Source organism: Stigmatopora nigra, chromosome 14 (genome assembly GCF_051989575.1).
Source record: "Stigmatopora nigra isolate UIUO_SnigA chromosome 14, RoL_Snig_1.1, whole genome shotgun sequence".
Classification (NCBI taxonomy): domain Eukaryota; kingdom Metazoa; phylum Chordata; class Actinopteri; order Syngnathiformes; family Syngnathidae; genus Stigmatopora; species Stigmatopora nigra.
This window is the reverse complement of record NC_135521.1, coordinates 3986914-4059002: the sequence shown is the minus strand read 5'-3', so window position 1 is coordinate 4059002 and position 72089 is coordinate 3986914. Positions and strand designations below refer to the sequence as shown.

Sequence of the window (72089 nt, the reverse complement as noted above, 5' to 3'; positions counted from 1 at the left end):
CTGTAGATTTGTGAGTCCCAAAAACATCTCAGGGTGTAATTGTTCAATCTGGTTTCCGTTCAGATAGAGTCTTCTCAGATTGGTAAGGTTAGCAAGCACACCTTTTTGGACGGTGACAATTTGGTTGCTACCCAGATGAAGCAAATCTAAACCTTCAAATCCTTGGAACTCATTTGGTCTTATGTCACGAATATGATTCCCGCTCAAGTGGAGTTTTTTAGCATTGGCTGGTTTAGGAATAAGATCTGCAATATTTTGTATATTTCTTTCCTGACAACTGACACTTATGCCAAAGTCGGATGGGTGGGTTTTACAGCTGCACAGCTGCGGGCAAGACATTGGTGGGCTCCTTGTCTGAAATGACACAATCTGGCTATTTCTTCCGAAAGGGGGTAATCCGGCTACAATGCCATTTCCGTACATTTTTGATGAATCTGTGGCTTTTGGCGATTTTGTGGTTACTGTGGACGTTGGGGAAGTTTTGGAGGATGACTGAACCGTCTCAGGTGGTCCAGGGGGCATTTTAACATCAAAGTCACTTCCTGTACCCATTGGGCAAAGCTCTTGCTTATTGGTTTCTTTCAGTAGCCTTCCATACAAGTCACTTGGTGTTTCACATATGGCCTCACCTATAAAAATATTATAGGGCATGTTTTCAAGCCATGCCTTAAGCGGTGCTAAGTCACAGGTACAATTCCAGGGGTTATCATCCAACTGCAGCTCAACAATCCGTCCAATGTGTTCAAGAACTCCCAAGTAGGGAAGCTTCTGGATCCTGTTCCCTCTTATATCCAAATGTGTGAGAGAGGCAAAGCGAAATATGTTGTCAGGAAGTGCTTGTACAAGATTGTCATTTAGAATCAGCACTTTTAATTTATGCAGTTTGTTGAATGCTCCCTTCTCAATGTACTTTATTAAGTTGTAATCAGCTTGTAGGTACTCCAAGTTTTCTATTCCTTGAAAAGTGTCTGCTTGCAGCACTTTCAACTCATTATTGTTCAGGTGCAGTTGTTTCAATGCACTCATCCCCATGAATGCACCACCTTCTATGTTCTGCAGCTGATTGTTCCCCAGCTGCAGAGATACAGCATGCGTGAAGTTAAGGAATGAGTTTGGGTAGAGAACAATTAGAAAGTTATTTTGGAAATTGAGGTGGTATAATGATGACACAGGTGGAATGAGTTGTGTCGGCCGGTAAACGGTGATCTTTTCACAGTTGACGTACAGGACATTTTCCACTGACAAACAAGAGCAGGCACTGCAAGTCTCAGACATCAAGTCTGGAGCAGAAGGGTCTGCCATTGGGAGTCCATCTGACATGGAGGGGGAGGAGGGGGAGGAGCTTGAGATTGAAGAGGAAAAGGCAGCCAGCAGAAGAATGAGCATCATCTCAACGATTAAAAATCCTCCCCCAGAAAATCTTTTAGTACCCTTTGAAGAGAAAGCAAAATGTCAGGTAAATGTACAAGCAATAGAACATTATTTTTCAAATCAGTTTTAACTGGGAGGCCTGGCAGTGAATGATCATTTGTCAGTGTTTGACAGCAAAAGACGAATAATCGCTGTGTGGCAGTGATTTAATTATTTTGTAGTTGATGTTTCTTCTTCTTTTTAATGTTATAAATAGTATACCAATGTGTTGAGAATGTAAAAACATCAATGTGAAATAAACTCTGGCTCGTCTATGACCGTCATTGGCAGCCAGTGAGTTCATTTTAGCGCAGTATTCCTCATTAAACTAGTATATAAAAATGTTGAGGTGGTTCTTCATCTCTTAATTGTTCTTTTTTTCTCAGATTATTATAACATTGCAACATATTAATCTGCGTCAAGAAGCAAATCACCCTATTTACACAAACGTGTGAGACAAACACATTAACATATGCTAAGAAATTTGGCAACCCACCAGCTGTTGCATATACATCAACAGTTTATTTCTAAAACCCATATTCTACTTCATTTTTTCCCTGGCATATTCATTATAATGAAAGTCCAAAGACTGCAGTTCTCTTTACCATAAATATCTCATTTAATGTCAGCCACAGGAGCAAATTGAAACGCACGAGTTCAAACGGTGTCAAAATATTTGTAAAAAGAACCATAATTTGTGTGATTTTTTTTCCAATTAGTTCTTTCCCTCATACATAAATATTTATGCAGAAATAGATAACAATCAATAAATACACTGACCTAAAGCTGAGATGGCAGGCTCCTTTTGGAGACTCCGAGTAGAATTGGTGGGACATGAATGGTAAGGTGTCGCTGAAACACTCTCAGCCGAGGAGCAAACCAGCCTTTCAGGGGCGCAACAAGGTTTCCCCATACCATCATTCCCATGCAGACTGCTGCATGTTAACGGAAAGCCAAGCGCGTTCCCTTCAACGCGGGTGGATGAGGTGGGTGCTGAAGCGAGGGCAGAACAGGGTGGGCTCCTATTTCACCCGATGCGTCTCTTGCGGATGGGCTCTGCGTGCTTGAAAATTGTCCCTCTGTTTGTTTGAGTCCCAAGGTTGTCCAACCTCCATGGAAGAACATTTGCTTGGCTATCAGCTTAATAGAAAAGAGCCAAATGGATTGCAGGGAGGTTTGGGAAATGCAACACAAGGGGTGGGGGGTGCAGATTCTAGAGATTTTCTTGGCGCGTCCAGCGACTCCTAGCCGTGGGAAGGTGCACACAGTTGGCGATGCAATGCCACAAGTCAGCCATCCTTGTAATCTTATTAGTTTTAAACTGCTGGGTTGACAGTAAGACTGTCAAAGCTGCGTGTCCGGTTCAACCGCGGGGATGATCCAGTTAATAAACAGTGGTATGCTTGACACGATGCTGAGTACTGAAGTTGCTCAAAGGGATAATATTTCACATGAAAGGCAACTCACTCCCAGTCTTATTAGTATTTAGATCTCCCTGGTGTAATTGATATGTCACTTTTCCATTCGCTGCACATATCCTGTTTGTTCCCATCCTTGAACAATGTCAATTTTCTGGTTGCAGCAGCAAAAAAGGTTTTAGCCATCCAAAAGGATGAGTGTAAAAAAAAAAGACGGTCAACACATTGCTTCAAAAGAAGGAGCAAAACCACAAAAGGAAGGTGAACCGGAGAATGAATAATGCAGTTTTTCAGCCGCTAGTCTGATGCATTGTAGATGACCAGTAGCAAACTCAGTGCTTTACATTATGTAAAAAAACAACAACTGGAAAGTTATAATCTCTACCGCCAGTTGATCCAAAAGGAGAAAAAATAAATGTCTTTGAGAGAGAAGGCAGAAGCTTGTAGTTTGTCCTCCTGTAAGACAACGCAGTATCCTTGTCAGCCACGTAAAAATGTGCTCACTCCTTCCTCAGCCGCATTCACCGAGCCTCTGACACCACCGGAGGAGGATGCAGAGACTGTTCGAGGTGGAGAAAGGGAGGGGTGACTGGTGAGGGAGAGAAAGGGAGAGAGAGGGAGGGAAAGAGAGAGAGAGAGAAAGTGGGAGAGAGAGAGAGAAAGAGAGAGAGATTGAGAGAGAGAGAAAGAGAGATTGAGAGAGAGAGAGATAGAGAGAGAGAGAGAGAGAGAGAGAGAGAGAGAGAGAGAGAGAGAGAGAGAGAGAGAGAGAGAGAGAGAGAGAGAGAGAGAGAGATTGAGAGAGAGAGAAAGAGAGAAAGAGAGAGATTGAGTGAGATAGAGAGAGAGATTGAGTGAGATATAGAGAGAGAAAGGGAGAGATATAGAGAGAGAAAGAGAGAGATTGAGAGAGAGAAAGAGAGAGAGATTGAGAGAGAGAAAGAGAGAGAGATTGAGAGAGAGAAAGAGAGAGAGATTGAGAGAGAGAAAGAGAGAGAGATTGAGAGAGAGAAAGAGAGAGAGATACTGAGGGATGGAGGGGGAGAGACAGAGAGAGATACTGAGGGATGGAAGGGGGAGAGGCAGCAAGCGACAAAGAGAGAGAGAGAGAGAGAGAATGAGGGTGAGAGAGAGAGAGAGAGAGAGAAAACAAGAGACATAGACTAAATAAACACAAGCTCACACTAGTTAAGATCCCATACTATCTAGTTAGTTTGTTTTTTGTATGGTTTAGATTTAGAAATGTCTTATTTGTTCCTCTAAACAAGATAAGCGAGTGTCAAAAACCAGGAGGGCATGATTTTAAATGATTCATGTGCCAAATTGTCGTCTTGGTTCAAGCGTATGATTCCTGGCATCTGATCAGAAAAGAGGTGAGATATATGTGTATGAAAATAAAAGGGCAGGAACGCGACTGTGAGCCGCATTTAAATGGTGGAGTTGGGGAGGAGGAGAGAGCACTATTGTTCAAGAGTGCTGCAGTCAGACGGGCAGTGAGGAGGTGGGACATTAGTCAGTCAGGGGCCGGTCCTTATTGCACGAGGGGAGAGATCGAAGAGGAGATGGATAAAGTGGTGTGAAGGTTGCATGATGCTTCGAGACTTTTGCTTGACATTTCCCCCAAATATGCAAACCTCCCCAGTTATTGATTGCTAGCCCATCAAAAGCAATGGAGAAACATATTGGTCCAAACATAGCTTTGTTGTTTTAATGCAGCCATGTGATTGGCTGTCAATCAATTCAGGGTGTCCCCGGCCTACTACACTTAGTTGGCTTGGAAAGGCTCCAGCACCCTTATATCCCTTGGGAGGATAAGAATAAATGGATGTTTTAATGCAGTAATTGTGATACCAGAGGAAAACATTAAGGATACTTTTCTTCCCCCAAAAAAACCCAAAAAAGGAAGACCTACATCAAATGTGCTGACACAAAAAAATGTTAAAACACTGAAACATGGCAAACAATTAATATTTTGGTCATTACCTTGATCCAACCTCATTAAATTAGAATAAAAACTCACTTGGAGTGACACTTTTGGTTTACAAAAAGATCACAAAAATGGTAGACCTCTGACCCTGTGTCAGTAGTGGAAAAAGCACATGTTGTCACAACCGCAAAGAATAGATATACTGTATTTTCTTTCATATTAGCCACTTCCGCGTTTAAGCCGTACCCTTAAATGTACCTTAAAATAGTTGAATTTTATAATTTCTCTCATATAAGACGCACCCTGATACACAATTTTCTTTCCCATATTCATGAGTTTAATAGGGAGTACAAATGTATTATTTTGAAGAGAAAACCTTAAGAAAAGTCACTGCATATGGTATTTCTGAGATACTGTATCAATCTAAAGCATAGTCTGCTGGATTGCACATTCCCAAAGGGGGTGCAACCCAGACAAATTCAAAACAGAAGTTAAGTGAGCAGTTTAACCAGGAAATGTGTCTCTAGCATTCTAGTCTGTCATCCCTGAGCAAGCAATGGCAAGCACAAGTAAATTCGTTTTTTCACGTTTTACTCAAGATATGATTTATTTTTTTAATGACCGTATCTGCCGCATTGTTTTGCATTATGCCATTTCATCTTTGTCATCTTGCAGTTTATATAAGCCGCACCCTCGGTTCAGTCATCATTTATTTAGCAACAAATACAGCGTATATGTGAGAGAACACCGTAATTTGTTATCATAAATGCCGATCAAAGTTTAGCTTCCAAGAAGGATGTTTGACAGGGTTTTCCATAAAGGACCAACCAACACAAGACAACATTTTTTCACCAGTCAAGTGTTTGGAATTGTGATCACTTGATTGCAGTCAGGTGGTGCTTGTTTCATCAGGAACCTCATCGATTAAACGCTATGTGCTGGATCGGTTGGAACAAAAAACAGGACCCTTTACAGGCCTTCTAGATCGATTTGGAGGTCTAAAGTGACGCTAAAATTGGTTCCTTTACTGAAGCTTGAGTGATTTACCTATATTTGAACAGAAAAATCTAATAGGTAGGTTGGAACTATCAGCAGACTTTTTATTAACACTACAGCCTGTCTTTGAGACAAATCAGTCGTTCACAATCAATGTTCTGTCTGGCTTCAAGATTTTCGCCTAGTACTGACCACAAGGCCCACCTCGTACCCTCCCCAATTCAGGTAAACAGTGTTACAAACCAAAGTATACAAAGTATAAAAAAAATGTAACTGCGTTTGGTGATATGTTTGAAAGCCCATTGGCGATATCTACTGGCCGATACATATAATATATGAACATATGGTTAGGGGCTCTGCATCTTCCTCCTGAGACCTGCCTCACCTGAGGCAGGTGAAAAGAGTTTATCTGATTTCAGGTTAGAATGTCAGAGGAGTGGAACAGCAACACCTGCAGACAATCATGATCAACCACCTTTAAAAGACCCGTGCAAGCCCCACCTTGTCGCATGATCAACTTGGCTAGTAATTCTGTCACTTGCTTGTCGCGGTCCCAGTTTATCTTGCCTGATCTCTGCTTACGACATCTTGTTTTTGCACACTCAGGACCTGATCTGTGCGCCCCCTGTCGGGTACATTCTCTCTCAAATCCCTCAAGTACTAGGAATATCACCGCTTCGTTGGTCTCTAGCCATAGACCAATCAGCCTGCCACATGCTCTCTGTCTGAAGATAATTCCTCCCTGGCATTACATTTTAAAAGCTTTATTACTCCTCTGCATTATTTCCTGTCTGCTTTGGAATCCACTTTCATGACACTCGTATAATCCTGTCTCATCTCTTTGCAATTATTTGTACACTGAATTGCTTTAAATAAAAATGTATTTTAAGACTGCCTTTTTGTGAGACGCTATGGTTAAATAGAATTACTTAAAACACATAATTTTCATAAAATTCAAATTGAATTGGGCGTCTGCTGCCATCAATGTAGGCCAGTGAATTAATATAAATTGATTACATTTTCTAAATTATTTTCCAATCCTCATTTTAGTGGAAGCTTTTAAAGTTGGCCTTCGGATGGTTTGAATTTTCTGAAAGTTTGGACACTCCTGTTGTATACATTTCAATCTTCAATACTGAGGCAAACATTTTATTCAGGCATTAGAACAGGAGTCGGGAACATTTTTGACAGAGAGAGCCATAAACAATTCATATTTTCAAATGTTCTTTCTTGAGAGCCATACTCAAAATGTAATAGTCGTAGTACATGAAAATGTGTGCATTTCTTTTGTCATTTCACCACTTTTATAGTGCAAAAAGACTGAATTATTTTGACAACATTGTTATGCCGGTGCTAATCAAAGAGTATTAATGACGATATGCATGGAGAAGAGTCTAATTAAAAACAAAAAAATAACAGTTAAAAAGGCGCTAGAGATCGTTTCAATGCCACAGTGCCGACGTGCTACTGTAGTGTTTGGGACTCAACGCTTTCCATATTTTAGCTCATGAGTTAACCGAGAGCCTCATGCACCTATCAAAAGAGCCGCATGTGGCTCCCAAGTTATAGGTTTCCTACCCCTGCATTAGAATAATGAGGGCTATAATTTGATCTACCTAACCCTAACCCAATGAAGAATATTTCTAGTCTAATTAGACAAGTTCGAACACTAATAATTGTGTCAAATGATACATGGAAATCATGAACATGCTCTAATAATGCAATTCAAAAATGGTCGTGCATTATGCAGATTCATATATTAGAAAACTGAAAAGCCATGAAAATTTTGGTATTTGACAGTCTTGGACAGGTTCCTGTTCTCTGGCTGCGAGTGGCCTGAGGGGAGCAAGCCTACCAGAAAATGAGCAAGACATTTGGCCAAGTCTTGGCATTCATCTCTCTTGTCATCTATAGTCTAGCCATGTGGCTGCTACATCATTTCCCCTGTCTAAATGTGCAAAAAAACCCAACAACAATATAATAATACAAAAAATGAGTGCTATATTACAATCATTTAAATTGAAACAAGCCGTATAGGTGCTGTGTTGTATCTGTACTGTTAGTATTGCTTAATATGGGAAATTGCAATCATTAATAAGGGAACCAATTGGCTGAGGTTGACAGGTATGTCTACCACAATTTCTAATATTAAAATATGAAGTAACAAAAGCTAATTTCAGAATTTCCTGACATAGAACAATCATTCAAATTCTAAAATGCAAAAATCCAATTGGGTGTTGATATAAAAATCATTTTGCTTACCATTTTTTAACAGGTATAAGTTATTTTCTTTGGGACATTACACAAAGTGTAAATCAGGTCTTTATCAATGTCTCACCTACTGCAAAGCGCTGTTAGAATGTGGTCAACAATTGTAATGTCTGAACAATAAATTCAACTTTTAGTTTGCTTGTTCAAATATGCTTAGTCACAAAAACCACCGTGAGTACTCCCTAATTTTGAGGTTATCAAAGATACTCCACAGAATCTGTTTTTTTGTGTTAACATTCATAATGTTGTGGAAATATTTTCAGTGAAATTGTGACCCACTTTAGGATTGTTGTGGTCTCGGCTGAATTATTGTCGTTATCAGCTCACCATGACAGCTTTAACCCTGATAGTGACAACCTGTTTGTGGAAGAGTGGGGCCATTACTCTTTCAAATGGTGATGAAAGGAAAATAAATGCTTGCAATACTGGGTAATTTTACATAAATCGGCACTGTTTGAAAGCTCATTATTAATTTAACAGCATGCACCACAGTGTGAGGTGTTCGCCTATTTATTACAGCTGCGCGTAAAGAGTCTGAAGAAAAATGCTCACAGGGTTGGAAAGAGTGCAGTGAGAAAGCAGATAAACATCTGTGTGTATGTATGTAGGAAAGCTAAATCCTTACAACAAGTCATGTTCCCCTGCTGCTTACACTTTTGAGAATTTATCAGCAATGTGAAATGTCTCTTAGGGGTACAGATTCTACAATGTGAGCCAGAGTTCAGAACACAGTTCATCACACACATCCATAGAGACGGATAAAAAACAGACGGAGGTTAATTGGGGATGGATGCACCTCCGTGTCTCAAAATGTTGGGGCCTTCTGCTCAACAATAACTCAGGAAAGAAAAGCTTTGTTGTTATCACAAGGGGTAAAAGGAAGCTTTTCATAATATATATGTACCATATTTTCAGGACAATAACCACACCTGCGCCTGCAACTAATACTCAAGTGTGACTTTGTGTATATATTTTTTTTCATTTTGGCTCCCAAAAGCCTTTTTTTATGCCATATTTTCCTGAAAGACTGTTATGGTTCTTAACCTGGGTTCGATTGAACCCTAAGGGTTCGGTGAGTTGGTCACAGAAGTTCGATGGAGTCTCTGCCGCGGAGGTCAATACACATTTACTCATTGTGTCTTTAAACGATAACATGCCCTGCTTGACCATCAATTGTTGCAGATGATCATGGAACATTGCATGAACAATCAGGGCTGTGCTGAATTTATATATATTGCTATCTACATGGAGATTGGAACCTGTCGGGGATTGAACCCTCAATCTTTGAACTGTGAGGCAGACGTGCAAGCCACTTTTAAAAGTACCATTGCTCAAGTAAATGGGGATAATTCTTATTAAAGAAAGGATCTTTACTTACTAGGTGTAATGATCTATTTTGAATAGTCTCGGAACAATGAGTCAACTCAATTAAATTGTAGGCAGATATACATTACCCTTTGTATCAGGATGAAAGCTGTTTTAAAGATGAAAACGAGAAACCAGCTCCTTACCCCTCCCACTTTTCCTATATTTACTTACACCTTTTTATATTTGCAAGACACTTCCGAATTGTATCCTGCTTCACTATTTCCACTCTCACAGTTCAATAACCACATACTGCAATGTGTGAATTGAATTCTTTTCACAAATATGCATTTCACATGCTGTGGACATCTTAATCAACAATATAGAGTTCAGTTTTTTTTTACGAAACCTCAATGTTTTCAGCAGAATCTCTAATAATGCAATAGCAAGAAGTCCCTCAAATATCACATGAATATAATAAATGGGAAAATAAAAAAAATACCAATAATAATAATAATAATTATAATACTAATAGTAACAAAAATAATAATCTAAATAATGATGATATTAATAATAACAATAATAAAAAATGGAATAATAAGAATGATAATAGTAATAATAATGATATAGGGGAAAATAGATAAACATACTTTGCTGCTGATAAAAACATTTCTCGCAGAATATAACAGAAATCTTAATCATTCTACACATTCTTACAGTATTGCAAACAGTTACAAATGCTTGTGGCATGTTTATTCTTCAGAAATCTACAGAAACCATTGTAAAACTAAAAATATATTTCCTTACACCATTATCAAACATTTTTGAAAAAGCTCTTAGGAGCCACGTGCATCTCCAGAACCTAAGGTTGCCGACCACCGGCTTAACCGATCACAAGGAAATCATTGAAACCATTGGATGCGATTTATGACATTATATTCCAATCTGTATTGTCTGGAGAGCCTGGCAGTGAACGATTGCTGCCAACCTGCCTTGTTAAAACCCACTGAACATCTAGCACTTTCAATGGCACTGAAACATGAGCATTCTACTAGTTTAATGGATAGGACATCAATAATTTACAGAGGCAAGCAATTAATTAAACAAAGCTTTCTCTTATTTAATCAACTGTAAAAGGATATTGGAGAATGTAAACAGGATATTTTGTTCTAATTTCATTTAGCAACATATTTTACATTGAATTAGTATAATTCTCCGCTAATAACCAATGGGGAACAACTGTATCACAGGAATTTTAAAATAAAATAGAGGATGCTACATGACACAGTTTGAATTTTTTACATGTTCCGTTTCCTAAATTGGAATTTCTTTTTTATCCATAGACAACATTTCTCCATTGAGGATTTTTGTAACCGAATGTTTCATATGTAGAGACATTAGTAAGTAGAGGTACCGCTGTATTTATTACAATTCAGATCTCTTTCTCAAAAGGAATTGTTTCTCCCATTTCTTCAAGCGTATGTTCCTCTTGAAATATGGATATGATTCACCACAAAGATGCATGAGCCAAAAGAGAAATCTTGCATTGCCAAAAAACATGTTCACCTTAGACAGAGCCAAAATTACAGCAAGAACATGTGGGAAGGAGATCTGGCACACACTGTCACCCTTCATACATTCACACGTTTGAACATCAAGGATCCCAACCTGGCAGAATCCTGGAACACAGTGAGAGCAGAATGCAGTAGTTCATTCCCAAGGCTGTGACGTATCATAAATAATGTATAGCCATCACCCAAGACTCTTGTAGAGACTCATTATGTGAAGAGGGAAGGTGGCCAAGAAAATATACAGAAGATGCCTGCAGAGCAAATGTAGATGCAAGTGACATCATGTAGTTCCGTACTATTTTCAAATATCCATATGAAAGGAAAATCTTGTATGAGGTTGGCAATTAGTTCCAAATTAACGGGCGGAAGAGTCAAAGAAATATATTCATTTTCTGAAAAATATGTATACACATTATCTTACATTTACCCCACACACTTAAGCATTTAAGCACTTAAGCATATTCCATAACTGAATTTAAAAGGACATCAATAACCCTTCTACTGTTGTAACAGATTTACTGTTGTTTCAAAACTGATTAACGTTCACATCAGGATGAAAACAACATCGAACATTGTAACTATTTGAATATTTCTATAAAAGATGAAAACAAATAGTGATGCTATATTGTAAAAGGGTAATGTGATGTTGATGTTAATAATTGCTTTGGTCTGAACCCATCTTCGCATTGGCTTGATGCAACATGTGGCCAACTATCACTGAATGCACCCAACAGTTGCTTAACGCTGAAGCATGGAATACAAATTGACATTTCAGGATTAGCCTTTGAGCACTAACTCACTGAACATTCCTACTGCCTTCAATTCAAAGTGTGGATTACCACTGTCACATACAGATCATCTCTAGACAGTGAAACTTAAGAATGCTTTGTTAAAATCTCTTAATATACTTTGACTTTGAATTGAAATCACATAATGACATGGCCTCACAGCTCTGGCTTCAAATCCAGCTCCATCCACCTATCTTGAGTTTTCATGTTCTCCCCTCGCTGATTGGACACTCTAAATTGCCCCGATGTATGGGTGTTAGTGTGCATGGTTGTCTTCGTGCCCTGCAATCGGTTTGCCGTGATTCAGGTTGTCCCTCGCCTCTGGCCCAAAATCAGCTAGGATAGGCTCCAGCAAACACCGTATTTTGTATTGCTTCAGTCCATTTTTTTTAAATACACACAAGTCAAACTTTGATTTCAGTAGGAAGGTCAAGAAAAAACAGTGTTAAAATGTTGATTGCTTATTGAAGTTTGGAGGGAACCAATATCAGCGTTTACTCCAGTCTGTCAGTGGAGCATGGCAGGCAATGACAGTAGGCTGTCAGTGAAGCTTCTCTTCTGTCTGAAGAGTTTGCTCTTGGGTCTATGCTGTGAATTGATCATTTTGGAAAAAAAGATGTAAGATATATAATTTTTAATTGGAGCATTTTGTAGAGAAGTTGCTGCCTCTGGACACAACTAGCCAAAAACGTTGGATTGAAAATGTTATTAAAATTTTCAGAATGACAAGGTGAACATCAATGTATTTTTTACATTTATTTTCAAGATTCTCAAGTAAAGACAATAAGGATGTTGAAGTAGGACATAACTGATTGACATGACTGTTCCATCTTAGAATATTGCAAACTGTTGCACTCCACAGGTTAGAAGAGTTAAGAATGCAAAGTATTATAAAAGTGGTATGCCCAACCTGATACTTTAGGTATGTCATTTAAAATAAAACACTCTCCTTAAAATAGTTCTCCTTTCCATTTGATGTATTCTTTAGGGTTAAACTCTTGAGTAGGAGGATTCACAACTGTGCCATCATAGTTTTTCCTCTTCTCATTCCCTCTTGTCAAACACATGCCACTACTGTCTTTCATTCCTGTGTCTAGATCTCCAGCGTATTGACAACTGGGCTCATTCGTCAGTGGGTGTCTCCACGTTCTGTCATTTTGCTGAAATAACATTTATAACCCTGGCTGACAACTTTCTTTTCTTCTTACCCCCTCCGCAAATGCAGCGCTTTTGGAGTTGTTTTTTTTTTTTGAATGGTGGTCCTTGTAGTATGTTAACTGTAAACGTAAAAGTTAAGTTATTCAAGGTGCAGCTTTATCGTACTATGTGTCATTGAAGGATTGAAGGAGGTAGATGTCTACATATTCCAAAACCATTCAAACTCACACTCATACCTAAGAGTAATTTAGAGTATTAAACCAGCCTACACTGCATGTTTTTCAAATTCAAAAGCATTTATGTCATCATACACAGATCCGTATAGCGAAATTTGTGGTGCTACTCCAACCTTTTCAAAGTGTGTTTTCCCGGTAAAAAAAAAAAAAAAAACATAAATAGTAGTATAAAAGTATAAAAAGTCAATTATTTTCATGATATTTCTGTCTACATTTGAATTTGTCTGTGACGATACAGCAGGCAGCTGTTTTTAAACAACTTCTCAACTTACCTATAACATAATACAACTGGCACTTCACAGATATATTTTCCATCTTAGCCACTCTTTTCTCATTCTACTATTTTTACCTTCACAGTACAGTTTGTGGGTTTAAGAGTCAATTCAACTCAACCAGGAATTCGGTCTAGAAAAATGAAAATGCTGCAAAACCAAAGGCTTTTCCCATGCAAAAGCAAATGATACATGTGCAACACAAAGACTTTTTCATAAAAGAGGGGCCACAATGGATTAATGGACTACTCTTTGCTAAGGCATTTACATGAGAACATCCTTCAAAGACAGATTTGAAACAGCAATCTGAGGATAACTGTTTTAGCAAAGGCAACCTCGTGTTGGGTTAGCGTGTTGGCCACACAGTTCTGGGATCGTGGGTCAAATCCCAGATCTGTTTGCGATTTGCATGGTTCCATCTGGGTACTCTGGTTTCCTCCCATAACCCCAAAACATGCATGCATGGCACGTTGGATACTGTACATTGCCCCTGGGTATGTATATTAGCATGAAGGACTGTCACTCTCTTTATGCCCTGCGATTGGTTGGTCATCAATTCATTCATTTTGGCTGGGAAAGGTTCCAGCACCCCAAGTGACCCCTGTGCGGATAAGCGGTTCAGCAAATGAAAGAAGGAATGTTTCATCAAATGCGGGCATCTGTGTTTCCAACACTTATAGTTTTATTTATTTTACTGAATGATTTAAAAGTTAATATGTATGTGAGAAGCCAGCATCTGATTAAAAGGCACATGCACATGAATATTTGCACTTTATGTTATTGTCTTGCCACCCCAATTTATGGATTGGGTTCCCTATGCCTACCAAACCAACCGTTACAATAGTATCATTGCTTCAATAAGACCCTTATTAATGCTTGAGTAGGCTTGTGTGTTTACGTGTGTATTCGTGTCCATGTATACATGTGTGGCAAGCCTTTTATCATCTTGCTGAATGTTCTGCAGGTGTTAAAAAGAAAGAGAGAAATGTGTGTGCAACGCAGTGTGAATAATTATCTTTCAAGAGACACAGTGCACACTCCAAACAATATTTTCATTTTAACTGGCAAAGCTTTGAAGACAAGGCTATTTAATTTTCAAGTGAGTGCATACATGTACTGTATATACTCCACAGTATATCGGATTCATAATAAGAATGTCACACGCATGAGAGCAGAGATTGTAGTGATGTTCACGGCTAGGGGGTGTCCTATCATGTGAGTTAGATTTAGAAATATATGATTCAAACACAGTTGCATATTTGCTGTTCAGAAATAAGACCTGGAATGAAAAACTGTTAAACTGCTATTTCTCACTTTAAATTTAGGTAAATAAGGTATTCAATGTTTTTGTGTTGTTCCATTATATTTTCATTATAACCTGCGTTTGTACTCTCTACTTTTGAGAATATTTTAATGTAAGATATACTTTTGCTGCCACACTTTCTTTGTTTTTGGTGTATTGGACATCTATACATTGACAAAATAATTAAATTATAGCAAGCTCTAAAGCAAGAGCCTCTAGTTGCCATATCGGACGCAGTCAATGGCACTGAAAGAGCTTGTTTAATCATTTATTTATTTTTCTAATCTTCATAACCTACCGAATCTCTCTACCATGACCACAACTTTCTGCATAAGAGGCTAAATAAATAAACAGACTTATAAGATGTACCATTTGTGGTGTTCACTTTTTTTCCCTGTGCTTATGGGGGCACAATTTTAAATACAATTTAAAGACTCTCTACATGACCCTTAATTAACCACATTAAAATTAAAATATAGCTGAATAATACTTGATGTTGGCAAATTCATAAAACAACCAATTTCACAAAGTCATTTTTTCATATATTTCCATATTTTAATTTTTCCGTTCTATTTTTTTGTACACATTTGCTTTCTGCTTGGTGTATTTTTTTATCATATGTCCTTGTGTATGAAAATTGCAGTCCTTCTTGTGTGTATACTCAAATAGAAAATGATTCGTTACCTTGTCATTTTTCAGTAAAGTAATATTAATACAAGACTATAATTAACTATTAACCATCATATATCTCACTCCTGTTTTAGGTAAATTGAGTCATATTATATTACTAGACTGCTAAATAATGGGAACAAATTATAAACTATTTAATTTCAAAAAACCTTTTGAAATCTGTGTATTATCTTTCACATGTAGTTACAAACCGTGAATACAAGTTCCAGGTGTAGTCAAAAGTAAACATTTTCTTTTGTTCTAGATATAATGAAGTTCAACAAAGGTCTATGCCAGTGGGGGCCAAACCAATTCCATCAAAGGCTGCAGTGGGTCCTGCTCTTTTTCCAACCAATCCAGTGCCGACATTTCAACCAATCAGGTGTCTTCTAAAATAAGTAACTGATTAACTGATTACACTTGCAAAAGGTATCCTCTTGTTGAGTCGGAATGAAAACCTGCACCTACCCACTACGGCGCTTTCAGGACCGGTTTGACACCCCTGGTCTAAGCTGTCCAGTTCCATAAACTATGCAATTTTAAGTGACAGCCTGACCGATTCTTTTGTTCATTTAATTCATCATTGTTTGCTATTCAAGACAAATGATAAATTGACAGTGGTCAGAGAAATAAGGCAGTCATGAAGCTAGATTTGTAAGTGCGTTTGCACACACAATGCAAACCCCTCAGACAACACACACATGATCCATCTGTCTATTTGGGTCTCTTCAATCCAATGCGGATGACAAAGAATAATAATAAGATAAACACACGCCATGTTTATCCCACAGTTCTTTCCGGCAATATCTGAGTCATACAAAAATGAGTCACCAATTAGTGTGCCTATAATGTGGATATGGCCCAAGAAGGTCATAAAGTCTGTCAGCCATCACTATCCCACTTTGCAAATATGATATGGATGAGTGAGCCTCAATGTGTTGAGTTGCTATTTCAATTGGTATAAAGCCAACAGGTAAGGTACAAACAATGAAGGGTATAGGGCTAAATTAAACTCACCATTTTACTCATCTCAGCCGGCGGCCTGGGCTTAATTAGAATGCATTTTAAATATTGATGGGGCTCGTTTTTCCCGAGCGTTAGACCACATACTGAAACGAGAGGAGAGGATATTTGATGAGACCAAACATACACTTGGACAGCTCTGAATTGGCTTATTCATTAATTAAGGAATGACAGAAGGCAAAAAAGAAGACAAAATGTACCAAGCTGGAGTCTCTTTTCACAAATATTTGAACTTTAGTTGAAATTATTTTACCAAATTATATTTGTAAAATGGTACATTCCAAGGCAAACGAGTACTGTGACTTTTCTTGCTGCCAAAACCTATTTTTTAATGGAATGCATTATCATTTGCAATAAAACAACTGGATGTAAGCCAAGTCATTTTTTGCAAGCCAGAGTAGTGCAGAGTACGTAGTTTATTGGTAGGAAAGCAGTTGCCAAATATTTTAAATGTGCAGGTGCATGATTCAGAGTTGCGTAGGTGTTTTGAAATAAACAGAGGCAAATAAACACTAAACTAGGGAAGCCACAGCACTTTTAAAGATAAACAGTAAAATGACTGCTGTGTGTCTACAATTTGCAAAGCTACTATCTCATGACTCTTTCATGATCCGACTCTCGCGCACAATATTGTTCAAAAGCATGCAGGGAAGAACACTGTTTTGAGACTAATGAATCATATCATTGAAAGGAACAAGTACGGAAAGGGTTCATGGAATGAGTAAAATCTAGAGTAAAATAAAACTGCTGTAGTGAGTAGGAGTAGTAAAAGGAATATTTTTCTAAGATTATGATAAATTACAATTTACATTAAAGATAATGAATATAAAGATAACTCAAAGTGTTGTTTTAATGTAGCTCAACAGTGTATGTTGTGCAAATAACAGAGGGTCTAAGTAAAATATACTAAAGCTATATATACATGTATCATTCCATCAATAGTATTTCCGGTAAAGTTTTCATGCTAGCAAACTGAGAGAATGATTCTGAATGAATATTTGAATTCCTAATACTATTATCTCTTACATTTTGCAGGCTGAATGACTATAATTGTGCCACTCAAGTTGTTATTCTTCTGCTTCTTCTTCTTTTTGGACCCTAACTTTGAAGTCCTACTCCTCCATCCTTTATTCACAAAGAAAGCACCTCAGAATCCATGTTGTTGTGGTCTTTATATATTTCAATGCCATTTTGAAATTTGTCTCAAGTAGTTCAGTGCCTTATTTTAATCATGAGAAAATGGAAATGTTTATTGTTGGTCCTGTTAGACACAGGCACATTTAGCAAATACTACGCATAAAGAGTGGCAGCCTAGTGAATGAGTGGTTAGTGCATCAGTCTTACAGCTGTGTGGTCCTGGGTTGAAACCCAGGTCGGTCCACCTGTGAGGAGAAAGCTGTACAGAAAGTAAAATAATGATGAATAATGAATATGCATAAAGAGGCTCTGAGAGAATACATTTGTCCATGAAAAAAACTAAAATAAAATCATGGGGTTTAAGACCAATGTTGGAATTTAGGCTTCAGTGTGTTCAGGAGACCCAAAACTTTTGATAAATATGCTGTTAAAAAACATGTTCGTGATTGAACAAACACCTTGCACATTATTATGACAGTGTTAAGTGTGTGGGAAAGGCTGGTAGTGATTGATTGCTGACAGTGAGTTAAGAATATGAGTTGACCTTTAGGTTTTTTTTTCATATCAAGAAAGGCGCTGAAGCATAAATCCCTTCATACCCTTATGTTTGTGGCTTGCTTTTCTTTTGCCTGTATAAAGAAGGCAAGGGATCCAGGTGACGATGACAACATATGAGCCTATTATATCTTTTATGAACACTACGAGAAACTTGGCAAGATATGAAGTGGATTACTTCCCCTTAGGTGCTGCATTACGACTTAGTCATGAAATCGAGTCATTGTCACTTGAGCCCTAATCAAATTGCAAGTGCTGGATTCCCACTGAGAAGTTCTGAGTGTAAAAAAAAAGTAAGAAAATATGATAATTTCGTACCCCAAAGTCTGTCCAGGGTGAGACTGAAAAAAATCTAACTTTTTAAACAGGGCAATGGAAATTAATGTGATGATCAATTAGGAAGGTGAAGGTTGCGGCCTTGACTAATCGTCCATAAGGCACAGTGGCAGCTGAGCCACAGGGACTCGCATTGTGTGTGCATGAGTGTGAGAGCAAAGGACAGAGAACGTGAGACTATTCTGTAAATATGCATTTTTCTCCTGTCAAATGTCAAGCTGCGAGAATCTTACCAGCTTTTCCCCATAATGACCAGGAATAACAGCGAACAAGAATTATTCATGCATGGTCGCACACACATAATATAAAGCACATTTCTTCCTTTTTTTCATCTCCTTAGCTATGACTTGAAGCCGGCTGTTTATAATGAATCTTTTAAAAACATGTAAGTAGCATTAACAAAGGCAAATCCTTGTCAGACTACTATTGATAATACTGACCAAGTAAAGTAGTTTGCTGGTACCCACTCCACTGTGTAGACTTTACACCAGTAAACTACTTTACTTTAAAATGGAACTATTGCAAGGTTCAAATCAAAATATGACGAACGTTAAATTGTAGATTATACTATTATTTGATTCAAGTTGTGAAACAGGAATTTTGTTGCTTATTTTTCTCTAAGTCGAAACGGAAGTTGTCTGGTTTCTAGCGCATCAACTTTTGCCGACGTAAAGTCTGTGTGAGCACAATTTTTTTACGGAATATTAGGAGATTTACGTAATATTTAGAGAAAAATCATAAAATTATGCGATTAATAACATTACTCTGTTTTTTGCATCACTTAAACCGGAAGTTGTTCAGGATCCACAGACCAAATTTTGATGACATTAGGTCAGTGTGAAAATTTTGATTTTGGAACAATTTTAGTCATGCGATTTCTGCTGATAAAACTTTGATGAAAATGACTATTGTAAATATAGGCGACTTAGTTTTGAAGTAAAAGAATTTCAGATGGTGGTGTCCCTTGAGATTTTTTTCAATGCAAAAAGTGTGCCACGGCTCAAAAAAGGTAGGGATACACTGGTGTAGACTGTCTCTCACTTAATATCAGTAAATTCATTGAATTTACAACATACTCCGAGTGAGACAATAAGAGAAAAGATTAATTAAATAGAACCACAGACAAGACTTTATAATTTGAATGAATGCTGTATCATTATTGATCAATGACTAGACAGGGTTTCTCATAATTTGGAATGTGACTGAGAATGGAGTCAAAGTAAGGTAAGTCTGGGCTGCATCATGGATTCCCTAAAAGAAAGATTAGTGTTTCCAATTTAACGTGTATACTTAAATATTTTGAATAACCTTTCTGTTGTGAATTTCAAAATTCTTGTATGAAAAAATAGATTGCAATTAGGTTAAATAATCGCTAAATATAACACAATATGTTACTGAAGTAATAACGAACTGGTATTTCACAACACCAAATTTTTAAACACATCCACACTCACCACAAACCTTGTGAGTATACTTAGCGGTTCAGAGAACGAATGAATGAATCCACACCCAGTGAGCTACTTGGAATGTCACTGCATAACACGATTTGACTGCTGAAATCCATATGAAAGAAAGAAATATAAAGAGGGTAAATGGGGAATTGAGGCAGACAGTTTTTGTGTGTGGAGAATGGATAATCTATAGGCATGGATTTACACTCATCTGCTCTTCTGTGGCGCTTATTTGGCAGTAAAAACAGGAGACTTCATCGGTTATGCTGCTTTTACTCTGTACAGAGATGTGTCTTAGTAAGAAAAGAGAACCTAGTAGCATTCAGTGATTAATTAATATACTGTACATCCGAGCAGAAGAAACTAATACATCATTTGCAATTTATAAAAAATATAACTGAGGTTAACCATATATTTAATGTCATTGAGTCAAATTTGTTGTGTATTTTTATTTATTTATTTGTATTTGCAACTACTGAAACAACACTGATCACTGTTGAGGTGAGCTCCTGCACATGGATTCTATACAACAGTCTTGATGGATTTGTAAATGAGCTTTGCATACTGATGGCAGTGGAATACAGATTAGCCTTGCTTAACTTTGTGCCGTAGATTATAGAACAATTTCCATTTTCAATCCCTCGTTGCACTGTCAAAGCCTTTTAACTCTGGAATGGGGGGGTGGTCAGGTTTTTTAATACACTTATATGTCATTTGCTGATATTTCTGATGCAATATTTCTCATGTCTGATACTACTTTAAAAAGTGTCTGTCATGGAAAAAAAGAGAACTTTCTGGGGTGTCTCTACCTAACAAGCATTGGCATATAAAAAGAATTAAATGATGAAAAATTGCTTAACGCTGTATTGGCACTCATTTTACTCTTTGACTGCCATTGACAGGAATATCCAACCCATTTTGAATAGAAGAGGCTGGCAGCGAGAGATCAAAACATGACCATTCACAGCCGGTCAGGTGTAAATTAATTGGACTTTGACTCCTGCCATTGGTGGACAAAAGTCAATACAAAGTGTGTTTTGGAGGCCAGCATTTTGGATAACTCTAGCCTAAAAAACACATTATAAGAAGCTGTTGGCGGTCAGAATGAAAAAATAAAACACTTACAAGTCGCGGGCCCAGCTAATCCATTAGAAAAATATTGTCTTGTGCCACATTGGTCCATACGTCCAGAATGTTGGTAACAGTCACAAGCGCAACTGTTCAAAACTGTTCTCTAACACCATGGTCTTAAGACTTTTTATCTTTATCTGGTAGAGTAACGATGCTTCTTCTTTTCATCATCACAAAATACTTTCCTTACAATGTTTTGTTTCGATACAGGCTCCCCGAAAACTGTCAAGAAAATGCTTATATTCTCTGTTATTTAGGATGTTCCATTAACGCTCTTTGGTCAACTTTCGTCGCATGGAGTGAGGATAAAGTGGTTCAAAAAAATGTATTCGTGGATATGGATATAGAAAACAGACTGGAAGGGGGCTCCCGGGCACCATGGTTGCTTACCCCTGTCCTAAATCCACTCACATCAATGTATTTTAAATATTAAGCTGGATTCATAAACTATATGTTATAGTCATGGAGGTTGTTGTAATTGGTGTGAATATAATATTGATAAAGATACTATATATTATGTATCATATTCTAGAGGTTCATGATCCATCACCTTTGCAGAGCATCCATCATGCAATTATTCATTGTTATTTTTTTACGTTAAACTTTTCATCCATGTAACTAACACACCTGAATGGTGTATCTATTTCAATCAGCCTACTCATTACTTTTTACATTATAAATCATCACAGTTTTGTGGCATGTGTGATTCTTCATATTGAAAGATCTGAAAGATATCTGTAATAAATCCTCTTTCTAAAGTGAATAGTTGACATATGTCTTTGTAAAATGAATTGCTGTATTTATGTCTTTTAAATCTGTCTCAACCGTCTCCATGAGCCTCATCGAGAAGATGCAATATTGTAGTTGTGAGTCATGAAGAATACCATTAGGGAAAGTATTGATACATTTTTTATTTATTTATTTATTTTTTACCTGACTGATGAAACAAAAGGGTGGTAATACATTCATATCTGACATGAAGGAAAAGTGTTGTATGACCAAAATTAAACACAGTTGGAAATGTTTTTTAGGGGTGAATACTGTTTGACATTATGATTTTTTTCTCTCTTTTTAAGGAGTGTGGGAAGACAGAAAGTGGAAGAGATCATGGGCAAGAAATAAGCAGGTGTATCTGTTTCTGAAATCTAAAGTGATGCAGGTCATGCATTAGTCTGTTGTGAAAAATGACTCAAGCTGAAAGGCAAAGGCTTCAATTTATCGGTCAACATACTTTCCCACATTCATGTGTGATTGAGAGCCATTTTAAAATTACAATATACTTGTATTACTGATTACATTGTGCTGGAAGAAAAGTGAGTTACTGCTGCCTCCTTCCAAATTCCAATTACTGGAAATGTGCAAGTGCATAATAATCTCAACATTGCATCAATAAGGAGCCACAGGCATAAATTTGTCAAGGAGTGAATTCTACAACCTTTTATTCAGTGAAAAGATCTGTCTATCCCTCTTTCTCCTTATAATGTCAGCAGGGATTGGTTCCAGCTTCTAGCAATCCTGCAAAGGATCAACGGTATGGAAAATGAATGAGAGAATGAATTTTATATGTCGAAGTGTCAAGGTTCCTCATGCTTTATATATCACTACTACATCAAAATGGAGAAAAAAACAATACATTGTGTATCATTTTGCAATAAGCAATAATATTCTTCTTCAAAATGTCAATGGTCAAAACATGTTCTGACTGATTAGGAATAAATTAAATAAAAAAAATATAAAGTTATATAAAATGTTGAACCTGTCTCTGATTTGTTTGTATATAGGCTTTCCAAATGCCACAAAAGGATGTTTCATTTTCCATATCTTCAAATGTTGCAGTAATACTAACGACAAAAGGTTCATTCAATGTGCAACTACTACGTAGACAAGTACAAGGGCAATAATCAAGGAGGACAATTGGTCCTACTGTAATGTGTTCAGGAAATTGACAGCAGTATGTACAATGAGACCAGGGGGAGCAAAGAGGATTTGTGTTCAGCCATTTTGTCTGCTTGCGTCTGTGTGTGTGGGACAGGGAAATATACGGTAGTGCTTCTACTTAATAATGTCTCCATATACAAAGTAGTTTTGGTCTCAGGATATGAAGTAAATCCAGAGTTATCAAACCCTGTAGCATCTTGTATTTCATTTGAAATTTTTGTGATAGAGTTGCTCTCTCAATCTCCCATCACTTCGCTGGACTCACATCGTCTAGAAGGAAAATAAGCATCTTAATGACACGGAACTCGAGGTTAGCGCACTATAGGAGGACACTAAAGTCAGTCCGAGCAGTAAAGAACATGATATAAAAGTATAGATCATGGATGAAATTGATGTGATATGAATCTGATTACATAGTTATGTTATGTTTGAAATGTAGGTAACCTACATTTCAAACATAACGTGACTATGTAGTATAAAATATTGTTAGATTGTAAGACAAAACTGAAATTTTGGATATCTCAAAGAAAAATTACTGACCAACCAAATGCACACTTAAGTGGTAAAATACTGTAGTTCTCCGTATGTGCAAAAGCTACCTTTAATTAGGTAGGAGAAAATCGATATGAATTCATAATTAATCAGGCCCTGCAGCGTTCCATTTTCATGTGTGGGGGCTACGGTCAGAGGGGCATTAGTGCAAGCATATAAAATGGAAGATAGGCAGGCTAAAGTAAATAAATGCCTGAAGCCTGTCTCTCTACCCTCGGCGATTCAGTTTATAGTACTTTAACTACACCATGCGGTGCCAATAACACTTTATAGAGCCTTACATTCACTTCACTGTTATTTTTTAACGGATAAGGAAGGGACGTTTTATGCTGCTTTGATCAACACAAAGTTTTTTTTTTTTTTTTTTTAATCGGATTAGTTGCTTTTATATAAAATAACAAATATAAAAATTGGTATTGTGGACAATGATGCTTGAGCCAGTGGTTTATGAATTTTGAGCCAGTGATTTTTTTGTAACTTGGCTGGTAGAAGTCTCATTCTGGATAACTAATTCTAAGATAACCTAAATGGTTATATTGAATCTTCATGACCATAGTTTAGAAAATCCCATTCTTTTTTAAATATTCTTTTTCTTTTTCAATATTCATTCATTCATTTTCTGAACATCATGAATCGGTGGGCAGTCAATAACAGGGACAGACAACCATTCACGTTGACACTCAAATCTAGGGGCAATTTAGTGTTCAACCAGTCTACCGTGCATGTTTAATAATAAAAAAAAATGGCCTAATTAGTTGGATTTAGGAAAATAATATCTCCCTATTTTTTTTAAGCAATTTAGTATATTTAGTACTAATTAAATTCTAAATATTCACAGTGCAAATTGAAGGTGTGTACTGCAACATGTTTCAATTTTGTTGTTGAATTATTTGCATAAGTTAATAAATAGGAAAATTGAGTTGGGTGGTTCTTTTGACCTTCAGTTCTTTCAAATTAACTTTCAAGGATAGCAGAGTTAGCATCAAAGTGTTTTATAACATTTACATATTTGTGTACAAATAGCTTATGATAGCATTTTGGTGGCTTGGAGAGAGGGAGGGAGGGAATTAGTGGTTGGAGGGAGGTTTGGGAGAAAGGAATGAAGGAAAGAAGGAAAACATATCTTGTCTGTTATATCTTTTGAATATAACAGTAAATTATATGAAATAACAATCACATTTTTTATCCACCCATTCGTTAAACATATTTAAATGCCGGGTAACAGGAAAGAAGAATATTCCTTTACAAAAAAGGAGGAAAGTCTTGAAAAATGAATTGTAGAATTGCATACAATATAATAGTTATTCTCTCTCACTGCTGTTCAACTCCAGTATTTCTATTTGATGTTTAAGTTTTTTTGTTTGTTTTTTACTTCTGCAGGTTTTCCTTATTAAAGCTACAAAAGAAAACGCTTTTTCTTTTTAAGTTTGAGTCTGTGAATTGAGCCTTTGTGTCACCCCACTCGGGAGGGCCACCTTCAACGTTGAAAATTGTTTCTGAGAATTTGTTCAGTGCATTCATCATGTCTAAAAGAAAGTCCAGAATCCCTTTGACTAGAATAAAAAAAGAAGGCATTGCAGAATTGAAATTTTGAAGTGTATTTCAACCTTTCATTGTTGTGTTGTTGTGAACAATTTATAATAAACACGATCAATTTTCTTAATGCACTCAGTTATTTTTCTTTACATCAGTAATTGTATCTATGTGCCTATTTCAATGCACAAACTTCCATGGCAAATTTCATGTGTTCAACCCAAACTGATGTTATCCTAATACCAAGCAAGATTAACCCAACTACTGATAAAATCACTCTGTCTGTCTCTTTGTTTGTGGTTTTCAATGTTATTCTCTTGCAGAATTCTTAAATGTCTCAATTTTTTTGCTGGAGTTGCTGGAGCCTAACCCAGCTTTCTTCGAGCGAAAGGCAGACTTCACCCTTGACTGGTCGCCAGTCAATCGCAGGGCACACAGAGAGACAAACGACCATCCGCACTCCCAATCATACCGCCACCAGCAGTGTCTGGCCGCACTGAAATCAGGCGAGTGAACCTCTACTCCACGAATCGTCAAATACATATATCTAGTTATATAAAAATGTGTTCTTCAGGGACTAATATAATATAACTGCAATATATGGTGGTCGATTTATACAAACAGTATGCAAGAACCGATGCTGTGGTTAAAAAGGCAGTGTGAGATAGAGCTCTCTATTACATCAATACAAGGGCTCTATTTTCATTACCTGCACAAATCCAGAGCAAAGGGAACTTTAAGACGGTATAACAGTTTATTTAACGGTTCCTTCTGATCGACCTATACTTGTTGGTTTCTCATGAAGTAAAATATACTACTTCAATTGATTCCCCCATTGCATTGATAGTCAAAGTTCTGTTTGGGATTGAGAACTGTACATGAGATGAGAACCTTTCATGTCTAATAGAACTTGCAAATAGAAAATACTTTATCTTTTTCTGAAGCAATTCACCCAATGGCAGAGGCAGTCCAAGGGAGAAGCTTGGCAAAAAAAAAACAACTTGTCATTTGCTTGTGCCTGTGATCACATTCATTCTGTCAACGTGAACAGCTTGTGTTCACAGATTAGTGTCAAAATGTAAAACGACTTGTAAATTAATTTTCGTCAATTTTACTTTCATTTATCTGTCTACTACATTGTTGGGAAATTTCAGTCACATACTCCATCTACTAAGTTGATGTAGTTTATAGATGATTTATGTGTTGGTCCAACTAACGGCAATGACGTAGGTTACATATCAAAAGTTTTTTTTGTTCTTTTTGTTAAGTTCATGCCTATAATTACTGTATTTGCTTCTATTTTGTATTGACGTTTGGGTACCTTGACCTTCGGGAAAATGTGTTTTTTAAACATGTTCTATATGAAATGTAATGTTTAACAGTACATCTTTATAGATGAAATATTTTAATAAAATACATTTTTGAGAGTCAACATGAATCAGGGACTAAGCGACTAAGTAATGGGTAGTTGCAACTGCTAAAACCAAATTTATACAGCCTTGTGGGGGTGAACATTTTGCCAAGGTGTGAGCACCATTTTCACTACCAAAAAATAAAAATATCAGTAGAAAGCGAAACCTTTTTCAATAATAACTTTTCAAAATATTTTTGAACATTGTGACTGTTAAAAAATATCATTCAAACCATGTGACCTTCCCATCCTATTCTAGATCAGGTTCTTTCTTCAAAGTCGGCTATAACACATACTTGATGTGACCTTTGATTCAAAGCTTCATTTCTTCACGCTGACTAACATAATGGACCCCAGGAGGAAAGGCTTTGCTGTGAAGATTGAAGGAACTCTAAAAAAAAAAAGAAGTGTGCCCACAGAAAGCACAGGATCATCTCAGTTTCATCAGGCCACTAAAGCCCCCAGTGCAGATCTACAGAGGGTCAATCAAAAGCACTCATACCAGTGACAGTACCTTGTGGTTTGTTAACACCACCAAGGAGTCATCTGATTACGTTTCCATTCCCTTCTGTTTACAGTCAATGATGTAAAATCCAGGTAGTTGATGGATTCTCTACTTGTGGTTGTGTACCATATATCTGTGATCTGTATAGATTGACACCCGAAAAAAACATGATATTGTGCAATCGTTTGTGTTTTGAAAGCCAAATAGCCAATAATTATGCGAGTTGCTCTACTTTAAACATTTTTATGGCCTCAATCGAGCTATGCCTTATTGACTTGGGATGCACATTTGCACCAAGACACAGCAGGACCTGTCATTAGTGTGGTTAAGCAGTGGGAAAGGACGAAACTAAAATTGAATGAATGTTCCAATGTATGACGCAAAAGGAGACACGACAAAAAGATCCTGTCACCTAATTTAGCAACATAATCTGAACCATGAATTTCTTGATCCACCTAAACAATCTGTTACTTTTTAGTTCCCACTTATTATTCCGTTTTTACTACTTTTTGCTTTTATGTTTGTGTTCGTTGATTCCTTCCATGTTCCCTATTGCTTTTCCCGAGTTATTTTTCATTTTATTTTTTGTACTTTGTTTTTCTACATTTTAAATCTGCAACATGGACTTGTGTTCCACGGCATTTGGGTCAACCCTGCCTCACTGCGTGACAAAATCCCAGCCCCCTCACCTCATCCATAAAACCCAGTGAAGCTTCTGGTTTTAGTAAGAATAGCGCTATCCGCTTATCATACGAGATATTCTGCCTAGATTCCTAACCACCACACCCCCAACACCATTAGTTCGTTTGGACCTGCTACAGTTGCATGGATCAAGTGCCGCTAGCCCCGAGCAGGAAAGGACCTTCAATTCCTTGAAAGATTCTTTACTAGAAAATTCAATTTTCTACAGCCTTAGTTGTATAGTGGTACATGGCATATTACAGGGATTATTTATGAAGCAGTACATAACAAACTCAGTTTGAAATATAAAATGAAAGGAGGGAGCCTAAAAGCAGTTTCACAATATTTTACATTAATTTAGCTGCCTGAACAATTGGTTCTTAGATAAGAATCTTTATAAATTGCACTTTGCCGCTCTCCATTTCTGTTCCTTAGATTATGTATGTTAATTTATCAACCAATTTTATTATTTAATATTCCCAGCTGCGATCTGTATTTCTGTGGGAGAACACAATCAGAACTCTTACTGATTTACTAGGGCACGTACAGGTTAAGTTCATGGTAGGTGAAAATAACATCTCCAAACCTTTAAATATTTCACACACACACAGCACAGAATGACCCTCTCTTCTCACCCCAAAAATGTTTGAGTATTCTATCTACTATGCAGCCTCATAATATACTCCTAATATATATACAGAAGACCAAAAAATACCAACAAAATACATGAAAGTCACCTGACGTGTTTTTTTTTCATTTCTATATTCATCTCCATTTATCTTTTAAATTTTATAATTTTGCATTTATGTATATTTATTTCCCTTCATCATTCATGTAGCTCAAAGTGGAAGCTACTAAGACTAAATTTGTTTTTTTAAATGTGAAATGTAGACTAAATACATTATTAAAGTAGACAATGTGTACTTTTTTCTGATGTTATTATTCAATGTAAATACTACACTTCCACTTGTTCCATGGGGGGCTGCCACAATAGATTAACTTTTTTTTAAATTTCACCTTGCCATGTACATCATCCTCTCCCTAGACCAGCCATTTTCATGTACTCCCTCACTTTATCCATGTATCTCCTCCCTAGTTGACCTCCAGCCCTGTGCCCTGGCGGTTTTATTCTTAACATCCTTCTGCCATAATAGTACCTATCTCTCCTCTGGACATGTCAAAACCATCAAAGTCTGCTTTATCTGGACTTAACTCCAAAACGTCTAACCTTCACTGTCCCTCTTATTGCCTCGTTTCTAATCCGATCCAACCTGGTCACGCCACCTCAAGGCTACTGTCTGTAGGCCATATATCATGGCTCTCATGTCAATATAAATTCATATAAAGGAAATATAAATGTTTAATTAGTTTTCTATTTCATTAAAACACAGAGGAAGAAAAGAATACGTTAAAAAAGCAAAAACATGTAATGAGATTATTTGCTATTTAAAAGCTCCAAAAAGTATTTGGACAAATTCCCATGTCTATAAATGACCTATCGACTACCAGAAAATTTCTCAATTCATTAATTGATTAATTGTGGTGGTTTAGTTGGCAGACATAATGACCTTCTGGATAAAAACAATCCTACAAGGTGGCCCACAAAAATAATAGTTTGACACCCTGGTGTAACATATTACTACAGTCTCCATTTTTACACTTCCTCATATATTGCTGCTTAAGCTCTTTTGCCTGAGATATTCCTGAGGACATTGGCAGCACAAATTGAATTCAAGCATTTTGTCCTGATGTTTGCGAGATAACAGGTCATGTTCTGGACTATCTTTTGTTATTTAAATAAATACATTTTCCATGACGCATCATATTTTAGTGAAAGAAAATTAGTTCCTGTGTGACAAACAAGTGAAATTGACACACTATAGTTAGTAGTTGTTGTTTTTTATGGTTATTTTCTTGCATATGTAAAGTTGATGAGATTTGATTTGATGTGTTGGGTGACGTTAAAAGTTAATTTTGTATTTTTTTTTTTAAAGCGAGTCGAGGGAATAAAGCCAAAAGAAAAGAAATGACTGGAGTGAATGTAAAATACAGAAAGTCAGGAGTGTTGAAAGCAATTGATGCAAATGGATCCAATTTGATATGCTTTATTCACCTAATAACAAATTATGAATAGGTGTCAGTTTAGAGGGCATTTGAAGGTATGTTATACATATGAAATCATCAGTTTCCCTTGGGCCTAACGAAGTGCATAATCTGCAATCGCTCAATGACTAAAGCATTTATAAAATTGCATACATTGTCAATTTGAATTTGTTTAAGACACAAAACACTTTGCTCTGCTCAAAACCTGTTATTTATGGATCAAGTAATCTTGTGTGAGTGTTAATCATGAGTAGTTCTTTGTGATTCCGAGATGTGTAGCAGTGGTTTCAAATTTCAGCAGCCAGTTAAACACCTCAGAACCACACTTTATCTCGTGTTTTTTTATTTTATTTATTTATAGCTATCCTTTCTGATGTGTCATACTAATGTAGCCTTTTTATAACATTTTTGCAGACTAAGAATCTGAGGAATTAAGTCACATGATATGGGAACTACTGATACTTATGTGGTATTGCTAGTACTTCATCTATGTGGTCTTGTATCTCACAGGACAGGTCAACTGAGCGATAAAAAAAGCCTTGTCAGAACAGATGCTATTATCAATTATAGTAGTGTGGTACTTTGTACAGTACAATTGTAAATCACCAGATCGGATAGACTAGCTCCCTGGCTTCATTAGTTTAAGTGTTATATTTTCAGTTGTGACTGTTACTGGCATTATAAATCCAGGTGGAAAAAAAAGGAAAAATGAAAAAACAGCAGGCAGTGACTAAACTACAACATTTTGAAGAAGTCTATACAAATGTATCACAAATTGACGGATAGTCAACTGTTTTCCTTTTTATTTTGACAAAATGTGTATTTTAACGTATATCATGTATTGTTTAATACTAATTTATACTACTAGTATTCAGTGTGTTACTGATTAGCACGTCTTTATTACAAGTTAAGCGATGTCACATCTGTTTCATTCTTCTGAGATCAAGGGTTCAATATACATGGTGGTTTCCGACCTTCCTTTGTGAATCTTAAATGTTCTCCATATGCCTGCCATGGGTACTCTGGTTTCCTCCCACGTCACAAAAACATCCCAGGCTGATGATCGCTCAAAATTGTCCCTAGGTATGAGTGTGAGCATGAATGTTTTTTTTTGTCTCATTGTGCCCTGTGATTGGCCCACTAACCAATTTAGGGTGTCCCCTGCCTACTTCCTAGAGTTGGCACCTGCACCCCTGCAACCCTTGGAAGGATAAGCGGCACAGAAAATGAATAATTGAATGAATGAATATATTATATTTCTTCCAAATCCCAAATGAGTCAATTCCAACTCCCCATCTAAATTACTTATTGTACAATTTTTGCTCTCCTAAAACTCAGAATATCGAAGTGAGCTTTGTGTCTCAGAGGAACATATCCCGCTGTTAGACATAATCCGCATCACTCTGTTCGCTCAGCCTTTTGCTCTCATTCTTTTTCATCTTTTTTGGATGCCAGTTCTCCCCTGCTGTCCATCAACTAACTTTTCTTTCTTGGCTTTTGCATTATATGCCCCAAGGAGGCTTGAGAAGGGGTGCCTTTGAATTTTTTGTCCCAGACCACATTTTTTCCCTCTAAAGCAAGACTGAATAAGTAGCATGTCTCATCAGATGTTGTTTGGGGAAACGGGTGGAACTAATGGTGTGCAAAAGATAAAGGAGAAAGTAATGAAAAGCTAAAAGAACAATGTTATTGATGGCCACAAAGGTATCCAGAGAGAAAGATGATGGAACACATATTTATGTGTAGCAAAGTTAACCATTCCCATGGTTAGAAACCATCTGGTTGTTGTGGCAAATATACTTTGTTATTTCCCTGCAGAGATTTTATGAGTTGTTTTGCTTCCCATCACATCATTAGACCTTCTGAATTTCCGTGATATAGCAGATCATTAATATTCCCAATGAAGCCCACATTCTCATCAGGTGTACGTTTGATATGAAAGATCTTGATCAAAGGCCAGTGTAGTGGCCAGGAGTAAGGGCATAGCTGGTAGGTATTTATTCAGTTGATTGTTGCCCTAGAGATGCAAGTTGCAAAACTGTCTTGATTGATTTTTGCAGTTTATTGCTCGCAAGTGAGAGAAAAATCAACAAAACATTTTATACTTGTGGCTGGGGCGAACTATTGTCTGACAAAACCTTACAACTACAGTCACACAGAGCCCTAAAGCCCATTTTTGCACACCATTAACTATCTGTCCCCTTGAATGAGTTTATATGAATAACTTACAGTAAGAAGTTCACCAAGACAAATTTTCACACCATTTGTCCACATTAGGGTCGGGGTTGGCAAGTGCTTATTTCAACTGACAATGTTTAAGAAGGGGGTAGAAACTAGTTTCATGAGGAATACTCACTACACTATGTTTCCAATTTAAGAACATCCAATTTGCGAACATTCAGAGATAAACACCAGCTGGCTGGTCTATTTCTTCATGTACATAATGCTTTTCTGTTGTGCACATTTTCTTTAAAATGGACAGGAATCCCAAACAGTCGGTGCACCTTGTGTAGGAACTAAATTAAAATTAAAAAGAGTAGAAAGTTAGAACTGGAATTCCAACCCCTTACGCTTCAGTTACCAGATGAACTGCTCTGTTTGCTTCTCCCAACACTGCAGAATTTGCACTGCGGAAGAACACTATGAATATGACATATTCACAGGATTACATTTTACACATGGCCTCCTCAGTCTGATTGCATTTTATTGCACATTTAATAAGGAAGTCAACCACTTTCCTTTATTTGCATTAGACAAATTAACTTGTAACTACTGTAGTTGCAGATGAAGACATTAAAATGGATCATGCTTTTTTTAATACTATGAAACAAGGTTGTTCTTAAATAAAAACTATAGTAAATTACATTATTAAGCAAATTCCAAAATGGAACAGCTTTATTTTGATTAGAGAGTCAAGAATATGACCCACTTCAGATTCTCCAATTTCCTAACCTTGATGTTACCTTTCCTTAACCTATGATACAAAATGTTATGGTCAATGAGAGCTGAATTGAATTTGACTACTTCTCGTCACGATCCTTAATATTGATGCAATTAAGTGAAATCAAACATCATTCTTAATTTCATGTCAATTTACGTTTAGAGCTGTTCATTTATTTTTACTTTTTTTTAGTATCGGCCAAGCGGTAGTCTTTTTGAGGGGAATGTTTATGCTTACAGTGCTACTTCTTGTTTGTTTTATAGCTTGTTGCTTTTGTAAACTTTGTTACAGAGAAACCTACGATAAACGCCATACATCCATTCATTCACAGCCATCTTTCATGAGCATTATTAAAATTAGAACGTCCCATTCAAGTGCTCTCAGGTGATCTCACTCAAAGAAGATTATTTCAAGTAAAACGAAAAAAACTGAGGGTGCTTTAACAATGACAAGACAATCAGTAGCTGACTGCAAAAAGAAAAAAAATCAGGGGGAAATGGGTAAGGCCATGGGGGAACTTGTTTTTAAATGATAAGAACAAGGACCGGTGTAGATTCATAGAAAACTGCTGCAGTCTGTCTTTCAAGCTAATTATTTTTTCATTCATTCATTTTATTAACCGCCTTATCCTCACTAGGGTCACGGGGGTTTCGAGACCAAAACATTTCGACGATTAAATTTACTGTATCCTGGAACTAACATGGGGATAGATTGTAATCATAGAAATATGATAGTTTTGTGTTACAATTGATACCCATATGAGACACTTGTTAGCTAGAATGAATTATCGATCTTACAATTAACAGTGAGCCATTCAAGTTCCACATACTCTAGCATGCTATAAATAGCTAATCCCCTGTTAAATCACTTTGAAACTAGAGAGCATACTGTTGTGCAGTAGTGACAGGTTTGAGGGCTTTGGATTACTCTCTCTTTTTAATATCCCAAGGTGATATAAACAGCGGTATTTAACAATGTCGAAGCACGACATACGTACGTATTTCAAATCATCTTGCTGCTGACAGTGCGGCAAAACATGTGGAATCTTTTTTCCTCCAATGAAATCAACAACAGCTGCTTTAATTTCCTTTTAGTGTCTTCCAAGTAAACAGTTTAATCGTGGGTATGGTTATGCTCATGTTTTTTTGCTTATGCTCTGAGGAGTTGTATAATTCATTCTTTTGAAATGACACTGATGCACATGTAAAAAAATAAAAAACCCAAGGCAAAAACTCGGGATGATAAAAGCAATTTGAGCATGCTATCCAGTACTCACTTCTTTCCCTGGATGCCAACCACCCGCCACAACCCCCTCTCCACCCACACACCCCAAAAAATAAAAAAATATATATATTTCATACAAAATCCTGTGTCAGAGCTAGAGCAGAAGGTGCTTCAATAATAATTTAGGGCAGCAGTAGCTTGTGTCTGTTCTGTATTTCTACTTTCCATTCCAAATCCAGTCATTTTATGTCAAAATATTTTTGTTCGCAATGCTTAAGAAATGGGCGGCCCGACGGTTAGCACATTGGCTTTAGAATGGAGGATCTGGGTTCAAATCCTATCCTAGCTGCCTTCAGGCCAGAGGTGGGGGACATCCTAAATTGGTGTACAACCAATTGCAGGGCCCGAGGAAACAAAAAAAACATCCAAGCTCACACTCATACCTAGGGGCAATTTAGAGTGTCCAATCAGCCTACAATGCATGTCTTTGGAATGGTGCTAGGAAACCGGAGTACCGAGAGAAAACCCAAGCAAGCCCGGGGAGAACATGAAAGCTCCACACTGGTGGACCGAACTGGATTTGAACCCAAGAGCGCCACTGTGGGGCCGACGCACTAACCACTCAGTCGCTGGGCCACTCGCATTTGCAACCAAAGCGGGCAAAATGTATACCTACCTAAAACAGAAAGTTGGCACTCATGATTTACTTTCTCGAGCCACACAAAATGATGCTGCGGGCCAGATTTGGCCCTCGGGCCATCACTTTGACACCCGAAATATAAAAATGTATTCAAAAACCCAACATATATGGGAACAAACACATTTAGGACCAGAACATTTTATACTAACATTATATCAAACAGTGACTATTTACCTCTTGTCTTTTCCCCAGTTTGAGCTGAAGAAAAACTGTTCCAAAACACAATGCTGCCACCATGGTGCTCAACTGGTGTATTTTTTTGGGGGTGATTAGTAGGGGTTATGTTTGTTCCAAACATCCCTTTCGGAATAACTTGAAGCTTGTTTTCTTTAGACCGTAACAAAGTCAGCACATAAATTAACCAAATACTGTAATTTTAGAGTTTGGTTATTTAGGTCATGCAGTTAAAATCGAGAGTTGGGGTCCCTAAACAGTGTTGACATGTAAAGCATCATACAATGTTATAAAACAAGTATCCCTCTATGGGTTTCACAAGGACAACGTTATTTAGGTACTGCTTTCTTGAGATATCAACAGTGTGATAGAACTGACACCATCTTCATAATTGTTTTGATAAACACACCCTGTGTTTTTTCTTGCGAGAAAAGTAATCACTTTACTCTATCAATCAACTGTTTTTAATTTCCATAATCGCAGGACTCTAGGAGCCTGGCAAGCAGCTGTTACTGTTGAGTACACACTTGGCTAGTAAATATCACAGAGAAAAAAAATGTATTTTGGTCATTCTCAACCTTTAGTCTGTTCTCTTTTCAGCTGAGTCCTGACAAAAAAAATGCACTTTGTGGATCAATGAATCAAGCTCATTAATGTATATCATTTTCACAGATACCGGCAACAACCTTTTAAATTGCACAATTGTGTTTGATGAGCATGTCACGAAGCAAGATAAATTATGACTCATCTCAAGCTAAGTCAGCCATTTTAACTGCTGCATTTTGGCTTGGGAAGCATTACGCTGTAACTTTTCAAGCGATCACAGGGAAAGTCGTTTTATTTTATCATAATCATTCTGTAACAAGGACATGATTTAAATTTTAAATCAAATAACTGTCATTGACATCGCTAGGCGTCCAATCCATTTTGACTGGGAGATGTCGTCAGCAAATTATACATTATATAATCTACATTAGCCACCATCAAATAGCTTTGACTATGTTTGGCAATGGTTTTATGCCATTAGAAACTTAAGGCAACTCTAATTTAAATGCATGTATTCCTATTTGCCCAGCCCAATGCATTGCAGCCAAAACCTATGACAAGGCTGATACCTGCAGAAGTGGGTGACTTTAGAGATGGGGGAACATGTTATATGCCAGTAGGATGTATTTTTTTTATTGAATCATCCTATTAGTCATGTTGTCATGCTAAACCTTTAAACCCTACTTTTTTCAAGTAACTGATGGGAATGGGTGATTCATCCACTAGGAAAATAAAATTTTATGGATGTGGTTGCAATTGTTCAATCAATTTTATATAAATCAAAAACAAGGAGCTTTCTCACAGAGTAGTTTTTTTCAGTGTGCAATGAATGTAACTAATTATGTCACCACACATTACAGTTATGTACAACCTGTACACAATTTGTAATAAGATTGCACTCCACTTCTGAAACTGTATGTAGTTTCATTAGGACTAAGTCTGTTTGTTCCGATTGTTAGGTTTATATTGAGCCTTTCCATTGCATTGAAATTGGAGTAAATTAACTTCAAGTAAACCCAACAAATGTTTCTACCTCCAACACAGAAGGAAAAATATTTTGTACACAACTCTTCCTTGGTGTGAAACAATAATTCGGAACCAAAGCCTCTTATTATGAACTTCATTTGAACAAAAGACGAGGACTTTCTCAAACTGGAATTGCTGTCATTATTTTCTTTCTTTTGAAGCAAATTATGAGTCTAGTTAAATGGTATTATACTAAAAACATCTCTTAATTGAGCACATGCTATGGAATTTGTAGACTACTTGTAAATTTAGAAGTGGAGCCAAACTATTTCTCTTACCTTATATGTGACAGTTCCAAGCCATGGACTTTTGAAGCAAACTCAGACTACTTTAAGACACTTCCTTAATTCCAATGAACTCTATGAAATGTGTTATATTACAGTATAGATCTTGAGTGAGAAAAAAAACAAAGACAACACCAGCAGAGATTTTGAAATATTCTCATGAACTGGCATCTTACCCATTTAGTGTTTTTCCCCCTTTTAATTGTCTGGATGGGAATGATTTAGCATATACAGTTCCACATTCATCTGTGTCCCAGCGTCTCTTAATTGCTGTTACCAGCCTATAATTAAAGCCATAATTGCAAACCTTATTTTTGAGGATTGTTGTGGACATGGTGAATATATTCACATTGTCATCAGTATTGAAATAACATTTACCATAGTTTCAAGAACATGAGTATGAGGCACACTTTTGGTCAGTTTTGAGCAGAGGTAGGAGTGTGTGTGCTTTTTGCCTCTTATGTCCCTACCTTCCTTGTAACCAGCTGCTGGTGATTTGATAATCAGCCCATGTGTGTCTATTTAAACCCCATGTGTTTGTCCCAATGCTTATATTGTTTGCTTCATGGCATGTTACCATGCCATTGTCCATGTTCCTCATTTCCCCATGTATTTCAGTCAGGTTTAATTTTGTTGTTTAATTCTAAGTCCTTGTTATTATTGTGAAACCCCTCCTGCCTTAGCCATTAAAATTTTTGTTAGAGCACTCCATGTCCTTTTCCCAGTGGTTGCTTCCCTGCACTTGAGTCCCAGCACGACGCCACGCTTTTCATACCAGGCTAACAGCGGTGACATGTACCAATCGTTGATGACGTAAGGATCACATTCATGCAGATGTGTTTTTGCTACAGATGTGATTGATAAACCTCCGAATGATCCGGATATGAACTAGTCCTGGTCAGATTTTAAAGTAATCTCCATTGGACTCTTCACACTGCATGAAAAAAGGTGATGAATAATATATATGGGCAACAAATTCGGAATTCAACTTGTGTGAATTTAGCCTAAAAAAAGATGGTTTACAAACTATTCAACCTTACTGCAGCCTTCCTCTAACTGTAGTTCGCAATCCAAACCAACTGTAGTGGGCAAATCCTCACAAATGTATTCTGTTTGTTAAGTTTTCCCCAGATGGATAAATCCCTTTCTTCTGTATAGAGCAGATGGCTGGCAGATTGCTTTGTCATTGTGTGGGGGGTTTGCTGATATCAATGTTGCAGAGTGGGTGGCCTATACTAGGTGTGAAGCTTATGTTAAGCGGGAAAAAAAACACTGCTGCACTTTGTTGATAGCATTTTGAATGCACAGCGACATCATGGTGAGATCCTAGAATCCACTCATCATTGCAAAAATAAAGAAAAACGGAACGTTTTTAGAATCGCACCTGTGCTATAATCAGGCTGTCTAATCAGGATTTTGATGTGCGACAGTAGTGAGGTGAATAGAATATCACAGACCAGTAGAAAAGCACTAACACAGATTCAGACACATTTGTGGACATTGCTCAAGGGAAATTGGCCTTTTCTCTTAGAGTGGTCCTTGGGCATGTAATTATATTTTAATCATTACATATTTTATGTGAAACAGCCCCCAAAAGAATTTTAATTGCAATTGTGTATATAGATTCATAAAAAAAAGCCAGTTCAATGTATGCACGTGACTCTAGAGAAGATGTATCCCCTTTGGGATGAACAAGAGAAGAGGCAGAAAGCTTAAGTCTTTTCCTCACAGTCATGCTTTTGAGATTTAGTGAAGCACAAACAATCGAAAACTCTGCAAACTCAGTGCTATTTGCCATTCTTTGTGTCTCATACTAGCAGTAGTCTGTATGAAAGTATGTATGTATGAAATAATCCTTTAGAAATGGACATTAGCCACTGATTCATGTACATTTATTTAGGATTAGAAGCAGTTGAACTTACTCAAAATTGAATCATTTTCATTGTTTCAGGGTTTACAGTAAAAATTAACAATATTGGTATTTTAGAATACTAGGAGAAAATGAAATTAATCTGTTTTTGTCACCGTTAAATGCTTGATTGATTACAATGGGTTGAGGGGAAGGAAAGAAAATGTAAAAAAAACTGTTTTCCTCAAAATAAAACATGAAACCTACCAAATTGCATGTGCATGTCCTTGTCTGGATGATTTGCACTCCTTCCATCTCCTGTTCTCTCATTATGTACAAGGCCTGAGAGGGTTACTTGAATACAACTTTAATCTGCAACATTCTTCTAATCTATCTTGTGCTTTAAGCCTCGACTGGTTGGCAGCCAGTGACTACTGATTCTTGTTAGCTTCTTCCCTCTCTTGATTCTATAATGTGTGACATCATTTTTTCAGTTGCCAGGGAGAGTGTAAACTAGAAGTGTGATACAGGATAAACATCTGACGGCAGAGACACATTATATACTAAATGCTGACCAGGCTGGGAACAAGAAGACATTTCCTCCATAAGTATGTGGTTTACACAAAGGTAAAAACAGCAGGAATAAGATACTTTGGACTGGCAATAATGTGATGTCTGAAAGTGTGCAAAGATATACAATGGGTAATTCTGACACTAGTTGTTAAGCACCTGACTTATGCTTTGTAGAGTGAATGACTAAAGTGGCACTTCTAAAATGCCAAAACCAATTTCTATAGTTTGGTGTGGAAGTCTCGAGATCTCACCTCAGAATCTTTGTTCTTTTTTTTGTAGTTGTAGGAGGAATTTATCACTTACAGTTGCATAAATCACATTTGTAAATGTGGGTGGAGAGTTGTAAAACTACTTCACCTCCTGTGATAAATCATGAGTGTGTGGTTTAAGATGCTTAATATATAAATACCTTTGAAGTGTTTAATTCAAGTGTTGCAACAGTGGGATTACCCTGAAATACTATAAAAGGTACATAATGTAGAATTATATGTAAATAACAAAGGGTGCCACCGTGGTTAAAGTGGCTAGCATCTCCTCCTCACAGTACTAAAATTTAGGGTTCAATCCCTTTAGGACTGGATTTAGGCACCCCTGATTTATTTATATTTTCCCTAGGTATGAGTGAGTGTGAATTGTTGTTTGTCTCGTTGTGCCCTGTGATTGTCTGACAAGCAATTGTGGGTGTCCTCCGCTTATTGCCCGAAGTTGGCCGGGACAGGCTTTAGCACAACTACATTTAAGAAGATAAGCAGAGTGAAAAATTTATAAATCATAGTTTAGTGTAGCATTATCATTACTGTAAGTAGTCTAAAGTAGAAGGTGTTGTCTGCAAGTCATGTCTGGTAAAATCTTAGAAGGTACACCCTAAGTGTAGCAAGTAAGGTTCACTAATGTATTTTCGCATTCCTGCATGCAAACTCCAGACATCCAAATTCGTACCAGTGCTTTCTTAACAGTGTTAAGTAGTCTGCAACTGCGTTGCCCATAGCAAAACATATTTTATGCAAGTCTCCATCTACTTTTGACATGGTAAGCCGGAAACTACCGTCAGTAATGATGAAGACTCATGATGTGAGACAGCAAAGAGAAATAATGTACCACGAGCTATGTAAAGTAGAAAAAAAATGGAGGTTATGTTATAAATTGTTGAAAGCTTATTTTTTTCCAAGACCCAAATGGTGATTTACATTGTCTTTAAAGCTGAAAAGAGAAAGAGGAGCCAAAACATAAGATGCTAACTATTTGTTAAGTTACAATTATTTCCTTTTATTTCCTACATTTCTTCTATTTGTAAATAACTCTCCTGAATATTAATTGATTATTGCTTAGTAATGCTTGAATGTTATTGTAGTACCCTACTACTATAGAGCAGTGTTTCCCAATTGTTTATGATCTGTGGCACCCAATGTTCCTCACCTATATTTACAATACAAAGTAATTCTCATCAAAGTATTATCAACAGGAATCAAAAAAGTATTGCAATATCTATTTTTTTCACACTGACATTACATCGCCAAAAAAGAAAGTCTGCAAACTTCCAGTTCACGTGATGTAAAAATTAGTAATGTACCAATTTTCTTCCTGTAGTTTTTTTTGGTTTTTCTCTCAAGATTGCTTAAATCTCTATATAATATCTGAAAAGCAGTTTTGTGGTGACATGGAGTTCCCGTCGCCAAACGTTGATGCCTGTGAAACCAAACCTTTTTTTTATTTATGTTACATTGGAAATAAGCAACATGAATAAATCTTGTAATAATACAATATGGATATATTCATCATATTTCAGTTAGAATCTTGTAATGTCACAATATGAATATATTCATCATATTTCAGTTTGAATCTTTAAAAAAATCTCTGGGAATATAACAATGCATAAGAGATAATTTCCCATGGCACACCTGGCCATCGCTCACGACACACCATTGTGCGATTGACACTACATTCATTTTTGTTTTTGAGAAAATACCGAAGAGTAAAACAGCATGAATTGCGTTCATCAAGCCTCTCTCCTGAGAAAACATATTTTCAGAAGTAGGATTCAATAGTCGACAATAGTCTTGCTGAAACATTTTGAGCTCTCATGATATATATTTCTATAAACTGAATATATTTTTAAATTGCTTCTCCGTATCCCTTGGATTGGTTATGCAGAGATGCAGTCAAACAAAATTCCACAGCAGCACGAATTATTATTTACATGCTTCTTAGTTTGTTGGAAAACTTCAGCAAATTGTAAAATCACTGGAGGGTGTACAAAAGCAAACTATCCAATTTGATTCTGGAATTTTGACAGGTTTCTCATCATGGGTTCATAAATGTTAGATTTTCATTTTTTTTTTTTTTTTCTGTTTGGAAAAGGGTTGTCGTCTCCTCTTACCCTTCAATCGACTGGCTGTCATGGGATAGGCTCTAGCACCCCCATAATCCTTGTCAGGATAAACAGCATGGACTATGAATGAGTCAGTGAATATCTTGCAAAGTGTTTGGAATTTCAAAATAGCTGCAGACTTCCCAGCTATTGTACATTTCCGTTAATGACTTGAACAAAAGTTGTCAATTGATTAAAAAAAACATTTAACTAACTTTACCGATGACTTAAACCAAAACGTCGATTGAGGCTGTAACAACTATTGGCAGTTAAAATATGCCATAAGGGAACAAATTAACGACTTAGGTAAAACCTTGTCGTCTCCCAGAGCACAGGACTCAATAAATCCATCGCAACCCTTCATGGATACCATTATGGTCAGTGAGAGACCTCAACACGACTTTGAAAAAAAATCTAAAAATGGCTGAAATCCCATGACACACATTGTTTTGGCTATACAGAGCCACGGTAACAGCGTGTTAACATAGCCTAACATTGTTAAGTGTGCCTTGAACATGTGTGTGTGTGTGTGGCGACGATGGACAAGCATTCCATCCCATCAGCCTTTAGGCAGAGGAAATGTTTTGTCACAAAGGGTGGAAAGGCTTCACCGTGTCAGGATTTCTGTGATAGACAACATAAGTGACAGCTGGGCCGAGTGAGTCAGCGTACTGCATGCTGATCTATCGTATGCCAATATTTGTGCTTTTTTGTCGTAAAGTAGGGAACATAACCCTAAAGTACAACAATTATCATACTCGGCATACATCACAATTTCAACTATTTGAGACAAAAAATAAACCATTTTACAATAAGAAGGGATGGAAACTGTATTTTTTTTTGTAATGCCAGCACTGTTTCTTGCAATAGAAAGCATAAATGTCGTTTCTACAAATACAATTTTAGCACACATGCAGTTTGGTAATTTGTCACCTCAGCTATAACCATTTGAGATATATGAATTAGTGTATGGACGTGTGTGACATTCACAAATGGGTTGTGCCTTTATGGTCAATTGCATCATTAATTTGTTTTGGGGCGTTAGGGTTGAAACATTCTTCTGAAAGAAAGTGAGATGAAACAGGTTGTTTTTTAACCTCCTATTTTCATGCAAGTTTCTACCTCCAAAGAAATCTACTGAACTTGACCTACTTCATTTGTTATTTTTAGATAATTTTATCTATTTAAAAAGCTAGGGACCAAATCTATTGATACTTTTGATAGCTTAATGTTACTGGAGTGGGACTATTCACATTATTTTGCTTCATGAGTCAAAACTTCTATTTATAGTATTTGTACATTGAGCTTAGTAACCTTATGTTTGTATCATATGCTCATTCATTCATTTTCAGAACCGCATTATCCTCGCCATGTGTTTAATTGCTTCGCAGCCATCTAATGTCCGAGCTAATCAGTTGAAGGCAGAAAGCATCTATCTGGCTACATACAATGTTGAAGTGATAAGAAGTTCTTGTAGACGTATCAACTTTCCATGCTTTCTCGGAATGAGACCTATTTTACTTATTTAGCTAAAAGTAAATACATTTTGGCACTTCCCCTTTAATCAATGCATTATAGTGTGCATCATTATCAATTGGTCAGTGTTGAGTGTGACGAGAAAAATAATAGTCCAATCAGCCGCCATGTATTTTTTGAATGTTTCTTCCATAAAAAAGGTCTCAATTTGTTCTTTCCCATATCAATTTGTATAATACTACATTTGAAGCAGATACATGGAACAATTTGGCCTGCCAACTTAGGGCATGTCAGTAACCAATGCAATTGGTTGATTGTGCATTTGAACACTTAATACTTAGCCCATTTGCAGATCTTTATATATCTTGTTCAATGCTTTGTGAACATGTCACTTTCTAGAGATTTATTCATTTTCCCTTTTCAGCCAAAGCACTGCACGTTGTAATTTAGAGTTGACTAAACTTGACAGAGAAAGTATTTGTTGTTTGAATGCTTTGCCCATGGGGTTTAAGTGTCCTTCTTCAGTTAACCCGCCTTACTCTCTCTGTCAAAGAAGTCGCATGTCAAGTAGAAGATAGTGCCTGATGACGGATAAAAACAGAGGGTGGAGTCATGCACTTAGAGATTTGCACATTGTCACGCAAACAGAAACCAGCAAACATACACGGAAGGCTGAGTCCATAGCGCAGTTTGAAAGATTAATGTGTGTTCATGCTACTAAGCTATTGAATATACCCTATAAGAGACTATCCTATAAACCCAAAGTCAGAATTTATATATATAATATTGAAGCCAATGCTCAATTTCATTGTGGCGGATGTGTTTGGCCTGTAGGCAGTGGCTACAGTGATCGGCTCAGACAAGATGGGTATAGTCAGTCTAATTCCCCCTCCAAGCTTGACTGTTAGTGTCTGTGGAAGGGATACTGGAGAATGACCTCTAATATCCTCTATATCTCATCAGAGCTGCTTTCACTAGGATAAGTAAGTTTGAGAAAATGATTGTTTACATAACTGAAGGCCAAAAGTGGAGTAAATATCAATTTCGAGCAATATTGGGGAAGGTGAAGATGGATAGAATGACTTGGGCAAAAGGAAATGGTGTTCATGTAAAGACTGAATGAGTTTTTATTACATATATCAATCCATTTGTGCTAAAACAAGTTATAAGAAAATGAATGATTAGACATGTTTTGCAAAGTCAGTGCATCAGTGAAGTGGTGCTCTGAGGAAAATTGCAATAAATGTTAAAAAGGTCCTTAAAAAGGACTGTTTTACCATTCTTTATTCGGCACCCAGTCTCACTTGAACGAAGACTACCAAATAGCCCTCCTTATAATTCAGTAGCAAGTTCTCAGACTTCTGCTCCTCACTAAGAAGTAGTACTACTAATACAATTGTGTATTGATCAATTCATATAATGCTTGAGTTGATGCATAAATGGAAGCCTTTGGCTATTTTGGCAGACAACAATGCAACAGCGCCCTAGTCAAAATTTAAATCACGGCAATTTTGAAAGGATGGAGGTATAGAAAACTGTCAACAAAAAAGATAACCAATTTCGGAGATGTTTTATGTTGTTTGAAGACTGGCAGCTTTGCTTGCTTCTGTTGGCACCGTGAAGATTACCCGAGGCTGTAACAGACACCAACTGCAGGGGTATAACCCTCAGCAAGCGCCCCCTGCATGGCAAGGTGTATCTGAGCGTCTGTCAAAACAGCAGTGTTGCTGAGAAATCCAAGCATGAATGTCAGTCGGCCTTGTCTGAAAAGCAACAAATGGTAGCTGAGGGTTCACTTGGAAAGGCTACTCGAATTCACAGAAAGCATCTCATCCTAGTGTAATCCAGGGCCAAAAGCAAACCCAGATCAACAGGCGGGCCCTATTGGCGGGCATACCCCTAATCTGTTTCATCTTCCCAGGCGAACAACTAATCCCTTTATTTGTACTGTTGTGAAACATAGACGGGATCATGCAGTTTCCTCTCAGCTACTTCGATCACTTTCCCTGTTGACTGTCTTGTCTAGTATGGATTTCAGCTACAAATTTATTCAAATAAACACTACATTTTACTCTTTACAGCAGTATTTTTTTCAAGATCACAACAAATACAAATGATTATTGAATTCATTGTCTGACTTCAACGGCAGTAGGCGTCCAAGGGCTTGTGGCGAATAAAGGAATGTTCAATCACTGCTAGCCTCCGAGTTCTAATGGATTGGTAGATGTCTACTAGCGACACATGATTTCAATTTACCGACAGAATGATGAAAAAGCCACTTGATAGGATGTCCATGCTATCAATGGTAGCCAATGAGTATTAGTAAAGTGTTAAACAAGTGTAAGCCTCAGGATGCTGTTTTAGCAGGTTGTCGTGATGACAGGTTTGCTGAATTTTCAAATTTTCTACTAGTATATAAACTTTTCATCATTTCATTTTTCATATACTTTTTCTTTTTTTATTGTTAACATTGTCCCGATACACTTTATTGGCACCTTATTTTATACATGGCAATGTGGTATTGATCCCTGCTGCTTCTACACCAAAACCATGCCCTTTGAAAAATATACAAAATACCTTCTTCATTTTTAAGTAAACATACAATTTCTAAATGAACATTGCTATAAAAAAATCATGTATGACACCATTTTTTTTTGGACTGAGTAAGACTGGCATACAACTATAACTTACCTTTCTAAAAATGTAGTGGTGGCTGTTCTCTCTGAAAATTTTGGCCCAAGTTAATTTGCACTTGCATATAGTAGTCTGCGTCTTTTAATCCTAGTTCCTGTATACATGTTTACAAATTTGCACATGTTCCTGGATACTAATTACAGGACTAGATTTTTTCAAAACAATACTGACTTTCATGTTGCAATTAATTAAAACTTTTTTTTTCTTGTCACGTCCACCCCTCCTTTACTAATTTCACCGCAAGATTTTTTGCGGAACTACTTTCTATCTTTTATCACACAATTTAATATTACTTTCCAAATGCATAAAAGGGATGAAATGGGCGGGTTACTAAGCCCCGGACTCTCATCTTCCTCCCTGAATGGAGGTGGAGAAAAGGATCACTTAATCACTACTTAACAATTGATGCAAATTCAACAGGGGAATTTGCTTGAGGGGGAAAGTACTATGAAGGGGCAATTCCATCCCCTTCTATATTAATATTCCTCAGGTTAGTAATTAATTCAATGTAAAATCTTAATTCCAAAAAGCAGAATGACAACATGATGCAGACAAAAAGGAGGACATACAATAAGAAAGTATTGTTTACTTGAATTTGCCAATTTATTAATTGCCTGGTTTTCATATAAACATGTTTTTCCGTACAGCTCCGAGTAAACAATAGTGTCATAAAGGTATGTTTATGAAATTGTGCATAAAAATGAAAAATAATATTGTTTTTGCTGCTTGCGAGCTCTGTTATTCTGTCACAATACTGATCAGGCCCCAAATGATAAACCATGCAAAACTAAAGCAGCATTTACTTTATATTTAATATTAAAATAAATAATAATTCCTCTTACAATGGTCAATGTAATCATTAGTTACCAAGTAGATACGGATTAGATATGTGATAGACTATAGATATTGTCTCTAGAAATATGTTCTTTTATTCAGTTCTCTGGTGACGGGGTTTCACTATAAACCATGCAATTTCGAAATTGTCCTATCAAAAAGTTCACTGCTGCACAGCGGATCACTTACAACGCTGTAAATGTTTGATGTGGTTCTTGTCAGGTTGTATTAATCGTCCCGGGTGCTGTAAATCGCCTCCCCCCTCACAGACCATATGGCCAAGTGCAGAGTGCCCAATCTCAATACTCTTTTATTTATCATTGTCTGTCTTCAAGGCAGGGAAGCATGGCCTGAATCTATTCAGCGCTGAGCAGGTCCAGTGGCATGTTAATGATGGCTTATGCATGTATGGCATTAGATATCAATATAAGTAAATCAAAGATTTATCTTCCCATATAAAAAAAAACAAGAAAAAGACTCATAACCCAACAGTACATCGTCACAGCAACTTGAATACCTTATTTATGTTTGTTCCATTGGGACAGAGAGCAGTTTCTGTCATAAAGAGCATGTGCTATGACTGGAATTAGGCAGATAATGTAAATGATAGTGGATCTCCAAAGTTTAACTCAAAAAGAGAGAGTAAAAGAACATTGAATTTGTATGCACACTAATGTAAAATATTTCCATGCACTCAGGAAAAATAAAATCAAACAATATCTGGCTTTCGCAGGTGTTTTCACAAAATCTTTTGAGCTGATTATGTTTTATTCTGTACCTCAATAAATGTTTCTTGCGCTCACTAACACAATTTCATATGTCAAATATCACCCTGCACTTGTGGTGTTCTACCAATTGTTCCATAGCGAAACATTTACACGAACATCTCCACCACAGAGATTTTAGGAGAATGTTACAATTGTAGTATAGACCACGCCTACCATGAACACGAACAACTCGTGCAATTTAGCACCCAGCATTTTGTGATTGTAGAATATCAGGCCTAATAATTTCTAGTTCAATTCATGGACGCATAGGTAACATTTTGAATGATTTGATTGCATTGGGTGAATGGCTCAGCACAAGACGTTACGAAATTTCCAAGACATCTGTAGCCTTTACTTTTGAAGCATTTTGGTCCCAGTCCCAATAAACATTAGCCATAATGTCTCCTCTGTGTGTTGTTGTTATTTGTGTCTAATTACTACCACAATAAAGTATAACCATTCAGGGACTAAACCGTTAATGATGCTGTCTTCAATTGTTGTTTTTATGGTTTCAAAATATGTCACCTGCACATGTTCTAGTCTTCATGGAGGACTGCCACTGTGTTGGGCTTTAGTTAGATTCTAATTTATTTTATTTTTATTGGCCAATGAAATTCCTCTGAGTCAGATTTTGCTGTCTCTTAACATGCTAATGTTGTTTTTAGAAAGAGCTAAGTAGCCACCAGAGTACAGAACACACTACAAGGTTTATTGATTAGAGTAAGACTATTTACACCTCATTATCCTCTTGAAATCTCAGTAGAACCCTTGCTCATCTGATTTGTTCAATGTGTCGGAACTTCCTCCTCCTCTCCTGTCTTTCTCTTCATCTCAGAATCAAAGCAATCACTGGAGTTAGGCCCCCCAAATATAGCCTTGGATCAGTCTAATTTCTTTATGGAGGTTTCTTTATTTGCTCTCACCACAGTTACCAAAGTGCATCCCTTTGCATCATTGAACATTCCACTCTTAAAAAGCTTTTTTTTTTCCCCACGTAATGAATGTTACGGCATCGGAAGCCAGGGTCTATCCCAGCTGACTTCTCCGAGGAAAATAGACTCAGTCGGGAACTGTAGAATGGCCAACAACATTCACTGGAAACCAGTGGCGGTCCATACATTTCCTAGTGACGCCTTCAGCTATCAGCTACAGCTGAAGAACAACACATGCGGACTAATCTTACCTTTTAGCCCAGCTAACATATTACATTTATTGATTTTTTTTTCAAATCACAATGATTCTTTTTACATTTGCAGGGACAAGGGTCAATCTAGTGCAGTTTTTTTCTCTAACCATTAACAATGCGGGGGATCATTTATCATCTCGTTTTACCGTTAGTCAACTTGACAGGCCTCAATCATAAGCAAAAATAACTTAGCATTTTTATCTGTTTTCATTGCGGGGCAAAAATGAGAAAAAAGGAATCAAATGCAAGTGTGTGGGAGAGTGCACATGTTCTGTCTCTGCCTGATGGGAACTGCAGATTTAAGTATAGCCTAGTCATCTTGAGGGATTAAAAATGAAAAGCTTCTTTGGGAAAGGGAATCAATGTGTTAGTGTGTATGTGCACCAATGGAATATTAACCTGGCGCTATGATAACTGTGTATTTGCTCGCAAGGTCTCTTTGCTGGGTTTCCATGAGCTAATGTCCACATACCCTTTATTATTGTATTCTTTATACACAGCAGAAGAAAGATGAAGAAATAACTACCCTACTGGATTCCTGTAAAAGTATTTCATTTCAGATCAAACTACATTGCGATAGATTTAAAATAAAATAAAAATAAAATAATAAAATTTTATTTTTTAGCTCTAGGCGACTTGGCGGACAAGTGGTAAGCACCTCCGCTTCACAGTTCTGGGGTCGAGTGTTCGTTCTCAGGTCTTTCCTCACTGTGTGTGTGTTTTTTGTGGGGGTTTTCTCCGACTACTCTGGCTTTCTCGCACATCCCAAAACCTGCAGTGTAGGCTGGTTGAACACTCTAAATTTCCCCTATCTGTTAGTGTGGTTGTCCGTCTCTTTGTGTTCGCGATTGGCCGGCCACCAATTCGGGGTGTCGCCCACCTGGAACCCATAGTTGGCTGGGATAGGCTCCAGCATCCCACACGGCTCTTGTGAGGATAAGCAGTTAAGAAAATTAATGTATGAATGCAAGAACAACACTATTGTATGGTGCAGACCACAACAACATTTATTCTTTTGACAGTTTTCTTTTTTTGTCCTATGGAAGCCTTTATGTATCACATGTGGCAAACAATTTGGCTGTACACATCTGCTGGACGACACCCTTTACAGTTGTTTTATTTGTGTACTCAGTCTTTTTCAACCTTACTGACCAGTTGGGGGCTATTTTACGCAGTCAATGTGACATGATTGCTTCAGTTTTTATATGAATGTGGACCCCCAAGGAATTTTTTAGTTCTACCATCTGCTAAATGGCAATTGGATATAGAGATTTATTGCAAAATGAATTAAAAAAAAATATTACACTTGAGTTAAGTCAAAGTAAATTATTCTTAAGCACTCTATATGTGTGTTTTGTATAAAGTATGAGAATCACTGTTATACAACTTTGGAATGAGAATTTGAAGACAGTATGAACACAATATTATCCAGAAAAATTGAGCTCATACATTTTGGATCACGCAAAAATAAATGAATAAATCCAAACCAACAAACAATATATTTCTATCCTTATATCTCAACACATGCTAACTTCAGTTGATCAGCAGACAAGCACAAGAGTACTTCTGAAAAAGCAACCACAATATTGTTAATTTCGTCTCTCATCAACACAGATTGCATGTTTGCGGGATGTCAGAAGAAGCAGAAGTACAAATGCGACGATGCAGATATATACGCTAAATTGATGTTGGGCCATTATTTATTTGAAAAACATCCATTTAGCCCAGAGCAACAGCAATATGGTGAATAGAACAGCAGTGTATCTGAAGATTTACATCAGCCAGTGTGGAAACTGTCACTTTCTCTCCTCATTGCTGCCAGTGTGAGCCTGTCAAAGAGGCCCCGGTGGTGCTGTCTGCCTCTTTACAAGTGATTTCACACAGTCTGGCGGACTTTCTCTCACATTGTCTTGTTGGCCTTTAAATGTGGAGTATGAACCAAGCTCTCACACGCACAAAAAAGTGGTTCTTGTGTGTACCCTAACTGATGCAGAAAGTCTCTCAGTGAGACAAAACCTTGACAAATGCAATGAGGGAAAATATTTTTGGACTTGTTTATTTAAATAGATAGTCATGATTTAAATCATGAATTGCTTTGCCACACATTGAATGTAATGACAACTACCTAATTGTATTAAATAAAAAAATATGTAGGTTCGAAGCACACATATCCCTAATGCATAATACCTAATAGCATTAGGAAGAACAGGAGATGAAGTAAAGCTGATACCTAACTGCACAAGGTAAACAAGCATTTTATCTCTTAGCAAATTGCTCATTCATTCATTTTTAAGATGCGTATCCTCACCAGCTTTGCAGGGGTGCTGGGGCTCAGGCAACAATGGGCAATAGGCAGGATATACTCTGAATTGGTTGCCAGCCAACTGCAGGGCACAGCTGAGATGTGTAGTATGAACTGAAACTGAGCTGAAATGGAATATATAAAGGGGAAGAAAACAGTCAAATAAGATGGTATTCCCATATTTGCAGCTGTGGAAACAGAGGAAGCTCAGGATGGCTGTGTTGGAAACAGGTGGTGGTGAGTCATGTAATATAGCAGTTACGCAAATTGATAGTGTTCATTTTCTCGAGCAAACATGACCATGGGACATGACAATCACGCATGGTAATTTTCCTTTTATGTTTTCATTTTTTCTGGTGTGATCATAAAACCTGTGACTCTGATTTTATGCTATTTCATACTTGGTTTACTATGAGTAATCTTAGGATAACACATAAGATGCAAACTGGGATTCTTTTTGTTACATCACCAAGTTGATATTCAAAGCTCACTGGACCAATTGACCGTTGTAAGTGAATCTACTGGATTGAATATTGAGCCTGAGATCAGTGGTACAAATGGTGGAGTGTGAGTTGGAGATAAGGTGATTTCCCATTTGGAATTTGCATTATGATCAGCGTAGCCATATGGTGGCTTTTCCCACTGATCATCCAGCACATGCAGTGTATGGTCTAGTCCACTTATATCTGGTCTGGAAATACATTAGATCGGAAAGAGCCAGAACAAGCACAGACTGAGATTGTCTGCTAAAACTTTTGCCCTTACCACCCAATCCTGTCCTAAATTTAAAAAAAGCTGAGGACGGTACTTCCAACTAGCTAGTTAGTTCTAGTTATCAAATAATTCTTGAACAGTTATCCACAATAATAAAAGGCCATTAAAATTACTCAACAAAAGATCTAAAATAGCAGTGTTCAACTATACTAAATAGAGGAAAGCTATTTCCAAAATGGTGACCCTCTATTCCCTAGCATTTTTCGGTTGGTATCAATTTTGGAAGGAACTTTATTTTCTTGTTGACCAAGATTGCTATTTGGTTCATCGTTTTTAGTACTATATTTGCCTGTCTTAAAAGTAGGATACTCACCGTGTGACATGTGTACTTGTTGGCCTTGCTTTCTATATTTGACCCGTGTAATAGTTGGGCTGCTTCCAAAGTGTCAAAGGCCTCTCTGGGAAGGCACAATGACAAGAAGGGGTATCAGCAATGACAAAAAGTTGCCCATGCATATGGCATATCAATTAGTAATGCTCTAGTTCTCTGTCCAATGAACATCCACATACTTTAGGAGGAAAAGAAAGAAGAAATGTTGCAAGCCAAGGTAATCACACTGTATTATATGAATATCTAATAAATGTAATTTGTATTTGAGGGTATTGATGACTATCTTTTGGCTGTGAGTTCCTGGTTTGTGTGCTTTTTAACTACTTTAATCATGTTTTTTAGAGTGCTTAATACAGCTTTATTTGTTCCTTTTTACTATGGGCCTAAGTCATATATATATATATATATATATATATATATATATATATATATATATATATATATATATATATATATATATATATATATATATATATATATATATATATATATATATATATATATATATATATATATATATATATATATATATATATATATATATATATATATATATATATATATATATATATATATATATATATATATATATATATATATATATATATATATATATATATATATATATATATAGGCCCATAATAAAAAGGAACAAATAGTTTGTTATTTTTGGTGTCATTCTAACGACTAGTAAACATTCTACTTTGAAGTTTTCTTTTATGTTTCATGCATTGAAAATAGGCGTGAAATCAACAGACTAGTATTGACATAAAAGGGCTATACTTAACATTATATTACAAAAAAAAAGAGCTACTAAAATGATGCTTCAGCTGGTCTTCTTTGTGATAATGCAGGACTATTCACAACAATGTCCCACAGTACATTACTTGCTCATCCGTTCCTCTGTTGTCATTTCAGTTAGGTCGATAAAAGTAATGAGTGCAATAAATTCTAACTTGCATGGACAGTTATTTTCTTTTCATGAATAAATGACCACAATTTTAATAGAAAGAAGGCAAGCCATTCCTGATAATTGTAAGCTTTTATGCCTAAAGATGTAAACAACATTCTTGTCAATATTTGTTGCTTATTATTACTTCAATGAATGCCATTCCATTGAGCAGTTCCTTTATTCTACAACGTTTTGTGCACTTCGCAAATGAAGGCTTTTGGAGCATTTCTACACTCTAAGCCCCAGGAGCAAGGAAAGAACTAAAACAAAAGTGAATGGTAATAATTATGTCTGGCTTGTCAAGTCATGTCTCAAGGAGATAAGACCTGATTGCATTTGTCTATCTTGTCTATTGATGTGAAAGTTTCCAAGGTCGCAGCTGTATGGAATTTGGTTTACTCCATTAGGGAAAAGGTGTAAATAAAAGTCTCCGCCCTCTTCCTGTCCGTCACTTTTCGTCAATATTACATTGTTTTTCACTTCTAGCTCTCCTCACTTTCTTACCTCGAAACTCCCTCTCAAACCTGTTCTGCCATATCTTTGCCATCGCTGATGTGTGTGCGCTCCAGTCGAGGTGACTTATTTGAAGATTTGTAGCAAATACGGGGCAATGTACAATTGCTACAGCTTAGTCTAATTTACATAATTGTTGCCTACCACTGCATTTCTAACGTCACAGGGTTTAAGCCCAGATACGCTTGCCGGGAAGAGAAAGGAGTGAGAGGATGACAGAAATTGCGAGGTAATCACAGGTCACATGGGAAGACAGAAGAATAGAGGGCAATTGTAAGTTTGTGTCCAACTCTCAAAAGTGTTTAGTTATTGAGTAATGCTTAATTCATTTAAGTGATTGCCTTATAATTGAGGTAGAAGCTGGTCTACAAGTGCCCATTTCAAAGTGCAGCTTAAAATACCAATGTAATTCTGGAATCTGCTTGTACGCCATTCCAATATTGTATTTGCCAGTCAATCATAGGGCACAGAGAGAGGGAGAAACAACCAATCACACTGCCACCAAGTTGGAATCAAACCCGGACTGCCCGCACCCAAAGTCAGGAGGAAAAGCCATTGAACCATCGGGTAGCGTTACTTAGTTAGTTAGTTAATAGAAATTGAGAGCAGGAATTTCTTGAGTTCAGATTTACTTTCTTTCTTTATTTTTTTTGCATCAAGTATTGTCAGTTATGCATTCCTTTTATCATCCTTGATCCAAGAAATACTTCCTGTACTTAAAAGATATCCACCCACTCTATCAAGTGCACACTTTGTTGCTTTTGCTATTTTGTCATAAATAACATATTATTCCCAAAGGATATTACTCCCAGCTTGATACAAAAGTTATTATTCACAAAGTTTTGTTGTTTTTACCTTTGAATATTAAATTAATTTAAACATTTGCCAAAATTGCTAAACCTTGTCTCATAATGATCTGAGGGGTGAGGAGGATTAATGCATTTGAAAAAAGAAAACATTCCGATTCAATTGTTTACTTTTTGTTGTCATAAGTTACATACATACAGCTATACATTCATTTTTCCTTATAGATATCAGAATATCATCCATAATTGGATGAGCTCAAGTTAATTATGAATATATGTGAACAGAGCCTGAGACAGCTCTAAGACCTTTGGGATTTGAGACTGAAACAAGACCAAGCCCTCTCTTTTTTCCACTAATTTCTCAAATCATAATTTATGGCTTGTATTAAACACTTGCATATTCTGCAAACTTAACCAACAATTTACAATATATTTATTTAAATACTCCTCACTGGCTATGACTCACACCTGGAAGCGCTCGAGTCATTGGGGTCTGGGCCTGTGATTGGATGACAGGCGCAACCACCCACTAGTTTGGTCTGGGGCCTGACAACAGCCAATTTAAAAATGTATTTTCTGATTAAAGGTGTTTGAATGGCTGTTTCAAAGAGGTGTTGAATAAGCTAAAGTGGTTTAACTGGTCTTCACTACTCTCTTGATATGAAAGGTTTGCTTTAATGATTAGATTAGTTGCTCTCCACATTACATTACCTCTGCATATGTGTAAATTGGTCGTAAAAGCAGTGTCCACTTGCTTAGCCTTCCCATGGTACCTAATAAAAGCAAATGTATTTTGACCTTTGGTGAATACAATAAAGTACAATGTATTACTAGGCTTACTAGAGATGCCTGCTACGCCACATCCTGCAATGATCGGGTGTCAACTGCAAAACAGCAGTTTGCATACCACATGCTTCTGAAGAGGCTATAAAGCCTAAGCTGTTTTTGCAATAAACATTCCCTAGGGTTGTTTCAGACTGCCACTTGGTTCTCATCCAGAGCAAACTGCTTTGTTGCCCGCCTGCAAATTCATAAGCACAAGCTGCATTTCTTCCTCTGGCCGTTAGCCTTGTCCAAATCATGACTGCTGCCATGCTCTTGGCCTCAGTGCATTCCAGATAAGAGGATTTTCCCAAACTGCATTTTTCTACCACAGACACCAAATGCTGACAGTGCTGAGCTGGTTAAATGTCCTTCTGGTACAGTGGCCTGTCTCATCAGGTGGTTCAATTTCTGCCACTATCTTTTTTTTCTTGATTATTTTAATCTAAAAAAATCATGACTTAAAATGAATCTTCTGATTGCTATAAGGCAAGAGAAAATGACTTCCAACCATAGCATTTTTATCCTTAAAAATGTCCAAGAACAAATGATAACATGACAAAGGATGTTTAGAAACAATTCATTACAACATTTTCATTTAAATTTTTGGACGTAAACTATAACTATACCCAAGTAAACATTTGTTACAAGTGTTGTACCCTGTTTTTAATGTTGAAACACGGAGAAATAATCACAACAGTGATTCGTCGTTGCTTCCTCAATTCAGCTTTACTGATATAAAGAAAATCTCCCGTGTTTCAAGCTATGTGCATCAAAGCATCAATAATCGAATGCCGATATATATCCAGTCAAAACTAGTGGTATGCACATCAAGGCATCAATAATCGAATATCGATATACATCCAATCCAAACTAGTTGCACATCTCCAACATGCGATCGTTAATGGGGTGTAAATTTAACGCTTGAGCATGTCACATAAGTTTTACCGTCAATTGAATTAAGCATTAATTGCAAAATTTATTTTGAGTATTCATGATGAAATTATGAAAAATTACTTGTTCTTTACTATCAAAAACTCATTCAATACTACTGATGGTGCTAGTATTCTAATTGTGATTGGCTGGCAGCAATCGTTCCATAGAGGCAAAATCAAAAGAGAGCCAGCGCCTAGTACATTTTGGAAATGTTTCAGATGGAAAATATTAATTGCAGTATGTGTTTTTTGTTTATTTATTTGTAAATTCAGGGAGAGAACAGAAAGAAACTATCCTGCCAAAGAGTGCAAACCCTCTAAATCTGAGATGAGACACTATTTAACTGTTTGAATGAGAGAGATGGTGAAAGAGTATACCCCCCAAAAAATGCTCAGGATGATTTGTAGGCAAATGTAAAGCCAAAGCAACAACAAAAAATATGTTCAATTTACCACCAGGTGTTTTCTCAAGTTAAAGCTGAGTAGATATTTCCATGTTTGACTAGACAGAGACAACAATGCATGATAAAGCTGGTTTGTTTTATACTGTGAAATGCAAACAAGTCGCTAGGCTCTGATATATCGGTTGATTTTCTGCAATTCTTTATTTATGATGAATCACTATGACACAGCTGTGGTCATAAATTTTGTGCTTGGATTCCTCAATTGCCATCAGGCAGACCTGTATTGTTTTCATATTGTTCCGTTGTTCGTATCAAAAAGTCCTCGCAGCTAATAAAAAGAAATCACTTTATTGTCCATTGTGTTTAAGGCGTGATGCCATATTTTAACTAATGTTGACAGATTGTTCTCACCAATTGGGGCTAGTTCCAAAAACTCAGGGAGGGGGGAGAGCGATGCATTGGATGGGTTTGAAAAATGTTGGGCTTCTTTTTGCATTTTGGATGAAACTGTTGTCGTATTAGATTCAAGATTTCCTTGAAGTTCAGCTATTTTACTTAAAAAACAAAACATTACAAACTTAATTTTAAGACTAATGTGCTGTGATTGTAGCACTTCATAACACAAGTGAATTGCATGTAATTTCAGATTTGTAACTAATTCAAAATATTTGTTATAAATGATACAACATTTAAATGTGTTTGCTGCTCTTCAATGTGTTTGGTTTTGTTATGCATTCTGAAATTGTTTTTAATATTTTTTTCAAGAAAGATGTAGTTGTGACTGCTTTTGTGACCAATTTCATTGACATATATTATTATTGACTAATTCTGTGCCTTGAACTGTGATGGAAATTTTATTCATTTAAACCGGATGATGGATATTTTACATAATCTTAATGAGTTTGAATTCATTATTCTTTGGGAGCAGACGCCAACATATTCTAACAATGTGTAAATTGTAAAGAATTTTAAAAGGGAAAGATGCCAACATAGCTTGCTCACCAGTCAGTGAAAAAGTCCAAGCACAGCAGGAGTTAGGACAGTTCATGTATTACTGTGATTTCACAAAACGTTCCTTGGAGGCACATATTAACCAAAATGAAGTTTCTTTTTCACACTATCTTCTGGGATAATATTACTTTGAAAAATATCTGGCATGCAGTTTTAAATGTTTTATACTATATAGTAGTTGGAAATGTTTAATTAAAAGTGTCAATAACTCTGCCTGCAGGTACTTCATTGCAGAATCAATAATGTATTAATATTCATTCATTCAATTTAATTGGAAAAGAGAGGATTTTTTCGTTCCGAGAGAAAAGCCACACAAACATTAGGAAAACATGTAAAGTTCACAAAGAAAATGATTGATTTAAAATTTGTCACACAACATTTATCGGAACAGTTTATTCATGCTATCGATATGCAAAACCGGCCTTCTTATCCACTCAGAAATCACTCACTTAATTTGAATTCCAGGTCGAGCAGAACCTTTGAGGGCAAAATGTATTACTGTGATTCAAAACATATTTCACACCCTACTTTTTGTGTAACTCAATCAGCCTAACACTATGATTTACAGTGGTTCTTTTTGGCCAACAAATCATTATTCACCCATTTGCTTTGGCCTGCTTTTGCTCTTGAAAGAGCTGAAGCATTTTGCAACACATTATTTAGCGTTGCAAGTACTGTTCCGGCACAATCATTATTGGCCCTGCATCCAAAATTAATGTTGCTACATTTGTGCAGACTGTGTACAAAGGAAGCTAAAACATTCATCATTCCAACCTGTTTGGAATGAAAACGTCTCTGCTGTTCTATCTTAAATTATTCACTTTCCCCAACAACTACAAGGCACCATCAGCAGTGTTTGTTAGTTTTATTTATTTTGTGTTGTTGATTTTTTTTAGTTTAGATGCTTTACCTTTATCTTGATGCATATGTTTATTCTATACTTATTATATGTGCTAGGAAACTCAAGTGTACCTCCATGACACTCGTTCCTTTCTCTCCTCTCATTGTCCATTCTCCTTGCCCATCATTCAGTGATTCACCATTTTAAAGCCATAGGGAGTCTGACAGTCTGTCTAACCCTTCATCTGGCTGTGACCTTCATTTCTCATTTTGCCATCCTCCTACGCCATATTTTTTTCCATTCTGCATTGCTTTAGTCTTATTTGCCTGCCACCTACTTTTAACCTGTTTTGTTTTTCTTTTCCACCCCCTCTTTTTGACCCTTCATTTCCCCATATGCTTTACCTCTCCCTTTGCTTGATTCGGCTCCCTATCCTCTTCCGCCCACTCTCTTTGTAAACATGGCTATTGCGTACTTGCCTGTATTCTCCTGAATATAAATGCCTAAGAATGTGAAGAGTTTTGAGTATTTCAAAGTTTATACCAATTCTAAATGTCAGTGTCTCTTCCAATGTCCCCATGGTCAGGTTACAGTGTTGCCTTTTTAAAGCACATTTTTGGAATTATATTCAGTATTTACACTGAAGTAAAGCATGATAACTTAACTAAATAAATAAAATACATGAATGCGGACTTCAAAGTCTGGGGCCTCTCGCGTACGTCTGGGTGCAACCCAGCAGGCGATGCTAACAGTTGCTTTTTTTGTTTTAGGTTTGTAACTACAAAATTACCAAAAGGGCAAAACATTCAAAGTAGAGTTGGAAAATGGAGTACAGCACTGGCATGTCATTCCTTCCTGATGTGATTAGTCCAGAGGAGCGCTCAGCAATTACACATGCAGGGCAAAATTAATGTCTGTGACTCTGACTAATGGGTAGCTTTGACCTAACGTGGATCACTGCGATATGTATGTGCACTCAAGTGTAGATACACAGTTTTCATGCAAAATGTTCATTTATTTACACGGTGAAGAGTAAGTCTTTAACTCTATCAAATCCATCAAAATCTTTATTTATCCATTAGATGAAAAACAACTGAGATTCAGGTCTTATTTCAAGAGTTATTTTGGCAACACTGCACAGGACATTCATGTCATAGCAATAGTTTATATTGCACCTATAAAAGAACAGTAGTATTTTTCAGACATGTTGCACAAGGGTATAAATTGCACCAGCCCAAAATATCCCCAATGTAAAATATTTATACTTGTTTAGCACCTTACTTCACACTATTCAAAGCACTTTGACATTATATTAGCATTCACTACAATTTGGAATTCAGTATCTTTATCAAGGATATTCTTTACAATAAAGTGGAGAACTATAGGCTAAATAAGGATCTATTAACATAACATTAATATGTTTTAAATATGGCCTCAACAACAACATGCCATCTTTACCAGTCTCACGATGAGTAAGTCGCTGCTCCAACCAAACTATGGGGAAAGAAGTGTTACTTATATTTATGAAAATACACTAAATTTAAACTGAATTGTTTTTCAGAAACATGATTAATATATTTGCACGTTTTTATGCATGAACCATTCACACTAAAATTTTTACAGCCTTGCATGTGTACATCCAATTTCTTTTGAGGTCAAAACACTCAAAATGCAAGTTTCATTGTCAGTATTCAAATCAATTCTTGCACATGTCTCAGAATAGAAAATGCAATGCACATTAAGCAAGGTGAGAACAGATTGTACTTTCCATGAATCTATTTGGTTGAGGACCTCTTGATGACATTTTACAGCGTTATTCATTCTTTCTAGAGGGTTGCACTCGAGTCACAGCATTTTGATGAACAAAATGTTTAGGGATTATAATTCTGGGGTTACTCTGACTAGTGGTTAAAGTATCATCTCGGCTAATTGCCACATCCAATGTGTATGTATCAAAGAAATGTTGCAGGTTTATCCGGAAATCAACTGGATCTCAGTGCACTTTTGCAATGGGACATCTTAAGTGTAAATGTGTCCAGAATTAGTGTAATTGTGCATAAATAATGCACATACTGATCACCATAAATGGAATAATGTATATAGAGATGGTATTTATTTCAGTTCCATTTCCTTTTTACTGCCACTATTTTTAAAATACCACCCCAAATTAAATGATACTACAGAGAAAACAGAAAAGCTATCCACAGTACATTGGATGACCTGTCTTGTTTTTCAAACAACAGTAGAGAAGAGTGGTTATTAAATAGCATTTAGAGTTGTTTTCTGTTAGATGTATAAATACAACAGAGTAGAAAACCTTTGCAAGTATTGTAATTTATTTCATATGTATTTTAATTGTTATACATGAGGAAAAATAGTTCCGTTTCACATTTCCTTTTTACAATTGTCAATAATTTTAACCAATAAATAATTATTTTAGTATTTTTTAATAGGTATTTGCGTTAAATGATCAGTGCTGATGTGATTTACTTTGTGAAAAAATAATAAGAAATCAATATGCAATTTAGGTATGGTAATTTTTTCTCAATAACATTCAGAACATTTTCATTTTTGCATTTATTAGTCCACAGGATTATAGAGGGGTTATCATTTATGTCAGCATCCCATATTGAAAATTTTTCAACAAAGGGACAAAGTTTTAATCGCATGCCCTCTTTAAACCCATCCTCCTCATTGTTGTATTGGTTCATTAGAATCAGCAAAGACTTAGAGTACGTTTACTTAAGTACCACCTAAGTGCACAAACTCTGCTGCTCCATTTTCTTACAGTACTTTCTCATTAGTAAAGCAGAAAGTGCATGGAGAGGTTATCTGTATGTAAGGTTTGCTGTAATCTAATGAAAGCTTGAGTAATAATGATGTCATTTCAAATCTAGAATTGTTCTTTCACTTCTCAGAATGCCAACGAGTCAATTTAATCCCCTTAAATTTTAACTTTTGTTGGACTTTCTGTAGGTTTTTAAAATGGTAAAACCTTTTAGGTCAGAAAAGTTATTTTTGAAAACATTTGCTAACATTCAGTGGTTCTGTATAATTCATGTTCATCCATTCATTCATTTTCCATACTGATTAAGGGTTGCAGGGGGTGCTGGAGCCTATCCCACCCCAGCTAACTATGAGCACTAGGCGGGGCACACCCTGAATTGGCGGCCAGCCAATCATAGTGCCCAAGAAGACATACCTTTCCAGCTCATACTCATACCTAGGGGTAATTTAGAGAATTCAACCAGCCTAACCTTCATAGTACTCGGCGAAAATCCATGCGAGCTTGGACGGCAAACTTCGCAGGAAGTGGGTTCGAACCCTAGACCTCAGAACTGTGGGTTTGACGCGCATTCCACTTGCACACCGAGCCTCCCATTTATCTTCAGTTTAGTAAAATATAATGTAAGTTTTGGCACTCAAGTTCTGGATTGTTTTTATTGTATTAGAGAGTCCGAATTATGAGTTCTTGTAAACAGAGTTCCCAAGTGAAAGCCAAAGCATTTATGGACATGATGGTATTGTCTTATGTTCTTGGCCATGCTGGAACCTATTCCAGCCAATGAATGAGTAACAGATGGCATACACCCTGAAATGGTGGCCCATCAATCGCACGATACAAAGAGAACAACCATTTACTCACATACTCATAACTAGGGGAAATTTAGGGTGTTCAAACATCCTACTATACATGTTTTGGGGATTTGAGAGAAAACCAGACTCCCTTGAGATGACCCACACAAGCTCGGGAGAACTTTGATACTCCACAAACTTAATACCGAACCTGGAATTTATTGTGTTAATATATTTGGTAATATAATCTATCTTAAGTGAACCATAAGTAAAAAAAAAGGTAGTTTTGAGGTTTGAAGAGGTGTGATTCACAGTTGCCCCCTTTTGTCCCTTCTGCCAATTTCTTAAACACAATTGCACTGTTGATTAGAGCATCTTGGGAATGGTTACCACATTCTTTTTCTGACGACTTTGATGTTGAAATTCTTTCATCATACCATTGTGTCATCTTTGCCTAATTAGAATATATGATTTCACTTTGTTTTGTCATTTACCTTTTATCCACAAAGAAAGGGCAAAAAGAGGGTAATTTGTCAAATAATTCACAATGACAGTAAAAAGCTTTGTTCATTAATCATTAGACTAACCTAAGCTGCACTTTAATCAGGTGGACAATGAAACTACGATTGTAGTTATATATTTTTATTTAAAATTACTCAATATTTGCAGTTACAAGTAAAGGAATCATGCCTTTGCCAAATTTGTTGAGCAGAGTGAGACATACATTCTCAACGCTTAACATAGGTACGTTAGTCTTAATTAACTAGGGATATATCATACCAGAAATGTCATCTCATCTCCTCCCATTTTCTGAACCGCTGTATCCTCATTAGGATCGCAGGGGGTGCTGGAGCCTATCCCAGCTGACTTAGGGCCATAGGGAGGGGACACCCTAAATTGGTGGCCAGCCAATCGCCGGACACAAGGAGACAAACAACCATTCACGCTCACACTCATACTTAAGGGTAATTTAGAGCATCCAATCAGCTTATACGATGCATGACCATTTGTTCTTTACACAAAAGTTATAGCATCACAGAAAAGATCCAGAATTAGACTCACAAAAATGTGTATTTGAAACTACAATCTAAAAAGTTTTCCATCAAATGATCCCAATCGTGCATTGTAAATGCGCTCTTTATGATTGCACACATAATATTTCCCAGATGAACACAGTGCTGGACTTATTTGAATGTCTTAATATTTTGAAATTGTGGAAAGCCTTGATGTTCGAAAAAGCATCCCCCTGTTAGTTGTTAAAAATTCTTATCAAATCTTTGGTGGACATTTAATAGTGATCGTGGGAGTAATTCAATGGTAAAATTATTTAGCTCCTGACTTATTATATAGATTTTAAAATTGTTTCTTTATTTTTTGCTTTAAGCCCCGAGTTAAGGTTCTGGAAATTGGTCATCGCTACACTTGATGCTTGATGACTCATGTCTGATTATTACTTTCCCAAGCAAGTCTGGTCCCATTGGTTTCATCATCACTCAAACTACACGATGCATGATGATAATAACCAAAAATAATGACTGCAGAGAGCTGTGGTCTCATTTACAATGTGTATTCCAGGGCAATCACATTGAAGTGGGAAAATCTTCGTTCTAATTTGTGTTTGAAATAAGTTTGCTCAGCTGTTTCTCTGTGCACATTTGCTATATGCATGTTGAAGATGTGCAATACTGCTCAGGAATACTGTGGCTCAGTAGATATGAGGTACGATCTGTCTGTGACCGTGAACAGAGCGTATCAGTCATAGAGTGTTGGGGTGGTACGCCATCTGAGAGATCTTTCGCCTCATTGCCTCTCGGTGCAGAAGAGCAACAGGGCAGTGGTCTGTCAGCAGATCATCGCTCTCTTGTGAATTTCATTTATTTCTTCTGCCTAGTCCCCTCCTGAGCATCCTCACAAAGCAATGCCTTTTGTTTACTGACATTGCCTCACTTTGATTGCCTGTTGCTATATGAAGGACAACCTTTATTTCACCTTGTTGAGGTTATATAATGAAGAATTGTGTGTGTGGTGCTTGCTCAGATGTTGCTTTTTCCTGGCTTCCATTTCAGATTTTTAAATATTAATTTCAATTAATTATGACTACTACTACTACTACTTTTAATTAAGTTTTTTTTTATTTTTTATCCAGGAAGTCTATCAGTCTTTGGGTCAAAGTTTCGATGCTTCTTCGAGGAAAATACTTCAATGTCAAATTATGTATGACTGTTCGGCTCGCTCTCTATACATCTCACCCGAAGAGCATACATGGGCATAAATGGATTCACACACCCAAAGAGCATGCATGCCCTCCACAAGTCTGTTATGAATTTATATAATTAATCAGCATTGAGGAAAAACACTGAAATCGGGCTTGAGCATATGGCCATATCCCCAAAATATACCTAACTTAATTTTATTCTGATCCCTCCGTGACTAATGAAAAAGTGGCAATTTTAATTAGTGTCCTCAGCAAGAAGAAACACAGAGTGAGGTCCTAAGCCTAAGGCATCCCTACGACTACTACGACTATGACTACTACTACTATTACTACTACTACTACTGCTACAACTACTACGACTACTACTACTACTGCTACAACTACTACGACTACTACTACTACTGCTACAACTACTACGACTACTACTACTACTGCTACAACTACTACGACTACTATTACTACTGCTACAACTACTACGACTACTACTACTACTGCTACAACTACTACTGCTACAACTACTACGACTACTACTACTACTGCTACAACTACTACGACTACTACTACTACTGCTACAACTACTACGACTACTACTACTACTGCTACAACTACTACGACTACTACTACTACTGCTACAACTACTACGACTACTACTACTACTGCTACAACTACTACGACTACTACTACTACTGCTACAACTACTACGACTACTACTACTACTGCTACAACTACTACGACTACTACTACTACTGCTACAACTACTACGACTACTACTACTACTGCTACAACTACTACGACTACTACTACTACTGCTACAACTACTACGACTACTACTACTACTGCTACAACTACTACGACTACTACTACTACTGCTACAACTACTACGACTACTACTACTACTGCTACAACTACTACGACTACTACTACTACTGCTACAACTACTACGACTACTACTACTACTGCTACAACTACTACGACTACTACTACTACTGCTACAACTACTACGACTACTACTACTACTACTGCTACAACTACTACTACTACTACTACTACTACTACTACTACGACCACTACGACTACTACTACTACGACTACTACTATAATAATAATATTAAGAATAAAATCAATAATAGTACTCATAATAATCAAAACAACAGGGTGATGGTATGGGGAAAACATGGTCAGGGGTTGGATTACCTATTTCAACAATTTGCTTCTGTAGTAAATTGTTTTCATAAACTAATGTGAAATTAATCACCTCATTATTAGCAGTTTGGGCACCTGCAAGCAATTAAGTCACCTCAGAGGAAAGAAACTTTGAGGATATAATTTAGTACTTCTACTAATGAATGGTTGCACATTCAAAATATTCATGTTATGAAAAGCTTCAATGGGAAACACTTTATTACAAGATACGAAAACAATCAGAAGTTATATTTCTCACCATTTTCCCTCATCTTCATTGAGGATAAAACGTGCTGCAGAAATTACTTCACATTAATTGGACACACAGACCAGGTCACCAGAAGTGACCTATATTTGTATGTCATATGCAGCATTCACACATTACAGACACAAATATGTTTAGTTACGAGCACATTTAGAGACTGAAATTTATTTCAACATGCTTATAGTACAAAGCTGTATAATCATAGGTATGCAGTGAAGCGGAATTCACTCACTTTGGGAAAAATGTAAAGCCAGGCTGCACACCAATACAGTTTTTTTTTAATATCAAATGTACCTCACAAAAAATGTAACACCAACTGCTGTCGAGCAGCATTGTGTTGTAAAGAAAAATGTTCTGCTTCATTTATCACAAATACAAAGTTCAACGACTTCATGAATAAACAGATAAGGAATATTTTAGAGCAAAAATGTTTTATACAAATGGAGCACAAGGACTATATTCATCACCACAGACCATGAAGAGAAAAGAAAGGCTGAATATAAACACATAAACTGAAAGAAATGGATTAAACTCATCTAATCTCATCTCATTTTCTCAACCGCTTTATCGTCATTAGGGTCGCAGTGCGTGCTGATGACTTTCCCAGATAACTCCGGGCAAGAGGCGGGTGACAACACCCTGAATTGGTGGCCAGCGGATCGTAGGGCACAAGGAGACGGACAACAATGCACACTCAAACCCATTTAAAGTGTCCTTTCAGCCTACAGGGCATGTTTTTGGAATGTGGGAAGAAACCGGAGTACCCGGAGGAAATCCATGCAGGCCCGGGCAGAACATGCAAACTCCACACAGGTGTACATGACCTGGATTTGAACCTAGGACCCCAGAGCTGTGAGGCCGACACTCTAACCATTTGTGTCACCAGGCCACCCGAAATTGGGTAATAATAATAATAATAACAATAATAATAATAACCATAACAATAATATTTATATGGTTCACCATGTTATAGCATAAGTGGCAGGACAGAGCTGATTGGTTGATGTCTACAAGAAATAAGGTTAATAGGAAAAGGTGGAGCAAGCGAGAAAGGATTATACACGCAAAGCAGGGGAAAATGGAAGATAACCGAAAAAATCAAACAAAATAAACTAGAGGAGCACTTTTGGAGAGCATAATTCTGTCGAAGCAGACACGTTCAAAGCATCAACATATGAACGCTGTGATCTCTGACCCTATGTTTTCTCATCGCAGCACCCACTCTTGCAAATTTGAGTCAAATAAGACATTATCAAGGCGTTATCAAGTTGATGCCAAATGTATTTTCTGACCTCTTTCACCTTTACTACAAATAAACTGACTTTGGCTTAATGTCAAATCACAAACATATTGGGAATGTTTCATAAAAAGCCATTCTTTAAGTCGTTGGTTATTTTGAAGATTAACAAAGACAAACAGGTGGAAAAAGGCAGGTTAATAAGATAAATAAAAGACAGCACCAGTCATGAAATCAACTATGTGGTCAATTATTTGCCTACCATGTTCCAAATGATTGCATTCTCTCAACGACTCTCCCAAATATTGCTTGACTCCTTCCTCACTTCTACATTTTTATTTTGTTGTCACTTGCTCTGGGCTGTGAACCAAAGCACAAGGTCACAAATCCAAGCAGCAGAAATGAGTCTACTCTGCGGGTTAAGGAGCAAACTCACCCTGGAGGGATACTTCATTTTTCGTCTAGTCAATTCAAGTGTGAGTGCCAGGCTAGTTCAGGGGTTAAGCCGAGGTTGTTCAAAGCTGGTTAGCCACAAACTTACTTTACAGCAGTTCATAGGATACTAGTATCATGCCCGGGAGGTGGAACCAATTAAGAAACAACACGAGGATATCGATGTGACCTGCGCCAATGCTGGACTAAAATCATTGGGCTCATCTCATGTCTCTAATTGCAACTTCCTAGGTACATGCTAGCCTTTTCCAAATTACAATGAAGACGTGAGCATATTGACAGAGGTGTGAAAGGAATGAGACAACGCTTCCTCCATAACATCATCTAATGAAAACGGCAACTGACAGAGTTGATACGTTTCACAAGCTGGTCTGGAAACAATGCTCTGCTTAGCAAACTTTTCACTATAACTCAAAATGTAAAATATTTTACCAAAAGTATAATTACCATAACCAAAAAAATATTGCGTTAATGCCTTATATTTTTGTTGGTATAAAATTCACGGGAAATGTAAAAAATACTATAGAGCTTCACAACATTTGATGATGGTGAGTGGTTGGCATTATTAAGGAACTATTAAGGAACCGTTAAGAAACTATAACCCCTGCAGACGACACATAAAATCTAGCCTATGTGTATTTTAATGACTTGGGATGATGATTAATATGGTGCTGTGGAAACAACTTCTCAGTTACCCATAGCATTTTAGGTGGAAGAACATTGCATTTACGAGACTTGAGAGTAACCCTTTATTACTGCCTTAATTTCACTTGACACTTAACTTAGGTTTATTAGTTCTATCTATTCTTAATTTACTTGAATTTAAATACAGGTATTTTAGGTAAAGAAACAAAGCAGGTTATTTTTAGCTTGATGTTATACATTCTATTGTCTCTTTCACCTCTGAAAATACTGAAATCAATTATGTGCGAGTCTGCATGTGTGTGTTGTCTTTGTGTGTGATGATGATATATTGGTTTACAGAGTCAGCAATATGTGTAATGTGTCTTGGTTGTCAGTATCTTGATTACGTAGCATGTTCACAAGTTTGATGCTGGGAAGCTTTTAAAGGGTCTCAGTCCCTTTTGCATGTCAGGTGTCCTATATATCCCATGTCTACAACCAAACCTTCCAAGAAGAATAATTTTTCATATATGAATCTGTCTGTTTTTAATGGAAGGACTAAAATCTATTTACTGTATATGTTTTGTTCTTCAATGATATGCACTGCTTGTCATAGTTGCAGTTAAACTGCAGACTATCCTCACTTACGTTGGTAAAGACAAACAACAACTTGGACAGGTCACCAGAAAGTCCCAGTCTAAATACTGTCTTGAAAACGCGTATGCTGTGCTTTTGTTTTCCGAGATCTAATGAACATTTAACTTCCATCAAATCCGAGAGGTTATTGTGCAATTTCAAATTCTACAAAGTCTAGTTTTGGTGAATGCAAATGTAGTTTACTGTATGTTTCAAAGCACTGCTTTTACATCCAAAGCAGATATTACAAAATAGATGTACTGTCTGATTTAGTGTGGGGGACAGTGAGAAATAACTATTACATTTGACAGCATACAAATGAATGGTTACAAGGGCAGCAACATTTTATATAACCTTGAACTGGTTGGGTTTAAATAGTAGTGTTAAGATTTGCTGGTGTCACAGAAGGACACAAGACGAAATTTGTACTGAAGTAGTCTTGGCAAAGCTTCAATACATTTAAAGGGGAGCACTGAGGAACTGTCCTTCCTCAGTGGATGGAAGCTGACCTATAATAAATTATAAAAGTAAATTAGAAGAGGACACTTCACAAGATTGTGTACCCTATTTTTTAACACTGCAATTGACATGTTTTAAGCTGAGCTCCCATTGTTGAGGAGGCAATAATAGCTAACCAAACATACTGTATCACATGACTTTCATTGTAAGGCTTACAACAGACTAAGTTTAAATGGAGTATGCAACAAAATGAGATAAAGATGATGACAAAGATGCATTAATCTTTCAAAGATAAGTATTTACTTCTGTTGTTCGAAAGCAAGGAAGACCAAAGAGAATTTTTTTCTTCCTCATTTTCATACAACGTTATCACACGCCATACTTCTCAAATTTCTTTACTGTCATTATCATAAAATTGGCAAATAAATGTCAGGGACTACTTTGAAAATATTGTATTTCATTATTATTTATATTCCTTTTACGGCTACTGCATCTTCTGCATAGCAACAGTCTATGTCTATGTTGTGGAAGCTCACCGAGTAAATATTTTCTTAAAACAGAGAGGTTCACCAAAAAAAGAAAAGAGTCTGAAAATATAATAAATCTGGAACAACTGTAAATGAAATGGAGATCAATGGCAGAATCTATTTACCGGATGAAAAACTACAACAGATTTAGTTTGATAAGTGTCTTCATAAATCATCCAAAAAGTATTTTAATGAGTAGAATCTCGACAGGTTGAATTAACATCTGGCTATTTAGCACAAACAGTCTGCAAACCGTAGTACAAAACGGAAAGCAATCCCCAATCAATCCCCAACATTGTGACACCATAGAACAATTATTTGATTTACAATTCAAGAACATCTGCTGGATAGTTATTTGGGGGCATTAGAAAGAAGGAAAAATGATGGGGTAGACAGGATGATTAAGTCATTAAACAAGAAGGAATTTCTAGTGTGTGAAAATGATACGGAGTTGGGTCAGTAAATCAGATTGGCTCTTCTAAAACAGATGGTATCCGGTTTTACTTTTGGCTATGTCAGGTAAAATAAACGTGTGTGTTTGTGTGTGTGTGTGTGTGTGTGTGTGTGTGTGTGTGTGTGTGTGTGTGTGTGTGTGTGTGTGTGTGTGTGTGTGTGTGTGTGTGCCTTTCTATGCAAAACAACCTTAGCCTCGCTATTGAATTTGTTGGTCTGAAATTAGGAAAATAACGTACTGATAGCATTGATCCAAACACAAGTTTTTCAGAGGTATGCAATTGTGGACTTTTGTTGTTGAAACTTATATTTATATTCAGATTAAATGAAACAAATTATCATTGTTAAATAGCGCAGTGTTTCTCCGCCGTTTTTGTGGATCTTGTAGTTTTAAAATATCGACTTACTGTTCATCATATTGCAACTATAATTTTGTGATATTACAATTTTGCTCACGCAATACTACAATGTATGCCTTTGTGGCAGGTAATTTCCCTTTGTCATACATGACCATTGCTTATGGCACACCAGTGTGCCAGCAGTTGGGAAACACTGACATAGAGAAATGAGACTTAATACCAAGAGTTATGTTTTTTTTTAGGAAAAGCTTACCCCTTGTGGTTCTGCCCTCCAAAGTTTTCAACTCAAAATATGATGCCAAAGTCTAAAATGAGCACCCTGTTGTTCTTGAGCAGGAAGGCCATGTCAGCTCTCCAGAAGGTCTCTTCAGCAGGTTAAAGCATTCACTCCTAGAGTCAAGCAAAGTATTTAACCAGCAATGTGACCCTGGTCTGTTGGCCATACGGTTTTCAGATCTGTTTGTTGTCACCTGTCAAGGAATTGTGCACCTGCTGGTGTAGCATCTGGCTTTATGACATAGAACCTCACACACCAGCAGGATTTCATTACTCTGCAATCGTGTTTGCGCTCCTTATGAGAGAAGATTTAGCAACCTAAAAGAAAGGGAAAAGGTAAGAAAAAGTTAGGCATCTAAAGACAACCTTTAAAAAATATTAATTGTGATCAAAAAGTACAATCATAACCTTCTCAAAGGCGTTATGTTGTGAAAGTAACCCTTTTCAAAAATGAGTCGAGTGAGATAATATAGCCATGACAAACTATAATGGACAACAGCTCCTGGAACGAATCATATTTAATGTGTCCCCGACCTTGGATTGAGTTTGACCATTTGATGGGCTTTTTCCCTTTTTTTATTTATTTTTTCATTTATTTCTACATACAACTTAAACTCAAGATTATACAATGTTGTTCATAAACATTATCATTAAAACTGATCATGCAATAATTGATTGGCATCAAATATAGGATCTTTATGGATCCTGAATTACAATGAATGTGACATCCCTGTGAGACACCAGAGGAGCAAAAGAATGAAAAATCGTTTCCTACCCTGTAATCAGCTTCCAACCGTGCCAATATCTTGGGCTATCTTCGTTTAACTACCTCATTGATTCACATTTTTCCTTTCATCATATGGGATAATAAGAGAGGAAAGCGAGAATATCCCTCAATTGAAATTCTGTTTTGGAATTGTACTCCGGTCATAGTGATGACACCTGACATTTAATCGAATTGTAGAAGATAGCGTGGTTACTGAGGGCTTTGAACTTCCATCTTCACAAACTTTGATGAAGACACAGCATGGTTGAACGAATTGAACGACGATGGCATGCTGACTCTGAAAGAAAAGCAATTCTCCAAGTGAAATTACTTGATTTGACAGCTTACATTTTCTCATCTAATAGAGTGAACACAATAGGATATCAAGTTTAGTAGACAAGAAAATTTGGCCCCATTTTACAATGTATGGCCAGGAAACAGGTCTAAATGTCATTGTCAAAAAGTTTGCTGTACCTATTCTCTTCAACTGTCGCACACAAAGGAAAGGGCACATTGGTGGGGCTGGATAATCAAAAGCATTGTCTGACCTAACCTTTGCTGGTAAACTGAGACATATGTGAAACTTAACCTGCCTCTAAAGGGTAAAAAGGTAAACCAGCTTTGACACATAGAGATGAAAGGGAAAGTCTATATTTATATTTGAAATGCAAAACGAAAAATGAAACTTGAATTTCTGCTTACGTGATTTGGTCATAAAAGCGCCAGCTCAATGTCCTTCTCTACTGCTATTTATTATTTTCTAATGGTACTTATTTTATACTACAACACTTGTGGCCTGTCCAGTGAGGGATCGCCACAGCAAATGATTGTTTTGTCCTCCTGTATCACATCCATGTTTCTTCTCCTAGGTCAGGTGTCGGCTAAACCGAAAAAATAAAAGCAGTATATATGTCTTATTATGAAAGCAATACATGCTGTATGTATTTATATTAGCCGACTATCAAAAACGTCATGATCATTCATGAGTCAATGTTTATGTCCCCCGTTTTACAAAAGCTCCTGGGAGCTTATGAGCCATATGCGACTC

At 36.8% G+C, this 72089-nt stretch overlaps 1 protein-coding gene and 1 long non-coding RNA gene across 3 annotated transcripts in view; both read right to left on the bottom strand.

Moving 5' to 3' along the window:
* The window catches only part of slitrk4 (SLIT and NTRK-like family, member 4), a 7410-nt gene extending 4027 nt beyond the window's left edge, over nucleotides 1–3383 (bottom strand). For both annotated transcript variants that reach the window (XM_077733237.1, XM_077733238.1), the window contains exons 1-2: nucleotides 2191–3383; nucleotides 1–1431 (exon numbers count right to left, since the gene is read on the bottom strand). The exon at nucleotides 1–1431 is cut by the window's left edge. In XM_077733237.1, coding sequence (XP_077589363.1) covers nucleotides 1–1389 — 1389 coding nt within the window. In that variant the 5' untranslated portion in view covers nucleotides 1390–1431; nucleotides 2191–3383. The remainder of the gene's footprint in view (nucleotides 1432–2190) is intronic.
* A 12956-nt stretch (nucleotides 3384–16339) lies between these two features.
* LOC144207763 (uncharacterized) lies at nucleotides 16340–38844 on the bottom strand. The gene is made up of 5 exons (XR_013328781.1): nucleotides 38692–38844; nucleotides 22393–22472; nucleotides 17692–17729; nucleotides 17374–17472; nucleotides 16340–16433 (listed from the first exon to the last, which is right to left on the bottom strand). It is a non-coding gene; the product is annotated as an uncharacterized LOC144207763 (long non-coding RNA).
* Nucleotides 38845–72089: the final 33245 nt, after the last annotated feature.